Source organism: Eptesicus fuscus, chromosome 17, assembly GCF_027574615.1.
Source record: "Eptesicus fuscus isolate TK198812 chromosome 17, DD_ASM_mEF_20220401, whole genome shotgun sequence".
NCBI classification, from domain to species: domain Eukaryota; kingdom Metazoa; phylum Chordata; class Mammalia; order Chiroptera; family Vespertilionidae; genus Eptesicus; species Eptesicus fuscus.
Window position 1 is genome coordinate 61,623,220 of NC_072489.1, and position 71,050 is coordinate 61,694,269.

At 52.0% G+C, this 71,050-nt stretch overlaps 1 protein-coding gene across 1 annotated transcript; it reads right to left on the reverse strand.

Annotated features, from left to right (window-relative positions):
- Positions 1 to 8,130: 8,130 nt before the first annotated feature.
- WDR11 (WD repeat domain 11) lies at positions 8,131 to 53,914 on the reverse strand. The gene is made up of 30 exons (XM_054728852.1): positions 53,755 to 53,914; positions 52,697 to 52,808; positions 51,922 to 52,075; positions 50,791 to 50,964; positions 48,827 to 49,013; positions 46,088 to 46,253; positions 45,576 to 45,690; positions 44,341 to 44,536; positions 43,971 to 44,074; positions 40,941 to 41,117; positions 40,052 to 40,136; positions 31,540 to 31,646; positions 29,462 to 29,537; positions 24,802 to 24,910; positions 22,599 to 22,723; positions 21,790 to 21,937; positions 20,568 to 20,674; positions 20,130 to 20,244; positions 19,663 to 19,834; positions 17,146 to 17,254; positions 16,230 to 16,292; positions 15,092 to 15,157; positions 13,963 to 14,140; positions 13,288 to 13,383; positions 12,412 to 12,577; positions 11,856 to 11,953; positions 11,304 to 11,449; positions 10,097 to 10,177; positions 8,791 to 8,987; positions 8,131 to 8,531 (listed from the first exon to the last, which is right to left on the reverse strand). Exons 1-29 carry the CDS (start codon positions 53,838 to 53,840, stop codon positions 8,831 to 8,833), a joined length of 3,675 nt encoding a protein of 1,224 aa, XP_054584827.1. The 5' UTR covers positions 53,841 to 53,914; the 3' UTR covers positions 8,131 to 8,531; positions 8,791 to 8,830.
- Positions 53,915 to 71,050: the final 17,136 nt, after the last annotated feature.

The following is a 71,050-nucleotide window of genomic DNA, read 5'->3' on the forward strand; positions in this document are numbered from 1 at the left end:
TGCTTACGGGGCTGGTTCCCAGCACCTCCTGTGTCACCTCAGGGACCGAGGGAGGCTCAGCGGGTGAAGGCATCCCGGCCCGGGAATGTCTGCAAAAGGAGCGGATTGTCTGCATCACCTCACGCTCTGAAAACTCCGTCACAGGCCCCCCCGCCACGGGGTCGGGGTGAGGTGCAGAGGGCTGTGGGCGATCGAGACCCTCCTCGGGGTGAAGACTAGCGGGCAAACCTGCCCTGGGGGTCTGTGCAGAAGGGGGTGTGGGGGGCCTTTTCCTGAGAACGCGGGGGGTTTCCAGTGAGAACAGGCCCCCTCCCCGCCCGGCTCCCACTTTGCCCCACTGGCCCCCATGGGGTCTGCGTCCCGGAGGCAGACGAAGATGATCAACTTATTTTCACAGCTTTTCTGTCAGAAACTGACCTGTTTTCTTATGGGAAAGACACATAAAAGGGGAAAATAAAAATGACACTCGATGCCCAATTCCTACTGAAAACGTTAGGGTATGTTCTCCGGTCTGTGCACAGGTTTCCTCTCCAAATCGTCCACTCAGCACAGCATCCTGGTCACTTCCCCATATCCTTAAATCTTAATAATAATAATAATAATAATAATAATAACAGCTGAGTAATAGTCTGTCTGGGGGGTGATAACAGCTCTAATTCCTGGACGGACAGAAGTAACTCCGAAATGGGCCGCCTTTGGACTGAGCGTCGGCGGTCTGACTGGGGAGCGCGCAGAAACAGGAAAACCCTGAAAAGCCACGGCTGGGCCAAGGCTCTCCGTTCACTGCTGTTCTGCAGTTACATTTTGGTTCGAGTTACATTCTTTAATTCATAAACTTGAATATTATTTAATGTTTATTGAATATTTGTACTTTATCTTCTTTGCCCATGAATATTGTTCATTATTGTCTTCTCACTGTTTTGCACTCACCTTTCACACTAAAATCAGGTTAACTCTGATATCGCCCACCAACACCTTCCGATGTACAACACGCAGTTTTCGTGTTTCTGTGGTCAGCCTCAATAATCGCTTGTTTATTAGCCTCTCCTTAAGCATTTGTAGCGACAAAGCCCTCTTGCTTTTGTTATTTTTGCATAACTGTTAATGCACGTGGAACTTACTTGGTATATTGGGAGAGCTGGGGATTATCTTTAATTTTTTCCACATGGTTGGTCCTAACATCACTACTGACTAATCTCATTTTCTTCACGGGCCTTTGCCGAGTATTAACTCCACCAGGGTCTGTGCCGGAGGCGTGGTGATAGCCGCCACCTGTTGATGGTTTCATTTGGCGATTTTTTTTCTTTTTCCCCCTCAACGAGATAATGCCCTTAATGTACTTCTTTCCCCAAGTGTATTCTGGGCTGGATCAACCTCCCAGGATTTCCTTAGAAGGAGCCCCGTGCTGCCCACGGCCCGTCTGAACACAGCGCGTGTCCCACTGAGCAGCGCCCTTGTCTCTGTCATAAACTGATCTGGTTTACAACTGCCCCCTGGGAAAACGCTCCTCAGCTGTGTGTGTGTGTGTGTGTTTGTTTTAATGTATTTTTTTATTGATCTCAGTGATGAGAATCACTGATCGGCTGCCTCCTGCACGCCCCACACTGGGAATGGAGCCTGCAGTGGGGGCCTGAGCCCCGACCGGGAATCAAACCACGACCTCCTGGTTCGTAGGTCGACGCTCAACCACTGAGCACGCTGCCGGCGGAAAATGCTCTTTTGGAGCGGAGAAGCAAACAAGGGCGGAATGGATTCAGAGCGAGGGCCTTGCTGGGCCACGGTGACAGAAAATAAACTCGTGGTCTGTCACCCTCTGACGAACGGTGTTCTCTGTGCTTGGCTGGCCGCAATGGCTGCCTTTAGCCATGTCCGTCTTCACTGCTCCCGGCAGAGAGACACCGGATGGGAGACACGCAGCAAAGGGTGTGAGCGCCCCGGTCACGGTATCAGTTCTCTCGGGTGCTGCTGCCGCCCCATCTGCAAAATGGGCTTCCAGACGGGACACCCTTCCAGCTCCAACACAGGGCAGCTGGCCGCGGGCGCCGTCCACACCCTCAGAAACACTCACGCAGCCGCCGTGTCTTCCCTGAAGCCGGCGTTGGCCAGGACTTCCCGGGCTCTAAGTTCAGCCTCTCAGCTTCCCGGGCGTCGAAGACCCCAGGGATGAAAGCTCCCCAAAGTGTGAAGCAGATAAAAAGCAACAGTCGCACAGAAGACCAGGTTGCGGGCTTCTCCCCTCCCCCCAGCCCCACCCCTCCATCCTCTCATTAGTCTAAGTTCTGACTGATTTAAACACTTGTTACACTTTTCCTGGAAACCTAATAGTTTGATTTGGAATATGGTCCCGGAGCAAAACTTCTGCTGAGTATAACGCAGAAACAGGGTTGCTAATGAGCGGGCCTGACTGAACAGGAAGCAAGGAAGAAAATACAAATTTTGGAAGAAAATAAGCAATTTCACAATGTTTCCATTTGCTCCAAATCCAACTTCATTGCTTCAAGGGACAGCCTGGAAATTTTCTCATGAAAGCGCAGTAAATATTCCTGGGGACCGTCTGTTTTCTGGCCTGCAAGAAACGGGCAGAAATGACACATTTCCTAGAGCAGCTTCTGGGAAATTTGTGTTGGTGCTACCTCTGTTTTAAACTCATTCTTTCCTCCAGCAGAAACACACCAAATCATGCCACGGCGCAGAACAGAGCAGTACATGGCTGCTTCTTTAGTAAAAAGCGTATTTATTTATTTATTTATACATTGTAAGTCTCTGTGGTTGCGGGTGCTTGTGTGTGAATACCAGTGTGTTTTGGGTACATTTTGGGATCATTTAAAAAGCTATTGCAAAAACCTTCCTCCCCATTAGAAGTTCTGATTTTTTTAAAGGAAATTCTGATTTTACACCAGTAATTGGCATTTTCAAAATGCCAAGCACCCAGTTTGAAGTCTACAAATAAAATGCGAGCCCAGCTGCCGCTGGCGCTCGCCTGCATTTAACACTTCATAAGCAGCTCGTTACACCGATAACACGTCACACAGTAACCTGGCCTCCCAGCCCGTCCACCAGGTGGGACTCTGGGCTGGGAACCCCGGCATTTACCCTCCTGACCGGGGGTCTCCTAATTATGGGCACCCCGGGCCTGGCCGGCTCAGAGGGCCAGCTCCAGCCTGCAGGCCCCGCGCACAGGGGCAGGGGGAGGGGCAGGATCAGGGACGCCGCGAGGGGGTGGGAGGGGGACCAGGACCACCCAGCACAGCCAGGCCGGCCTCCCCCTTCCCCGACCCCCCGGGTCCCAGCGCAGCCCTCGCTCTCCAGGCTCCTTCCTCTCGCAGAACCCGTTCCCCAGAGTGGGCCTCGGTGACCAAGGGTTTGGGGTGAACGCGCACCGCCCTGTCGCCTTCTCTTCTGAAATTCTCTCTAGAAAACCCCTCCCCGCCCGGGCCCGCGGGCTCAGGAGCAGGACAAGGGCGAGGGCTTGGCTTTCGGATGCGCCAGCCCAGGTACGAGCTGTGCCAGCGGCGCCTCCAATTCCGCGACAATCGGGGCGGCGGTCCCCCCTTCGCGGATGCTGCCGGGCCCGCCCGTCCCGTCAGCAAAGAGGACGATGCGGGCACCCCCGTCCCCGGCGCTGTCAGCCTTTCCCAGGACCCGCTCCTTCGCGCCCCGCACCGGCCGGGGTCCCCGTCCCGCTTCTGCAAAAGAGGAAACCGGGGGCCGGAAGGAGAGGCGGGGGTGGAATCGGCGTTCAGGTCCATCGGGGTCTCAGGACAGGCGCGGACACGGGGTGCGCACAGCGAGTTAGAGGCTCCCCAAGCCGGGCTCCGGGGCGTCACCCCCTCCCCACGCCACCCCCAGGCTGCGAGACCCCGGCTCCTCTCGCTCCGCCTGCAGGGCCCACGCCTGCGGACCTGGGGGCGATTTCCAGGCCCGGGAGCCGGTGGGTGACGAGGGTGACGGACCCCCGGCCGGTGAACCTCAGCGGGGCGCGCAGGCTCCGCAGCCAGGGGCGCAGCGCCATCGCGTGGCCGGGCCGCGCAGCCCAGGCCGCGGGCTCCGACCCCCGCGGTGGTGAGCTGGCGGCCGCGGAGGAACTGGGGTCCCTTTGGGAACCCCCTGGGCTCCGCCAGGGCGCGGGCGGCCTGTGGCTGCAGCAGCAAAAGGAATGGCAGGTGGGGCCCTGCCTGGCGGGGACTCCTTGGGGGCCCCTCTCCCGGCGGCCGCGCGTTTGTCCCGCAGAGAAGGGCTCACCCGCAAAGGGCCCACCTCCTCCCCGGGACAGGCGGGTCCCCAGCGGGCGAGGCCGCCGCCTCCGGGAGGCTTTTTGGAAACTGTCGTTGCAGCTGGCACACCGGCGATGTGTCCACCCGCGGGCACGAGGCCAGGCCACATGAAGGCTCTGCCGCTGGGCCGTTCTCCGGCGGCAAACACGTACCGAGCACCTACTGTGTGCAGGGCCGAGGCGTCAGGAGGCGCCGCCCGGAGTGAGGACCCGCAGGGAGCGCTCAGGAGCAGAGCAGCCGCTGCCCGGGCTCCTGGGTTCAGACTGTCCTGACCCGTGAGGTCGGCCCGCAGACCGGGATGGGCGACCGCAGGTCCTGTCACTGCGCCAACGCCCTGCGACCGGAACCGCTGCGCCCCCTGCTGGTGGCATCCCCGCACTGCGATGTCCGTTCGCGGTTCCTGTGAATAAGGGGGCCCCAGCCTCTGTCCGCAGACCCCTGGGTTAGGAGCCGGACGTGGGCGGACAATACCCGATGCAGAAGCAGGTGGGCATGGACGTGCTGGACCAAACCGGAAGGAAGGCCTGAGCCGGGAGGGACAGTCTGGGGTCCGCACTGAAGAGCCTGGTGCAGAGGGAGGCAGTGGCCACCAGGGGGCCCAGTTCAGCCCGTAACCCCACCCCGTCTGAACACTTGACTCGCCTAAGGACCCCAGTCAGAGGCCCCCCACCCCACCCCCCCAATTCTAAACCCAGACTCGTTTCTGTGCCTGCCTGGGTCCCCAAGGCACTGGGATTTGCAATGTTGCCGCTTGGGGCAACCCCGCCTGACAACAGCCATCGGCGGGGGAGCAGAACCTCCCGGAGCTGAACCCGCAGCTGAAGCTCAGCATCTGGGTCCTTCCAGCCTCCGCCCACGTCCATCCCCTGGGACCCGGTCCCTCCGAGGCCGGCGGGGAGGCACCTGTTCCCACCACCGGTCCCACCGGCCGCAGCACCACAGGCCGCGTTCTGGGGTGGCCGGGAGCGCAGGGCTGGGTCGGCGGTGCCGTGTGGTTGGGTAGGAACCAGCGAGGCAGGCTTGTGGGGTGAGTCAGAGCTGGCACCGGCAGGAACAACGCTGTTGACAAGAAGATTAACCAGCGAACTCGGTGCCCATCAGTTACCACGCCGCCTCCTGGGGTCAGCGCGTCAGGCCTTTGCTAGGTTTTTCCCGTCTTTTTAAAAGAAAGCTTAATCTTTAAAAGGCAGCCAGCACACAGCTCACGGCGTGCCAGAGAGCAAGTCCCTGCAAGCAGGTTCTGGGAAGGGCTCCTGGAACCGCGGGCCTCCTACCTGCACAGACCCAGCCCCGGAAGCTGGGCCCCGCACCCCCCACCAGGGACGCCCGCTGTGAGCTCTCCCGGTGGCTCCCTCTCTGCCGCCCACGGGTGAGCGTCCCTTGAGGGGTGGGCAGCGGCCACGCTGGGCCTCCTGGCTTAGGGGCTTCCGCCACCGACACCTCCCCTCGTTTCAAACGTCCTTTCTCCAGCACGCCCGCCCCACGTCCATGAGGACACGTGGCCTCACCCGTCATCCGACAAACACGCACTGGCCTCCTCTGTGCCGAGACACGGGGAGGGGGGGGGGGCGCGACCTCCACACGCTGGGCCCTGGCCTTGCAGGGGGCGCCGAGGGGCACAGCAGCCAGTCAACTATACGCAGACGAGCTGCGTGCGCCTGGGTGGAGGCTGGAAGGGCAGCCGAGGGGATGGTGGAGAGGGCCTGAGGGGCAGCGTTTGGGGAAAGGCCCGGGGGGGGGGGGCGGGAAGGTGCCTGGGGAGGGACAGGACTCTGGGGTGCGGCAGGCAGGGGTGCTCTGTGAATGTCTGTTGACTGGATACAAACAGGCTTCCCACTTCTTCGTTCCTTTGTGTGAACTAGGTTCTTGGGGCCTTGTTAAGACGCAGACCCCAGCTCCACGATTCCGGAGGGCCCAGAGAGCTGCACCTGAATAGCCCCCCGCGCCCCCCCCCAGGCTGCTGTGGTTGGTCCTGAGGCTCCGGCCTGCCCAGGCAGCCCTTCCCTTCCGGCTGCGTCTGCCCACAGCCCCCCTCCAGGCAGCCCGCTCAGTCCTGGGTGCTGCCGTCCTGCCAGCCTCCGTCCAACTGTGGCCTCCCACCCGTCCGCAGCCCCCGACCAGGCCCGAGGCGGCCGTCCGGCTCTGCAGTCTCCGGGCACCGAGGCTCCCAGGCCCAGGTCTCTGTGTGGCACGCAGATCCTGGGCCTCTGCACACCTCCCAGGACTGAAGAGACAGCGGCAGAGGCACAGCTTGTCTCTGAAGAGGTGTTGGGGGCCCTGGGGTCTAACATTTATAGGGAACCCCCTTTCCCAGCTGCACATGGAGGGACCAACCCAAAACACTCATGCCCCTCCCACACCCATGGCCTTGGGCCTCCTCCGGAGCCCCAACCCCGGGAGGAAGCGTCCTCAGGTCTGCTGGCCGGGTCCCCTCCTGGGACAGGAAGCTCCCCAGGCTGACAGGCCTGCGCATCCCCATCCTGGGGCCACGGCCTCAGCAGCCCGTGTTCAGAGGGCTGTAAGGCCACATGGACTATGGGCATCGAGTCTCTCCCCCGCTACGCTGCCAGACAGACGTTCAAAGGGCAGTTCCCTGACGGGGAGCTTCAGGGCTGCAGCGAGGCCACAACCTCATGTCCCTGTCTCTGCTGCCCCCTGCTGCCCGGCGCAGGCTGGAGAGGCAGAAGCACGCTGGAAGGGTCTCTTTTACCCACGGGGAACCTGATGCTCAGAGTGGGCAGGGGTTTCCTCCAGGCCACACAGCAAGTCTCTGGATAACGGATCCTACGAGGAAGACGCGGGAATGGGCAGCATCCGCCTGTCCCGGGAACTGGCTGACAGGCCGTTCTGGCCCCACGTGGCCCTCGAGGTAGGAAGGTGGGTGGGGCTCCGCCTGGGCGGCTCAGTCCCCAGGGACCCCCCTGCTCTAGGTGAGGAGTCGGGAGAAGCAGCGTGGACTCTGACCATCCTGCGCGGCTACAATTAAAACAGGATGGGCACGACGGGAAGACGCAGGAGTGGGGCGGGAGCCCGTGCTTTCCTTCTGCGTGGGCAGGTCTGTGCCGGGGAACGGAGACTCCAGGCGCAGTGGGCTGGTCGGAGCTTCTCGGAGAACAGACGCCTCTGGCGGGTGGAGAGTTGTCTGACCTGGGCGACGCGGGCGCCACTCCGGGGAGACAAAGAGCCTCCCGGGGTCTCGGACTCGGGCGAGACAGTCCACGCAGATGTCAGGCGCAGAGGTTGGATCTTCCCAGACAGCGCTGATCTGAGCTCGCTCCCTCTCACCCACCCACTTGGCAACCGTTCCCTGAGCACCAAGCATGTCCCCTGCAGACGGAGCGAGCTGTCCGCAGCTGGTTCCTGCCCTGGTTGGGGGTCGGGGTCGGGGTGGGGGAGAGGACAGACGGTAGACCTGCAGTTGCACATGAAGTGAATCAACGGAGGGTCACTAGTCACGGAGCCTGAGGGGGGCAGGCGGCGCTCGACAGTCGGCCGCAGCACAGCCCTGGGAACACACACGCCCCGACGGCCCTTCGTGGCTCCAGTTCCTCACCGGAGGAGACAGGCAGGGGCTAGGGTTCCGCCTGAGATCCCGTCTGCAGGTGGGGTACGCCTGGGAGGGAAACCTCGAGAATGCGACCTCCTCACCTCTGGAAGCCACACGCCGAACCCGCTCTGCGACACAGAGCAGAAGCTCAGGGTCCAGGCGCTGGGTCCTGCTGCGAGTCGCACCCTCGGACCACAGCCTGGGATCTCTGGGTTCAGCGCGCGGCCTGGACTTCGGAGGGTGGGCGGCCGGCCGGACTCCTGAGGAGCCAGCACAGCGCCCGCCTCAGGCACAGAGACACAAGGCCTGGCTGGGACTTCCTGTTTATTTCTCATTTCTGTACGTTATGGACATTAAATTCTCAGCAATAATTTGCAATAGTCACATCTCATGTTAAGAACAGAAAGACAAAATTAAAGCACAAAGATTTCAAAAAGGAGGCTTCCATAATGCGTCACAGGAGTTAACATTCAAATATCAAAGACCCCCGGTGTGGAACCGCGAGCTCGGGCTGAAGCACGCGATGCAGCCCCTGCCGGGACTGGGTGCACGTGTGCTCCAGGTGAGGACACAGGGCGCTGTGGTGACCTCGGCACTGCTTCGCTCTGTCGTCTGTATCCAGACGGCCGAACGTAAACACAGGCACACCACACATCTGAGAACAGGTCTCACAAACTCACCACAGGTTCTCCAAACATCTTTAAATGTAACTGATGAGAAAAGTAATTCAGTGGCTTGAATTTTAAGATTAAAAAAATTGAAAGTCTTTCCAGGGGCTCTTAAAGCTCTCTCTCCACAAGTATAAAATGGTACACTCTCAAAATCGGAGCGCTCTCGCTCGCTCTTCTCTGAGACGCAGCTGTGCAAGGGGCTGGGGACCTGGGGAGAGCTCGAGGACCTGGAGCGACGCGTCCGTCAGTGTGGGCTGTGACCGTAACCGTGACCTCGGCCCGACGACGCCCGCCTCACCTGGCTGGCGAGGTCAGGTTTCCTGGCGCCTGCTAACCTGTCACTCTTCAGCCAGTTCCTGTTTGGGGGATTCCAGCTCATTCAATAAGTCTCTGCCGGCGGCTCCAGCTTTTGAAGCAAAAAGAACTGCTCCCTGTTTAAAACCGAGGCTCTTCAAGCTCCGGGCGTAGTCTGCGTACACGGCGGAGACGAGTCTCTGTGAGCCGCAGTCAAGGAGCTGAAGGCGGCAGGCCTGCCACCCCCCCCACCCCCCCGCCCCTCCAGCTCCCCGGTGGGGAGGACCGGCTCCACCCACAGGCGCAGAGGCACTGAGCCACTCCTGGCGTGGCGAAGGCGGTCCCATCTGTGACGTCACCGCACAGCACCAGCGGGGCCCCTTCTTCCCCTAGAACAGCGGTCTCCAGCCTTCCGGACCTTATGCACCACCAGTGTCCACGCTGGTTGGCGACCGCTGTCCTAGAAGATCCACTAACGTCCTCCCAGGTCCCACGACCCAGCAGAGCCCACCCCCCCACCCCCCACCGGGAGAAAGCAGGAGCTCATGCCCGTCCGAGAGGCTGGCGTCTGGGGCAGAGAGAGGGCCAGGGAGAGGCTCGTCCAGGCCCGGCTGCGGCAGGAGCCTGATCTGGGCTTGGGGCTCCGCTGGGCTGAAATCGCAGTGGTTCCCCAGAACCAGCCGCTTCACCAGCACCGGGTGCAGGGCCCTGAGGAAGCTGGTAACAAAGGCTCACAGAACACAGTGTCTGCGGTGCAGTGAGGCCACGTCACCGTCGAGGAAAGAGCAAGGACAACAGGCAGGGCCGCACACAGAAGGAGCGGAGCCGGCATCTCCCGCCGTCCTCGTGCGAGAAGAAGCGTGGCTCCGCCGACCCGAGAGGCGGCATGTTCCCGCCCGCGTGGCCCGTGGCGGAAGCCCATCCACACCGCGGTCACGGTGGCTCCCCCATTTACTCCCGGAAATGTTTCCAGAGAAACATGAAGACTCTCTCCCTGAGGGCAGTGATGTGAAACAGCGCCACAGTCAAGCAGCAGGCTCCCTGCCTTCCCCAGAGGACCCTTGACCTCCTTTAAAGCTCAAACGCGGCATCACCGAGCCCGAGACCCTCCCCGACGGACTTCCTACTCCCAGAGCGGCAGCAGCAAGGCCACCACCCCGCCCCCTCCTCCCCTCACGTCCCCTCACGTCTCGGGGATCAGAACAGGATCTTTCTCGGGGAAATACTGCCCCTGCCCAGGCAGCGCGCCCGAGGGGTTCTACACCCACTCGTCCATCGCTTCCTCCTCAGCATCACCACCGGAAAGGATATCTGTGTCCTGGCCGACCTCCAGGGCCCCGTACTGGAGACACGCCTCCACAAACAAGGCGGCGCGATCGAAGTATCTCATGCTGCTCGACAGAACACACAGGTCAGGCCGGTCGCTCGGCCTCGGGTAGAACGTCCGAGGGAACCCAGGCGCTGCGCCAGCCTCACCAGCGCTTTCTAAGCCCGGCTTCCGAGGAGAGGAGGCCCACTCAGCCCTCACCCGAGCCCCCTCCCACCAACACTGAAGACGTGAGGAGTGGCCGAGACACAGAAACCTTCAGAGATGGGCCAGCGCGCCTGCACGTCCAGGTGTAACACATCCTCTCTCCCCGTATTCACCTCCCTGACCTCCGACCTCTTAAACACATGAAATGTCCCCTAATGAGTCCTGGGCAACGCTCCTCAGACTCTCAGGGCGACCCTCCCCCTCCCCGCTGTCCCTTCCCCACTGCTCCCGGGCCTTCCCTCAGGTGCTCGACTCAAAGCTGAATGTGCCCACGTCTCTAAAGACTTCCCGTATTCTTCAAGAGGCACCGTAGGTCTGACCAGGACACAGGCAGGAATAGAGCACAGCTCCCAGAGCAAACAAAGGGTTAAGAGACATGGCCCTGCCCTGGCTGGTGTGGCTCAGTGGATAGAGTGTCCGCCTATAGGCCAAAGGGTCCCGGGTTCGATTCCAGTGAAGGGCACGTACCTTGGTTGCAGGCTCCTCCCCGGCCCAGGCCCTGACCAGGGCGCATGCAGGAGGCAACCAATCAATGTATTTCTCTCACATCGATGTCTCTCTCTTTCTTCCACTCTCTCTAAAAATCAATGGAAAAATATCCTCGGGTGAAGGATTATAAACAAATGAAAATAAACATGGCCCTGGCTGGTGTGGCTCAGAGGTTGAGCCTCAACCTATGACCAGGAGGTCACGGTTCGATTCCTGGTCAGGGCACATGCCCAGGTTGCCGAATCGGTCCCCAGTAGGGGACATGCAGGAGGTAGCTGATCAATGATTCTCTCTCATCATTAATGTGTGTCTCTCTCTCTCCCTAAAAAATCAATAAACTATTCTTTAAAAAAAAAAGTAATGACTAAACAATGGACCATCCCACTCCTTTTAGGGTGTTTAATCGATCTGGAATGCAAGCCTCTCCCCTCACCCGGGCACTGAGTACCACCCCCTCCCGCGTGGAGCCCCCAGGGCGTGGGAGCGTCCGGTACCTGTGCAGCATCCCAGCCACGCTGGAGAAGCAGCCCAGGGAGAGGAGGACCAGGAGGGCCTTCGACTTCTGGTTGACTTGGGGAGAGCAAAGGTGGTCCACCCACCGCTTCAAAACGTCGGCGCACTCTTCCGAGCTCAGACGGACCTGGAGAGACGCCGTGTGAGGGACCTCTGCACAGACACAAGGACCGATCACGACACCGGTCCCGAGGGACCACGGCTGGGCGTGGCTTCACTGGCAACGCCCTGATGCCGCTGCCGACCACAACCGGGAGGGACAGGGCCGGCCTGCAGGGCGTGAGGGCCAGCGTGAGGGCTGCAGCCGGCTCACACACCAGCAGGCAGAGGCGGCACGGCTCTCGCTCCGGCTGCAGTGGGAACTGCATCTTCCAGTGAGAAGCAATGCAGTCTGTGCTCAGAAGAGCAGGAGGGTGAGTTATAGGAAAGTATTTGCAAAGCAGCTCTGCAGCCAAACTGCTTCTAAATCTCGAGTATAAGGTTCAAGATTAAAGTTTCTACCCAAGTGCTCAGGGCGCCCACAGGAGCCCTACCTTTGCGAGCCACGCGGCCCGGCTCCACTCCCCGTAGGTCTGCAGGTAGCGGCAGGCATCGGCGGCCTTGTCAATCAGGCAGAGCAGCTGCACACCCTCTGGAAGACCCCAGGCAGTCCCGTGAGCCCCGCGCCCTCTGTCAGCCACTGACAGTCAGATCACGCCTGACTCCACCTGGTCTTGTCATTTCACCCGCTGGAGACCCCTGGCTCAAGTTGTACGCTGCTGCCACTCAAGTGACCAGCAGGAAGCACAATCCAGCCCACAAGTGGACAGGTCAAGCCCTCCTCCTGCTCTGGCTTTCAGCAGGGAGTCTGATTTGCCCAGGGTGTCTGATTGGTGCCCACTGTCTTGGCACTTACTTCCAGTGCCCCTTTCACTCCTAGAAAGTGCTCGGGCCCAGGCAATTAAATGAGAGCTATCTCCTGAAGAGCCAGCAATAACCCTCTGCTTCCCCAGCACCCACAGAGAGGCAGAAACGCCCCCAATGATCTCATCCTCTGCTGGGAGCGGCCGCCTTCCCAGGGCCCCGGTGAACAGGCCCCAGCTCGCTCACCTGCCAGCTTGCCGCTGGCGATCATGTTGGTGGCCACCAGCTTGATGGTGCTCTGGGAGGGGCCGGAGGAGGTGACGGTGGTGACCAGGCAGGCCTTCAGCGCGTCGCAGTAGTAGTGCTGGTTGTCCGCGCTCGTCTCCAGCAGCAGCTGCACGGCCCGGTCTGTCTGGCAGGGACACGGTTCCTCCAATGACTCTCCTCCAACACCCCCCTCAGGCTCATCACCTGGGCACTGACGCTCACAGCTGCAAGGGGACTTTCCGAGAACTCCCGATGCTGTTTACGAGACGAACACTGAGCGTGCTCCCCGCTCCTCCGGGCAGCGTGACCCGCCTGGTCTACAGGAGCACCATCACGCTCAGCTGTTCTCTGCGCCGTCGGCTCAGGCCACCAACACAACAGCACCATGAGGCCAAAATCACAAGCTGGGTCACCCTAGTTTCACTTTCTTAGGTTTGCTGGTCTTACTTTGAGAGAAAGCTCACATTTATACTTTCAGAGAAATGCTATGGTATGTGTGCGTGTACGAGAGAAAGAGAGAGAGAGAGAGAGAGAGAGAGAGAGAGAGGGAGAGGGAGAGAGAGAGGAGGGGGAGAGAGAGAGGGGGGGGAGAGAGAGAGAGAGAGAGAGGGGGAGAAAGAGAGAGAGAGAGGAAGAGAGAGAGGGAAGAGGGAGAGAGAGAGAGAGAGAGGGAGAGAGGGAGAGGGAGAGAGAGGGAGAGAGGGAGGGAGGGAGGGAGAGAGGGAGAGAGGGAGAGAGGGGGAGAGAGAGAGAGAGAGGGAGGGAGAGAGAGAGAGAGAGAGAGAGAGGCGATGCTCTGAAATACTAATCAACCAGCAACTCCATGAGCATGAAAAGCTATAAAAACGGACGTACTTGTCCCAAGAGCAGAAGCTGGTCCGTGCACTTGCGCGTGTGATCGTAAGTTGACCGTTTCACCTCCTGCAGATTAACCCTTTCCAGCTGAAATTTCTAGAGGGGGAAGGGAGAATTGAACCTGGATTAAAAGACTTTAATTATTTAAATTTTACTATACTTAGTAACTTTATTTTTACTGACGTCACTGACTTCTGAGTTATTAGCCAGCTTTGCGGAAGGGCTGGGGCAGGAGCAGGTGAGCCTGCCGCCCACGCAGGCTGCGCTCAGACAACACCTGCTGAGGGCGGGCGGGAAGCCCAGTGAGCGCTGAGTATGCCACAGGTTAAAGGTCAGGAAGCTGCCCTTTCGTATATAAAAAGCACATTCAAACCAAGAGAAAGAAATATTTGTTATTTATAGAAAATAATAAGAGAGAATAAACTTGTTATAAATTTTTAGGCAAAGAAAAAAATAAAAGACTGCTAATAAAATATCAACGTGTATGAAAAAAAATCTAGAAACATTCATAAACGTTTCACGTCCTGGGTCCGGCCTTTTTTATGCAAATGTGGCAACAGGCTCATTCTACTTTGTGGGTTTTAACTTGGCTCCAGTCTCCCAAGTTGAAGAGACTTGGAAACATGGAAGTGATCGGGGACAGTGCTCAGGGTTTTCCTGTCTGCACCACAGCACCTGGAAGTAGGCGTTCTCACAGAGCACGTCATAGCAGATGTCCAGCGGGTTGCTCGCTCTGTCCTGAGGGGCAGTTTCCTGTGCAGCCGGGGTGCTGGCCGACTTCTCCTGGGACGAGCTGTGCAGGTAGTGGGCGGCCACGGTCCAGAAGTGCAGCTCCGACTCATCGCCGTAGAGCCTGCGGAGGCCAAGCCAAGCGTCCACTGAACCACCCGGCAGACGGCTGGACAGGCTCTCAGAGCACCTGCACCCCTGGGCTCAGTGCTGCCACGTGAACCGGCGGGGGGGGTGGGGGGTGGGGAGAGGGGGAGGCGGGGGGGGAGGGGGGCGGCTCGAAGAAGGTGCTGAAGCAGCAAGTCCTCCAGCCCGGTGCCCGGCTCAAACAATACAGGGGCCTGGCCGCAGAGGGTCCCCTCAGCCCCAGACCTCTCCGTTCTGTGCCCAGAGCAGTGCCACCTAGAAGCCTGGGCCATAGCGCCTTTTCCTCGGAGCCACAGCACCACACGGAGGAGGCTCCTCTGGGTTAACTGCCTACACGAGGTCTGGGGACAACGTCAATCTGTCCTCCAGGGAGTGGAGGGAAGTGTCTATTTCACAGGTGACAACTCCACTGTGCGGTGAAAGTACCGGTGATCGACTTTCGTAACTGTCGATGTAACTCATCGGTATACTGAAGTACACGCCCTTTATAGCCGAAACTGTAAAAATCTGTCTGAGGAGGGAGCCTTTTCAATAGATAAGGCCTAGATCTCACGTTTAAATGTAATGTTTTTTCTATTTGTGTTACTACTTTAAAAACTGTTATATTAAAGGATAAACTACAATATATTTTTCTAATCTAAGAGAGTTTGGTCTTAACTAAAAATCCATAAAAGAAATGAGTTAACCAATTCTGTCTCTTATACAGAACTTTTTAAAAATATATGTTTTTTTAAAGTTGACCTTAGAGAGGAAGGGAGAGGGAGATAGAAACATTGATGAGAGAAAGCAAGCCCCCTCAGGGGGTTAAGCCCACAGCCCAGGCCCGTGCGCTGACTGGGAATCAACGCCACCCCTGATGCCAGGACAACACTCAGCCAGCTGGGCCACACGGGCCAGGCTCTCCACGGAATTCTTCAGAAAGTGTTACCTTGAAACCAGCAGGCATCTTTGCAGAAGAGTGAATTCTGGATCGAGCAAGAGTTTCTTTATGTCACTGCAGACGAACCAAAGGCAAGAAAAAACATTTAATTGAACAATAAAGCAAGAGGATACATCAATAGGCTCTAGAAATGGAAATGCCACTCAAAGGCTGTGTTCAGAACTCATACAAGTTCCTGGCATCACAGACACTTCCGGAGCCTAGAGCGTGTGTCTGGCCTGGAGAGGGTCCGTCACACACAGCGCTGAGGCTCTGACTGTGGCTGACCTTCTTGCGACACTTAGACTCAGTTTTGAAAAAGGGAACAGCTGCCCAAGTACAGGAACCGGGATGTCGCTGCTGATAAGACGACCCGCTAGTCACCAGCGGCAGCGCGTGCCTGAGAAGCGCATTCATCATTTGCTCTGAAACTATCCGACGTAACATATTTAAGGAAGAAGGGCTAGTGTTTTTATAAACTGATATTTCTAAGATAGCAAAATATATATTCATAAAGGAGAGATATTCTTTAAACCTATCCTTTTCCATTTAAACACAAATGTTAACCTTTGACTAGAGCAAACAATAAGGTAATTATTTGGCATTTGACCCCAATAAAGCATTCTATTATGGCGAACTATTAACTGTTACAATTAAGTGTAACAGACTCTAGATTGCATAAATGTGTTCGGTGTTACCAGAGCTCCTCTGGACCCGATGCTTCCGCTTGCTTTGCAACATCATTCCTACATAACCACCTGCTCTTGGCTCACGGAGCACTGACTTCCTCGCCAGACTGTGCCCGGCCCTGGACGGAGAGCCCACTGTAGGAGCAGGAAGTGGGCACACAGACCGCCTGGGCATGTCCTCGCATGAGCTCGCGGGTTTGTGGTGGATGCAGCCTGAGCCAGGGGACGCTCGCCCCAGCTCTGCTCCTGCCCGGACAGGAGGCCCCCAGGAACGTGCTGAGACAGGTCAGCGTCCCTTCCCAACCACCAGGCCCAGGGACACAAACCCCTGGGGGACACATGTCTCCCGGCCACGCTGTTTCCTGCACTGCAACTTGTCCTAATTTTAAACGGCCTAACGCACGGTAGGTGTTCTTCTCATCTTCTCATCTTCTAATAGAACATAACTGAGTGCTTACTTGGACAACGAATTCAACTGCTCTTGAAGGAGGCTCTTTATTTCTTCATTTTCTGGATAATCACTGCACAGAAGAGATTTTGAATGAGTTCATTATTTCTTCACTTACAACCATTTATTTGTTCGCCAGAAAAAAAGTTGTGTTAATTAGAGAAACAACCTCTTTGTAGTCCTTGGTTAAAACCTGGCTGCAGAGCAAAAGAGCAGCACTGTTCTCAGGGACCCACCCACCATCTTTGGTGTCGGCTTCTTCCTCATTGCGTCAAAACGAGGAAACGGGTAAAGAGAGCCCTCTGACTTTCAAGAAACCAGAAGACTTATCAGTGGGCGCCAAACCCACCAGGTTTAGATCATGTTAATAACAAGTTCAGCGATGACGAGCGGAGTGTGCGCCCTCCGCTCCACCAGAGGGCGCTGCTTCCAGGCAGACACTCCCTGAGAGCAGGCCTGTGGGAGCACCAGGTGTTCCTCCCCCTGGAGAGAATGCCTGCCTTGCACCCCACACGGCACAAGTGCAGGAACACGTGTGGGTTTACACACAACTGCCAACAATCCTTCCTGTGGCTTCTTTTTTACAACGAGGCAGGTATTGAGGTAGGCCCATGAGGTAGGCCCATGCTTGGTGCTTTTAAAGAGTTAAGCCTGGCCCCAAACCCCTCTGGGCCTCCACCGGCCGTCTCCACCCTCGTGATGCCGGCTCAGATGTGAGGGGCCACAGGGCTGCGGGGGCAGCGCGGGCACCCGGCCCCGGCACACCCTCGGGGAGACCGAGGGCCAGGACGAGCAGACTGGCGGCTCGCTCCGTGTGGTTGAGGGCCCAGCCCTCTCAGGCCCTGGAGTGCAGCCACTGCTGACTTTCACGGACGTCCTTCAGCCCCAAGGAGATGACAACGGAAAAGAGAAGTGCAGACACTCACACGTGAGAAATATCCAACGAGTACTGTCCGCTCCACGGCTGGTGCAGCAGGAAAGCCTTCAAGGCGAGGGAGGCTCTCGGGACAAGGAGATACGGGCACCACACAGGCTCTGGGCACACACAGAAAAAGCTGGTTTAAGATAACACAATTGTTATACTGCTACTAGAGGCCCGGTGCGCGAATTCGTGCACCAGTGGGGTCCCTTGGCCCAGCCTGCGGGATTGGGCCGAAACTGGCTCTCTGACATCCCCCGAGGGGTCCCGGATTGCCAGAGGGCGCAGGCCAGGCTGAGGGACCCCACCGGTGCAGGATCAAGGCCGGGGAGGGACGTGGGAGGTTGGCCAGCCGGGGAGGGACCACAGGAGGGCTCCAGGGTGTGTCCAGCCCATCTTGCTCAGTTCCAATCGGCCGGACCCAGCAGCAAGCTAACCTACTGGTTGCAGCTCTGCCCCTGGTGGTCAGTGCACATCATAGCAAGCAGTTGAGCAGCCTTAGCATATCATTAGCATATTATGCTTTGATTGGTTGAACGGACGACCAGACGACCGGACACTTAGCATATTAGGCTTTTATTATATGGGATGAAACTTCAGCTATAGACAGTGTACAGAATATGGTGGCAGATGAGAGAGTGTGGCTGAAATAATCACCACTCAGACACACAAGTGGAGAGATTCTTCCTCAAACTAAAAATTTTCTCTTTCAAAGACCTGGTGTCCTGAGTGGTACAGGATAATTATCCCACCTGAGTGAAAGACCCAATGCAACAATCCAGCAGGTGCCATCGCTCATTACTTGACCATTCTAGCAACCACACTCACCGTGCCATCTTCCCATTCGATGGCTGCTTTTCTGAGACCATTAAACCAGAGTGGCCCTCGCCCTGAGCTGCTGGCTGCAGGGCCAGGCCACTCAGGCCCAGTGTGTGCTCAGGCCTCACTGAGAAGGGGCCCTTGAACAAAGCCCCATCTTCCCGGGCTCTGGGCCCTGGAATCCCGACACGCAGTGGTTGGCTTACTCAGGACACACCGACAATCTGCCTGTTTTCAACAAGTTCCTGAGCAAACAAACAGGAGATCCAGAACTCCAACCCCGACATCTGGACTCTGACTCCCTGCAGGGCCGCACCCCCACTCCCGCCTGGAGACAGTCCTCTGGGATCCGCTGCCCCCCCCCCTCCTGCCCCCCGCATCCCGCAGAGCCCTCTTCCGGGATCCCGTGACAGGTGCACCCACAGCAGCAACAGGAATCCACTCCCGTGCTGCCTCCCTGAGAGACGCAGCCCACGTGTGCTGTCCGGTCCCAGCCCCGGCCTCTGGCTCCTGAGCACCGGGAACACGGTCATTCGGGGAAGCAGGTGAACTCGTCTCTCATTTAATGTTAATTAATTTACACTTAAAATATAACACCCGGCCAGTCATCTAGGAATACTAGGAAGAGTCTGGCTACAGCACTATGCTCTCAGCGGTAAGTTTTATAAAATCTAAATACGACTAACACGCATTTCAGCTGAGAACTGCCTCTGAACTGAGATATGCTCTACATGAAAATACACTGGAGTTTGAAGACTAAGTCCTGAAAAATGTAAACTATCTCATTAGTAATTTTTAATAATGATTTTATGTTAAAACGATATAATTTTGTATATACTGGCTTAAATACAATTCTTATTAAAATCAACTTCATCTGTTTCTTTTTTAATGTGGTACTGGGAAATTTAAATTTATGTGGTCCGCTGTATTTCTATTGGACAGCACTGCTGTAGAACACTTCGTTCTATGTAGTTAAGTATAAATTAAGTCACAGATAAAACATTTTATGTGGACTTTTCAATTTCGAAGTTGGAAAGTGGTCAAGAGTATTTCTCATACTACTTTTTCCCACAACGGACAGTGTTACTATTGATCCAATGAAATTACCCAAAATGCAGTTCACACTCCACAGTCCTCTGCGACCCTCACGTCCCCGAGAGCTGTCTTCCTTTCAGAAACCCGGGGCCTCGTCAGGGCCCCGCCTGCACTGGCTTGTCCTGTCTCTCGTCTCCGAGGCTACAGGACAGACCGCCCACTTTGCTTTTGATCTCACATGATGTTTTCATTTTTAAAGAGTCGTAAGATAGGCATCAAAACTCACTAACACTCTGAACACTTTCCAGAGCGACTTTCCAACGACAGAGGGTTGCCGGGACATGAGGCCGTCACTGGGAAGCAGCGGCCCACCCCAGAGCTGTGCCCTCTGATGAGCTCCCCTACATTCCGAGTCAGCCCTCTGTGAGTGCAAACTTCTCTCATCTTTGAAAAGGATGACCCCGAAAAGGGTCAGAGAAGGCACGTGGAAACTGGAGCTGGGGAACGACTGACACCTGCAATTACAGGAGTCCAGCATCTCCGCGTAGCAGCTCCCCAGCGTCAACCCCTTCGGTCAGACCTCGGGAAGCAAGGACTGAGGGAGCAGAAGCCGCTCTCCCCCACAGGGAGCACCCTCCGCGGAACAACGCTCCTGCCACAGAGTTCATACCAGTGAGCTCCTGCTCGTCCACCCGGACGCTCGTGGACTTCATGGACATCTCCAGGACGCGGAGGCACCCGTCGTCGGACGCCAGGATCACTTTGTCGGACGTGCACCAGTCCACGTCCAATATCCGGAAGGTCACGTTCCTTCCGCTCCTTAAGCTGCTCACCATCTGCACCTTCAAGAGTGAAGTGGCTGTCACTTCCAGGAAGAGCAGGGGATGCTCATCTTCTGACTATCGTCGCAGCAAAGGCCCAGGGCCAGGTCAAAACCGAGGACTCTGGCATCCGTCTGCCTCCCACACGCAGGCTGCACTTTAAAGGCCCCAAAGGCAGTGCTACCATCTAACGTCCGTTGAGCTGTCCCCTTTGGAACAGAAACACTGAAGGAAGCTGTCAGGAGGCGGGAACTGCTCTAAGTCCGACAGCCCACGTACAGTGTCACCTCTGAAGCAGGCGCCCGCGCTGGCCTACCTCCTTGGTGTCCCACACCTCCGCTCCGTCGTTGTACATGGCAACCAACTTCTGGTTCCCTTTCCCAGGGGCAAAACGGATCTTCCTCACCCAACTGCGGTGGGTCGGGACCCCTCTGAGGACACACAAACAGAGCGCAGTGTGCAGGAGAGATGGACATGGGAGCTATGCCCAACGTCCCTTTCTATTTCTGCTTTGGACAAGGTCTGTGATGGGAGAGACACTTCCCTTCCCGGGACGGGGCGAGCTGACAGTGTCTGCTCCTTCCCAGCAGCTGGAATAATGTCCCCGCACCTCTGTGTGGACCGCCTGCAGGGATGAATGATCCAGAGGCGGGCTCAGCCCAGGGCCTTCCTCCCAAGTTCAGTGACAGGAGACTCATCTCAAGAGGCTACTTTTTTAAAAACCAGATAACAAGAATGCATTCTTAGCTCATACCTGGATACTCTGCCTTTCAAATCCCAAAAATTTAAATTTCCGTCCATATCTCCAAGGACTAACATATCCCCTTTCCAAGCGATGCAGGTAATACTGCCCATGCTTCCCTAGAAAAGAACAGCAACAAGTACACATACACTCTACTCACAAGCTGTCCTAACAGAACAATGGTTTTACTTAATAACCGTGATAAACTAATATTTTAATAATACTTATAAATGGTTAGCTTTATTATGCAGGCAATCAAATCACTAGCATGTAACTTTCAACAGTGAAAAACCAGATTTCAACTTGATGGATATTAAGTTATCTGAACCTGCTTTATAGAAAAGGGATGTCCTTGAGAAAGAACTATCTGAATGAAAAGAAAAGACAAAGAAAGAGAAGGAAAGGAGACCCTGACCAGAGAGCTCTGGTCTCCAACTTCTCTCTCACTGCACCAGAGAAACTCATCTCCAGGGGAAGCCAAAGCGGTTTCACAACAACGGGGCAGCCATTTTTCTACGGAGGCAGAGGATCCAGGCTGTGGCTCCGGGAAAGTGGGGGGGTGAAGAGACTGCACCCCACACAGGCACCTGCACACGGGGACCCACAGAGAGCCGTGCAAAGCAGGCACGTGCAGAGACAGGGAGGTCAGACCGACACGACTGGGCCCTCGAGGTGGGAGGACCTGCAGCGGCAGCACCGACCCCGAGGCTGTGGGACGGGAGCCGAGGAGCCTGGGCTTGAGCCCCAGCTTGGCACGTGACTGATGCGTGATTGGGCATGTTCACCTGATCTTTCTGTCTTGGATTTTATCATCAATAAAGGAGGGCAAGTCATGAAACTTAGGAGTTCCCATTAGTATTAATGAAAGTATACAGGTCAAGGCCTTAGAATAATGTCTACCACACAGTAAAGGGTCCACACACATGAGCTATTAAATAATATTATTGCTCAATTACTTCTTTATTAAAAAGTGTCTTGTGTTTGCTTCTATAGAGCAATATAAAAACCCACACGTTCAGTTCTCTAGGGGAGCAGCACATGGAAGTATGGACCACAGCTGTGATGCTATGGCAGAATGAACAAGCTCAATCAATGATAAAGTCTCCTTAGATACTGATTTACATTAAATTTTTCTGAAATAGCTTTCCAGCTTAGGTGTGGCTTCACTGGGTATGGAGCCAACACAGTCTCTGACAAGAACGCTCAGTAAAGACGTGCTCGAGGCGGGACTCACGTCGGGTGGGATCCGAGCGCTGTCCTTCACGGAGTTGCCCTCGACAGTGAAGTGGTAGACTTGGCCGTCGCTGTCCGTGAACACGAAGTGCTCCCGGGCCGAGATGTTCTGACTGAGCTCAGATTTACTCTCTGCCTCCTGCAGCAAGCTGTGGGTGAAATGAGATAAAAATATTTCATCTCCTTAGAGTGACACCTTGAATAATTAACTCATCCAAAATACAGATGCATTAACGGGGGAGGGGAGGTATCCAAAACCATTTTTAAAAAAGCTGAAGCTAATAACAGGAAAACACCAGCCACTCCGTGGTAGTCCTCCCGGGCAGACGTGCACCGCGTGGAGGAGCAGCCTCCATCCACACAGGAGACCCCTCCTCACTGCTTCTGCTACAGAGCTCTCTCCGCAGGGGCGGGGCCCTTCCCCGACCCATCCTTCTCTGGGGCGGTTTTACTGGGAAAACTGGCGGGGATGGGTGAGAACAATACTACGTGTAGAATTCTGAATGTTTCCTTTGGTGCACATAAATGACAACATGGTCTCTGTATGTTCAAGGCTATGCTCACTTTATGTCAGAAGCGGACAGTATGGGACAGAACAATCACTTCACGAACGGACATGACGAAGGCACTGACTGCGCCGAGCGGTGCGGCAGCCACGTGACTCAGGGAGCTGGGTGGGGACGAAACACCCAACAAGGCACGTCCAAGGCAGCGGGCACCGTGCCTGTGGAGAGCCTCGGAGGGCACTTGTCAAGCTCCCCCCGTGACCCGGGCATCACAGGTGGCAGTGGCAGGCAAGGGCACACGCACCTGATCACAGACGACTCGGCGATGCTCAGCTCGGCGTCCGAGACCACGGTCTGGCGAGCCATGGCCTCACGGGTGGCCAGCTGCTTCTTCCTCAGGCTCTTCAGGTTGTGAGACGGGGACCACTCCTGTGAAGTGAGAGACACCGGCACGTGCTCAGTGTCCTTCCAGAGCAGTGGGCTCCTGGTGGTGCCAGCGTCACTTATTATTAATTATAATTAATAAGCACTTATTATAATTAATAAGCGTTATTTACTATTGCTGCCCATGAGTTACAGTTGTTCCTGGGACTCATCTATTTACAGAAAGGCCGAAGGAATGCATTTTCTTTACAGCTTAAGGCAGATGATTTTCATAATCTACCTCTACCCCTTGCTACCTCTCATCTTTAATTAGAGCTTAAGGTAGAAGAATTTAATGGCTAACTTCTAAAAAGTCTAACCCTATGATACTATCTTTTTATGAACTGGAAATAATAAATTCAATAAATTCAAAGGCGCACTCTCCACCCCACAGCCTTGGTGCCAGGGAGAGATGACAGTGTTCTCTGCTCACTGCGTTATCACCCGCAGGTCCACCTCCAACCTCTCACTTTATTGCTCCTGTTATAGGCCTACCTACTTTAATGCATTTAGTCTAATATCGCCTCATACATATAAACTAGAGGCCCACTGCGCGAATTCATGCACCAGTGGGGTCCCTCAGCCTGGCCTGCAGGATCAGGCCAAAACTGGCTCTCTGACATCCCCCAAGGGGTCCCGGATTGCGAGAGGGTGCAGGCCAGGCCGAGGGTTCCCACTAGTGCATGATCAGGGCCGGGGAGGGGCGTGGGAGGTTGGCCAGCTGGGGAGGGGCCGCGGGAGGGCTCCAGAGCGTGTCCAGCCCATATCGCTCAGTCCCAATCGGCTGGACGCCAGCAGCAAGCTAACCTACCGGTCAGAGCATCTGCCCCCTGGTGGTCAGTGCACATCATAGTGACTGGTCGACGGGTAGACTGTCCCCTAGTGGTCAGTGCATGTCATAGCGACTGGTTGACTCTCTGTCCCCTGGTAGTCAGTGCATGTCATAGCAAGCGTTTGAGCAACCTTAGCATATCCTATATAATAAAAGGGCTAATATGCAAATAGACCGAACGGCGGAACAACTGAACAACCGGTCACTATGATGGGTGCTGACCACCAGGGGGCACGCACAGAACATGGTGGGCGTTGGCAGCGGGTGGCAGAGCACGGAACATGGTGGGCATCGGCCGCAGCGGGATGATGAAGCAGGTGAGCGGGGGCGCCAGACCAAGCGGGGTGCCGGTAGCTGTCACTGGGGCGAGCTTCTGGTGGTTCGTGAAAATTCTTTACTCCCCTGTGCTGCTGTCTCGCCCGGTGCTCGCACCTGCTGATGGCGCCGGCCCCGCTAGCATCCACTGCTGGCGCCCGGCGCCGACCCCGATCACTCGGCGCCATCAGCAAGTGCGAGCGGTGGCTGCCGGCCCCGATCGCCCCTCAGGGCTTCTCCACCTTCCCCTGCTCCTAAGGGGCGATCAGGGCCGGCAGCCGCTTCTCACACCCACTGCCGGCGCCAGCCCTGTTTGCACCCGCTGATGGTGCCGGCCCCACTCATACCCGCGGCTGGCGCCGGCCCCGATCGCTCGGCACCGTCAGCACATGGGAGCGGTGGTGGCAGGAGCAGGGCTGCTGGCAGACAGGGAACCGGGGGCTGTGGTGGGAGGGGCCGGGCAGAGGCACGAAGGATGGGCCGAGACCTGTCCCTGTGCCCACCGCAGCCTCGCAGCCCACAGTTCCTTTCAAGGTGCACAAATTTGTGCACTGGGCCCCCTAGTTATTAGCATATTATGCTTTGATTGGTTGAATGGCCGACAGGACAACCAGACACTTAGCATATTAGGCTTTTATTATATAGGATTGGCATGTAGTTATTTTGTATGCATTTGTAACTTACATAAGTAGCACTGTGCTATCCATCCTGCTCCTCAAACATCTGAATAAAATTTGAATGGGAATTGCACTAATGTAGTATTAGCTTAACACATCCAAGAATAAGAGCTATCTTCATTTATTTAGATCATCTTCTTTGGACACACATTTTTACAAGAAAACACATGGCAATCACGATTTCAACTCAAGCTAAGAAAACTATTCACCACACATACCCACCCCTAAATAAATGGTTTCGTTCTTAAGGTACAACTTACCAAAGCAGTTATCCCAGGGAAGTTTTTGGACATTTCTCTAAGAATGGTACAAGTCCTAACATCCCATAACTCCAGCGGTTTATCTTTGAATACAACTGCCAAATACTGCCTAAAACAAACAAAATTACTAAATAAGTGCCTTTTTGCAAAATTTTCACATACGTAGTAAAGTAAAAAGTTCAGTAAATCAAAAACCTCAGCTGACACATCCTAAACAGACAATTTACACTAACATTTCGCCCTCGTGGGAACAGCCATGGAGGGAAAGCTCCACGAGGACCTCGGGAGCCACAGCCCTGCCGGGCCAGGAGCCGGCACAGAAGCAGGACCAGGAAAGGCAGGAAGGAGTCCATCTGGAGCCGCGGCGCTCACACCTCCCGGGCGGTGCGCTCACACACGACAGAACACCCCTGCCTCCGAGCGGAATGGTGCGGGCGATGGTAAAGGTTAGGGGGAAGTTACGCCAAGTCTCTATCCTCCGACACTGGGGACGTGTGACAGCAGGAAGGTCCCTGTGCTCAGTGCATCAGAGGCCTCGGTTCACCTGCTCAGGACCACGTCTGCCACTCGACAATTCCGTGGCTTCAGACAAACACTGTCCGGCTCACCTGCCTCGCTAAACGCTGGGAGGAGGAAAAGGACAGCCCACGGAGAGAACTGTACCACCTCAGTGGACAGTATGGTGCAGTGCTCCCTGCTGATCGTAAAGGCATCTAAGGCCTGTATGTAAATACCCAACAAAAGACAGTCTGGTAGATGCCGGAAAGCCCGCTGTGAAAGAGATGTGTTTTGACAATCAGAAAAGGGCTTTCTGGCAGAGTTACAAATATGACAAACGGCCAAAGCTTGGGAAGGACGCAGGGTGTCTGGGGGAAGCAGCGACCTGAAGAGCAGCGTTTCAGAGAGCAATCAAGCACGAGAAAGAAGACTGAATGTGAATTCTGGATCGCGATTATGGAAGACCTAAAGCACCCAGGTGCCACGCGGGGTGTGCAGAAGCTACCCTGGAGAGAACGGGGTCCCTGGAGGCTTTCACGTCAGGGATAACGCGACCCGCTGTTAGATTTATGACTTCAGCAGGCACGCGGGGCGTCAAGACTGACGGCCACAGCAGAGATCAGAGCCCAAACAGTTAAACTGAGCAATTCCCAAACCTTTTGGTCTCGGGACTCCTTTACATTTTTTAAAATTATTGAGAACCTCCCCCAAAGAACTGTGTTTATGTGGATTATGCATAGTAGAGATTACACCTAATAAATAGAAACTACATTAATTCATTTAAAATGAAAAAAACTGGCAAAATGGCCACTTTAAACATAAGCCACTTTAACTACATTAAATATAAATGTCAGAGCAAAGAGAAAAACAAGCCCCAACTATATGCTGTCCCTAAGAAATCAACCTTACATATCAGTGAAGGGTTCGAAAAGATACACCCTGTAAACACTGATGAAAAGAGCTGGAGTGGCTGCCCTGGGCAGACAACTCCGAATTACTTTTGATCAGAGAATTACCAAACGCAAAGAGGACATTTCACAACAATAAAAGTCAATTAACCAAAAGTAAGTAGCAGGACAGACCAAATACGGACGTGCCTAATGCCAGAGCTGTAAGATACTTACTAAGTTTAGGGACTCTACCTCCTCCCCACGTGGGAGTCTGAATACATGTTCTTCAGTGAATTTCCACCTTTGCCATACCAAAAATAAATAAATAAAATACTCAAAGCAGTTTAAATAAATCCGCAAGTTCAAAACTGCAGCACTCATCTGTCTCTTAGTAACAGATAGGAAAGCAGACAGAAATCGTAAGAACACCATCAGCCACCCTGAACCGACATGCGTGGAATATTCTAATCAGCACAGAACAGACGGCCTTTCGGGTGCACATGGCACAGTCACTAAGGTGGAGCATATTCTGGGCCATGGAACAAAGACAGGAAGTTTAAAAGGACTGAGGTAGAATAAAATGCTCTCTGACTCTAACGGGAACTAGAAGTGAAGAGAAAAATACCTAGAAAACCTCCCAACATCTTGGAATTAAACAATGTATCTATAATAACCCCTTGGAAATGTAAAAGCATTGTAAAATAAATTAAAATGAAGAATAATTATATCAAAATAATTGTAGGGTACAGGAAAAATAGTGCTTTTACAGCATCAAATGCTTACTTTAAATCTTTCTTTAAAGAAAGACCTTACTAGTTCAATCATCTAAGGTTCTACCTTAAAAAGAAGGATGTATTAAACCCAAAGTAAGCAGAAGAAAAAGAAAAGATAACCATGGCAGTCAATGAAATAGAAAATAGAAAACCACGGGGAAAAAAAAAGAAACCAAAGGAGTTTCTTTGAAAAGATAATGACATTGATCGACACAATTTATTGATATCAGGAATGAAACAGACATCACTCAGATCACAGACATTAAAGAATAAGAGAATATGATGAACAAGTTAATATCTATAAATCAACAATGTCAATGAAACAGATTACTTGAAATACAGAAACTACCAAAGTTCCTTGGAGAAAAAGAAATTATATAAAGGGGTAGGGAAAGTAGGTTTACAGTTGTGCATACCTGAAACAGTTTATTCTTGTATTATTATTAATTATTATATTACTAGAGGCCCGATGCACGAAATTCGTGCCAGGGGCTTGGCCTCGCAGCCCTGGCTTTGCCTGGAAGGTCATCCAGATGGTCCTTCTGCTGTTCCCTCTAATTATCATATTAGCTCTTTCTTATATAGGACTTCCCATATGAACAACTGTAAACCTACCTTTGCCTCACTGTATATATAAATTATATTCAATTTCCTTCATGGATACAGAGCTCTTCCCTGGTGAATTTCCTAATTAAGGAAGAAATTATTATCAATTCCACACAAACTCATGCAGAAAAAGAGGAGCAAATCCTTCCCAATGCAGCCACAAGGTCAATCCTCCCTCACTCCAGAGCCAGGCCAATACCCTTCATGAACATAGATGCAAAAATATCTGATAAAATATTAGCAAATCAAACCAGAATTTATTAAAATATTAGCAAATTACATCCAGTAACACATCATGTCCAAGTGGAGTTCATTCAGGAATGGCCAGGTGGTTTACTGATTACTGACATTAAAGAAAACCTCAGGAAGTAGAGAGAGACACCTCGTTCATGAATCATAAAACGTTAAGATGTCAATTCTTCCCACAGGATCTATGGGTTCAACGCCACCCCAATCTAAAGCTTTTTTGGTTAAACAGACAAACTGATTCTATATTTTACATGGAAATGCAAAGATCATAGGAAAGGTACAGTAATTTCGAAAACTATTTTAGAGAGTTTACTACTTGTGTCTTTGATCTTTCAGTTTTCATTTAGTCTTTATTGTTAACTAGAGGTCCGATGCATGAAGATTCGTGCAAGAATGGGCCTTCGTTCCCCTGGCTGCCAGCACAGCCTTCACTCTGGCCGGAGCTGCCTTTCCGCCTTCCCACGCTGCCCAGAGGCCTGGAGTGTCCCGCCCTGCCCCCGTCCGCCTGCATATGCAAATTAACCCACCATCTTTGGTGGGTTAATTTGCATACTCACTCCTGATTGGCTGGTGGGCGTCACGAAGGTACAGTCAATTAGCATGTTACTCTTTTATTAGGTAGACTAGAGGCCCGATGCACGAAGATTCGTGCAAGAATGGGCCTTCCTTCCCCTGGCTGCCAGCACCACCTTCGCTCCGGCAGGAGCTACCTTTCCGCCTTCCCACATTGCCCAGAGGCCCGGAGAGGCTGGGGCAGTGCGGAGTGGCTGGGGCGGTGTGGAATGCCTGTGTCGTCGCCATGGCGACAATGCAAGCATCCCGCCCCTGGCCGCTCAGCGCCTGTGTATGCAAATTAATCCACCATCTTTGTTGGGTTAATTTGCATACTCACTCCTGACTGGCTGGTGGGCATCGCAAAGTTACGGTCAATTTGCATCTTTCTCTTTTATTAGTGTAGATAATCCTGCTGTATATCCCCCCTGGAACAAAAAACTCAGAAATGTCCTGGAGGTAAAATGGGTATAAATTACAAATAAAGAAAGAGTTCTTTCACTTAATAAACCACAATGAGGTGGAAGTACAAGAGAATTTCATCATCTAACAAACTGCCTTTTCTTAGTGGCTGGCAGAATTTATGTCAATTTGCAGCAGAACAAAACGGGGCTACTGGTTTTACCAAACTAATGAACTATGATCCAAACAAGTCCCCTCATCTCTGTAGAAGTGGAGAAATAGAGACAGCAACTTGTCTTAGCTGGTTTGGCTCAGTGGATATAGCCTGAGCCTGCAGGCTGAAGGGACCCGGGTTCGATTCCAGTCTAAGGGCACATAACCTGGGTTGCAGGCTCGATCCCCAGTAGGGGGCATGCAGGAGGCAGCCAATCAATGATTCTCTCTCATCATTGATGTTTCTATCTCTTTCTCTCCCTTCCTCTCTGAAATAAAAATATATTTAAAAAAAATAGAGAGACAGCAAATTAATTTTGTGATCAAATTATTTCCTTTGATATGGCTGCATGTCACTATTTGCTAACATGAAGAGTTCCCCTATGGAATTTAGCACATTCTCACTCTTAAAGAGGACAGAGATTTCTTGGGATTCCACTGCAATACCACAATAGATGTGTTTAGGTTGATACTTACTTCAAATGAGATACTTTAATCATTTCGATGGGCGATTCATCATTGCCTCGTTCTCCTCGAAAAGCAATGCTCCTGCCTTTGATTGCAAACATTAAAGACAACGTGAGAAAACGGCCCATAAAACAGGAAACTAGGAGCTACACCATGTACTCTGACCCGTGCACCCCTCTTCTCCCCTCTGCTTCTGTCTAATAATCAAATTCAAACCATATTCTCAAGAGTACTACAAGTTAAAGACCAATAATATATTACTTATATTCAAACTCTATTTTATAAAAAGATATCTTCACTTGTTATAGTTTCTTATATTCCTTCTGTGGTTTCTTTCAATAATTTAATTTTAGAAATTTAGAAATATCAATTTCTAAAGTTTGAAGGCATACAGGAGAGCAGCTGTCACTGTAAGAACTACTGTACATTCAAAGGAATATAAACATTCCCATGCTTACAAAAACTAACGAGTGGGGAAGAGATGACAGGTATTGAAGAGTTCTTGTTCCAGGTGCAAAATACCCAACTGAAACATTTTGACATGTTCCTATCAAAAGTTCTCTACCAACTAAAATTGGGGAATGACAGGAACCAGTTAGCTGCCGAAGAAGCCAATGACTTTCTCTAATAAAAAAGCGTGCCCAGCCGGAGCGGCTGAGCTGGCTGAAAGGCATCCTGTGCACAAGGGTGGCTGCTGGTTCCCGGGCAGGCACACACCTGGGCTGTGGTTCGATCCCCAGTACAGAAGGCAACCAATGGATGTCTCTCTCTCACATCGATGTTTCTCCCTGACCCTCCCGCCCCCTTCAACCCTCAGCATGTCCTCAGATGAGAATTTAAACCAAAAAAAAAAAGCAAATTCTACCTTATGTCTGAACAAACACATTTTAATATGTTTTCCTAGTGTTTTATTCACATTAATCAAGAGGGAACATCCTCCGTTTAAAGACAACTGACGCCTGCAGGCCTCCCTGCCCTTCACGCCGTCAGTCTCCCACTTAGAAACGTGTTCCTCAGAAACAGACTGTACCGACAGGTGCAGCCATCTACAAGTCCTGAACTGAGCCGATGGGAAATGTGAACGGGGTTTCTGGTTTGTTTGCCTGTTTTAGTGAACGACACTAGAGAGCGCCATCTCATCCCAGCGACCTTGTGACTAGAGGCCAGCCGCCTTGAGAGTCTGGGACTCAGTCACTTCCAGGGACGCGAGAGCAACACTGGCCTGCAGGTGGCGCCAAGTCCTTGAGGGTCAGTAACACTGATCCGTACCTTAGTTGTTCTCAACTCTATCTTGGAAATGCACATTGAGAATATAAGGAAGCAACAATGTACCTGATTCACCAGCACACACATTACACACATACACGCATTTTATTGGTTAAGATCATCTACATATATTCATATTGTTATGGCCTTTTAAAGAAACCACAATTTTGTTTAAAAAAATTATTTGAAATCAATGCATGTGCTATAAAATAATTTGAAATCCTCACCTTATTCTATTTTCAAGTTTTTCACTTTAAAATCCTTTGGGCTATAGGTTTTTAACAATTCTGAACAAGTTACTTTACAGGAAGTTTCCTGTTGTAAAGTCTTTAAACTCCCAAATTAAATCTCCCTATTTAGTCAACCAGAGACTATCAAATGTCTTAAATTTGATCATTTAGAAACAATTCTTACCTGTAAGTTTTTTAAGGCATTCCTTTAAAGTCCAAAATTCTGAAATAGAATCTAACTGAGTTGAGCTACCTGGATTTATTTTAAAACAGTTCTTCTGGCTATCTATCTGTAACAATGTGTAAAGAAGAACTGATGTCATGTATTTATGAAACTCCTGTTCGGGCCAATGGTGCTCCCTTCACCCCACACCTGTGGTGACACCATTTGCATACAAACAACGCCGAGTCCTCCCCAGGACACGGTGAGAGAACAGCAGCAAGACATGAGCATACAGACAGCACACAGAGCTCCGCGGGGAAGCAAGTGCTTCAGAGCGCGTACAGGAATGGCAATGGCTCTGATCAGCATGGCCAGCCGTCGGCACCGGCAACAGGCCCAGTGCACACACCTGTGGGAAGGTCACACACCTGTGGGAAGGTCAACCAGCTGAAGCTCGTTCCTCACCAGCCCCATATTGTTCGGTGTTGAGGTAGCAAAAGAAAGGAAGCCAGTCAAACTCGTCCACTCAATACCCCTAGAATGAGAAATTAAACAAAGATTAATCTAATACCTTTTCTGTTTGAAAAAGTTATTTGACAAGTAAGTTTTTCCCAAGACCTAAATTATACAAGTTAATTAAGAAGTAATATTAAGCTGAAACCGGTTTGGCTCAGTGGATAGAGCGTCGGCCTGCGGACTGAAGGGTCCCAGGTTCGATTCCGGTCAAGGGCATGTATCTTGGTTGCGGGCACATCCCTAGTGGGGGGTGTGCAGGAGGCAGCTGATCGAAGTTTCTCTCTCATCGATGTTTCAAACTCTCTATCCCTCTCCCTTCCTCTCTGTAAAAAATCAATAAAAATATTTTTTTAAAAGTAATATTAATATAATCTCTTATTTGAGCCTAAATTACCATATATTTCCAACACATATGAAATTATTTCTAGTTAAAACTTTATCTCCAAATACTGACAAGACAGTTTGGTTATCGGCATCGGTAGCAGCAATAAAATAACTTAAAATCCGGTAAAGGAGTCACGCTGCAGTGGTTTCTGGGAATTCCTCTGCTTAAAAACAAGTGGTATAGAAATATTCTGAGCAGACTGCTTGAAGTTGAGTCCACTTAGGAATTTTATCAAATTTTATCAACATTCTTGGTTAGGAGGCATAAACTCCCGAAGCAAACAACACAGTGAGATTTGGAAGAGGCCTCCCCGCTTGTTAAGTGCAAACCACACCTCCGGTGACCACATATGACTTGGTTAATTACCACTGGGAAAGTCCCTCTGTCTCCTGTTTCTCTTTCTCCTAACGTGTAACATCTTCATTCAGTTTTCTCCTCAGACTGAACTAGAGGAGAATCAGTTTGGACTCATTCTGCTCTTAAGTCTGAGGGCTTCAATCAGACAGAAACCTCAGGGCACGCGCTCCAAGCCTCGCTGCTGGCGTCCGAACCGCTTGGGCTCCGCACAGGAAGGCCACTGTCGCTGGACACTAGCAATTCCAGCCTGCCAGTGCTCCATTCCATGTTTTTAAAAATACACCTGCTGAGTACCCGGTACATGCTAGTGGGTGTGCTAGGCCCTGGGAACGCGGCTTGAACGAGGAAGACACAACCGCTGCCCTCCTGAGCTTCTGATGCAGCAGGAGCGATCACACGGTCATCCTGTGTTCCCGAGGACCAGGAGAGGCTGCAGAGGTCAGCAGGAGCTGTCAGTCCCTCGGGGCAGGCGAGGCTTCCAGGACCATAAAGCTGAGACCCAGAGGGCGCACAGGGCTGTGCCTGGAAGCCTGCACCACCGAGGGGACGAGGGGATGGGGAGAGGGGGGGATGGGGGGGGGGAGGGGGGATGGGGGACGGGAGGTCGGGGGGACGAGGGGAACAAGGGGAACAAGGGGATGAGGGAACAAGGGAACAAGGGGACGGGGGGACAGGGGGTTGGGGGGGCGAGGGGGCGGGGGGACAAGGGGGCGGGGCAGCTGGCTGAGAAACGGCACTAGACCTAGCGTACTCTCTCTCTGAAGGGAGGTGCCGGCGCGCCTCACCAGGCACACGACACGCTTGCACCGGTGGTAAATTCCTGATTAAATGAGTGAGGTTGAGAAAAGCCTCGCATGCTGTCTTATGTTGGTCCCACACATATTCAAGGAGTGCCTGCCCCATGGCTTACAGGATGTCCCAGGATTCAGACATAACAGAACGGGGGTGGCTGTTATTTGATTTTGATTCTAGCACCGGGCGTGCTGCCTTTGAGCCGATTCCAGCAGCAGCTGGTATATCCATCCCACACCTACTGATCAACTGCAGAGAAAGAAAATCAGGTGGGACCTCAGAGTAGATGAGACGAGGGGATTATTTCTCAAAAGAAAAGAATGACAACTCTTGCCAGACACAGCTGAACACCCCAGTGCTTGCTCGAAGGGTTAGAAACCATTGCTTAGGTTACACTGTGCACTGAGCTTCACCCACAATGGGAGAGCAGCAGCTCACTCTCCGACTCCATCCAGGCTTGTTCTATAGGATCCCTAACGACTGAGCAACGTAACCTTATTGGTGGGCGTCTGGGGTTCTGACCCCCTAAGGTTTCCAGATGGGCCTGCGGACCCCCACTGGCGATGGATGCCACCGTTTACTTCTAACTGCGGGTGCTGGGGGAGCACACACTTCCTGACAGGCCCTAAAGTTCTGGGATTATATAAAACGAACATCTGCAAATTTATTGGAAGACAAAACAGAGATCATTTTACTTTCCACAAATCACTCCATTTCCTCAAAACAACACTGAGCCAGTCAATGTTCTGATACCCATATAAACTACTGTTCTAATAATTTCTGATACTGAAAATAGTATTGGGCTATCTATATATATAAAAGCCTAAGTGACCTTTGCGACCGGTTGCCATGATGTGCACTGACCACCAGGGGGCAGACGCTCAATGCAGGAGCTGCCCCCTGGTGGTCAGTGTGCTCCCACAGCCAACCTCCCCCGGCCGACCCAGATCAGCCCCGATCGCGGGCCAGGCCGAGGAACCCCACCCATGCACGAATTCGTGCACCGGGCCTCCAGTATTATTATAAATCCAGTCTACTGGACAAAGACACAAGCTAATAATCTAAGAAAACCGACATGTATCCACTTTACCTACTTCCAGGAATCTTCCAACAGATCATGAGCCACACCTGTCTGTTTGCAGGCACAGAAGCTGCTCAATACCTACTTGCAAAGGTAACTGGTTAAAACACCATGGCTTTCAAAGACCACACAGAGGCAACTTGCAGCTGGGTGACCCTGGCCGTGAGCGTGCATGAGATTCAAGTGCTTCAGACCAAGTGGTTTTACACAACACATTCAGCACGGGGCGGAAAAACAACTTTCTAAAAGCTGGCCTTTAATTTGCATGTGAATATCCAGAGTGTACTGGGTTGATTTGTTAATAAGTTCGGCAGTTTTTATAACACGCTGTGAGATTTCCATAATGGCTTTTATAATTATGACTAGAGGCCCGGTGCACAAAATTCGTGCACTGGGGGTGGGGGTGGGGGGTGTGCCCCTCAGCCCAATCTGCACCCTCTTCAATCTGGGACCCCTCAGGGGATGTCCAACTTCCTGCAGTCGGACATCCCTCTCACAATCCGGAACCGCTGGCTCCTAACCACTCACCTGCCTGCCTGCGTGATTGTCCCTAACCCCACTGCCTGCCTGCCTGCTCGCTCCTACCTTGATCTCCTGCCAGCCTGATTGCCCCTACCTTGTCCTCCCCTATCAGCCTGATCACCCCAAACTGCCTGTGCCTTGGCCCCCAGTCTGGCCTCCCTCTGGAGGCACCACCCCCATAACCCCAATGCTGCTGCCACTGCAGCTGGTTATGGCTGCCTGAGCCTTGGCCTTTGTAGCCACTGCGGCTTTGTCTGGAAAGATGTCCGGAAGACAACCACTCTAATTAGCATATTATCCTTTTATTAGTATAGATTTGGGGACCATTAAAACCACGCAGAACTTGAAGAAAACACATGGCCCTGGTCAGTTTGGCTTAATGGAGAGAGCATCGGCCTGTGGACTGAAGATTCCAGGTTTGATTCTGATCAGGGGCACACATGCCTGGGTTTCGGGCTCAATCCCCAGTAGGGGGCCTGTGGGCGGCAGCTGATCAGTGATTCTTTTTTTTTTTTTTTTTAATATATTTTATTGATTTTTCACAGAGAGGAAGGGAGAGGGATAGAGAGCTAGAAACATCGATGAGAGAGAAACATCGACCAGCTGCTTCCTGCACACCCCCCACCGGGATATGTGCCAGCAACCAATGTACATGCCCTTAACCGGAATCGAACCTGGGACCTTCCAGTCCGAAGACCGACGCTCTATCCACTGAGCCAAACCGGTTTCGGCTGATCAGTGATTCTTATCATTGATGTTTCTATCTCTCTCTCCCTCTCCCTTTCTGACATTTTAAAAATATATATTTTTTAAAGAAAACACATGAGCTTCACTTTGGGCTTTGTCATCTTACAATATCCTTTGTGCAGTGTTTTAACTTCCCTCAACTTTCCTTTACCTACCTTTAAAGTGCAATCTATTTTGGGGAAGATGATCAGGAAAGTGATTCCAATGGGTAGAAGTTTTTTTTTGGAGGGGATGGGTCATGAAGATATTTAAAAATTGAGCATGGTAATGGTTGTACCACTCTGAATTTACTTTAAAAAAACAGTTCATTGTACACTTTAGGTGACATGTACAGTATATGGGTATTTCTCAACAAAGCTGTTCTTTTATTTCTTTTTAAATAAAGACCAGTCTTATAATCAATTGCAGATGTTTACAGAGGCCCCTCAAGATTTGCTCACCATGTCCCAAATCACGGCTGTGATTCCCAGTTGCCTCCAGTCCTGGTGGATCTGGATGGTGTGGTTTGCAAAGGAGAAGGTGGCAAGAGGCTTATGGAATTTCGGCAACCCCATTCCCCCGGTCTCCTCATAGGGCACCAGGGCCATTCCCACTGTGCCAGCTCTGCTCCCTTTAACCTGTTGGGCAAAAGAATCCTGCGTGCTCTGGCCAGAAAGTGCATTCTTTCTTAGGTGGCCCGGATGCTTTTTTTAAGGTCGTTTTATGGATTCAAAAGAATAAACAGAGATGTGGAAAGCTTTTGTCAAAATCCTTTTACATGGTTCTTCCAGTGTCATGGGAAATGAGATGTGGCTCTGAATTCATCCCAAAGTGTGTCTTTGGGCAAAAGCACCCAGAACGGCACAACTCCTGCAGAATGCCCCACACACTTTGCTGTCAGGACTCAGGGGGGCTTGAGGGTGAGCGAGGCGGCGGTGCCAGCACAGGACCTGGGAGAAGGTAGCGCTTTCTACACTGCCCAGGCCACGTGGACTACAGCAGTACCCGCCCAGGTGGGCAGGGTGTTTCTGCTGTTTTGTTTTGGTCTGGCCTCCACCCCGTCAGCCACAGACCTGTGCCTGCACTGAGACTGAATGCTTTGATGGCCCTACTTTTTGGTGGACAGTGGATGCACTCCCAGAGACTGGCAGTTAGACTCTGGTGGCTTCTGAGTCCCTTGTGGGGAGAGTCCGGCCCTAGGTCAAGAACAGACTCAGGCGTCCTCGGCCAGGAGGCCTCCTTGGGCTAGGGGCCGCCACAGTTTGAAGGCTGGCCATGACCCCAATCCTGGCAGGGGTCTCCTCTGGGGTGCTGGCAGGCCTGGGTTAGAGCTGCGGGAGGTTTAGAGGCTGGTCACGCCCCCGATCCTGGTGGGGGTCTTCTCTGGGGTGCTGGCAGGCCTAGGCTAATGGCCACCCTGGTTTAGAGACTGGTCACGCCCCCGATCCTGGTGGGGGTCTCCTCTGGGGTGCTGGCAGGCCTGGGCTCTGGCGCCGCAAAGGGAGAGGTTCCTGAATCTGCTTCCCACACACCTAGGCTAGGATACATCTTGTAGGAGGCGGCTTTAATGCCCGGGGTCGGTGACCAGGTCCTCCGGAGCCTCGCTTTCTAGGCTGCAGTCCCACGTCTCCCAGTGCCCCAGCCTCGGATGCGCCCATGCAGTTGCCCCCACCACCAGCCACCTCAGCGCAGGCCACAGCAGCTGAAGCCAGCCTCTTGGAAGCCAGGCCACCACACCCACCACCTCTAGTCGCTCTCTGCTGCTTGCTCTCTGTGCCCTGTCCACTGGGGTGGGGGAGTGCTCCCAGTCCAGAGGCCCTCCCTCCCTCTGCAGCCTGGCTTGGGAAGCTGGCCTCATGCTGGGGCTACTATGCCAGCATGCCCACTCGGCTACTATGGGTGCGACTCGGGCCCCCACGGAGGCCAACCTGGAGAACGTGGACCCCAGCTCTGCATCCGGCTGCTGCAGATGGCCTCGGTGGTCAACTACCACCTGCTCCTTCCACTGGCCCCATTGATCCCTCTCAGCACCAGCCATTTAGGCGAGGGTGGCGATTACCCAGGGACATCACCCCTGGAGCGGCTGGCCGTGCCCGGCCACGCCCCCCGGGTCGCGATGGGTCCCGGGACCCCCGGGAGGCTGCTGGCCGTGCCCGGCCACGCCCCCCCGGGTCGCGATGGGTCCCGGGACACCGCTGAGGCTGCTGGCCGTGCCCGGCCACGCCCCCCCGGCTCTCGATGGGTCCCGGGACCCCCCGGGAGGCTGCTGGCCGTGCCCGGCCACGCCCCCCGGGTCGCCATTGAACCCGGGACCCCGGGGAGGCTGCTGGCCGTGCCGGCCACCCCCCCCCGGGTCGCGATGGGTCCCGGGACCCCCGGGAGGCTGCTGGCCGTGCCCGGCCACGCCACCCGGGTCGCCATTGAACCCGGGACCCCCGGGAGGCTGCTGGCCGTGCCCGGCCACGCCCCCCCGGGTCGCGATGGGTCCCGGGACCTGCGGAGGCTGCTGGCCGTGCCGGCCACGCCCCCCGGGTCACCATTGAACCTTGGACCCCCGGGAGGCTGCTGGCCGTGCCCGGCCACGCCCCCCCCCGGTCGCGATGGGTCCCGGGACCCCCGGGAGGCTGCTAGCTGTGCATACCACGCCCCTCTAGGGTTGCCATCACTCACCAGGACCCCCGGAACTAAGAGGATTTGGCGCCGCCATCTTGGTTTTCTCAATGGCCAGTTAGGCCACCCGGAGTCCCGCCCCCAGCCTCTGGCAGGCCCAATCATGGGCATAGCGGAGGTGCGGTCAATTTGCATGTTTCTCTATTATAATTATGATACTATAATTGCATTAATTGAAGCACAGGACAGCAGGATGTTAGCATCTTCTTGGGTACCATCTCTGAATATAAAAGGTGAATTATCTTCAAAATGGCAATTAAGAGGGAGGATCCATATGAAATAGGGTGCAGGTCTGTGTATCCTTCACACCAGCCAGTGTGAGGAGTGTACCCTAGAGTTGTCTGGAATCCCAGGTAACAGTTTCAAAGCACTTTCAGTGTCACTCAGTAATAAGTATCACGATAGCAACTGTAAGTTATGGACTGACCGACATCTAGGACCCAACGGAGCCAGGAGAACAAATCTGACGTTAAGAAGTGAGCAGCTCACTGGGACTAGCTACTGCCTTCATTCAAAACGTCAGTGTTCAGAAAGAAGGAAAATGTGCTTGATTTTCCAGAAGCCTGGACCAGAGTCCTAACATGGATCCTGGCTCAGTCAAATTTTTACCTTACTGTCAAAACGTCTCCTGCTCACCCAGGTGCACACACCATCCATCCACAGGAGGCCTCCCTGATTCCATCCAACACCTCCCAGTGAACTGGGAAGGACAGGCCTCCTGCCTGGAACTGAGTGGCGGTTCAATGGAAGGAATGCCTGCCGAGTGTGAGGACCTAATCTGAGAGCAAGCGCTGGGCCAGTGGAGAGTCTGGCTGCTGGTGCTGCCACCGAGGAAAGGTGGAGGCTGTCAGAGAGCTGTGGGCAGGGAAGGAAGAGGAGCTGGGTGGAGGCCTGTCAGAGGAGCTGTGGGCAGCATGGACTCCTGAAGGGCTAACCTCTGCCCCTTCAGACACGGCGCTTACTCAGAACAGCGTGTTCTTTAAGGGTTCACTAAGAATTGTAACACAGGCAAAGGACCCACACTTATAATGTCAGAGGTCAGAAAATGGCCTTTCTCTATACTTTTGTTTTAATATCATCAACAATACTGGCAATTTAATGACTTTATATTATACAGTCCATCCTTGCTCGGGCATAAAAGGGAAACAGCCATACAATCAGCAAAGCAAGGCCATGAGAAGAGAGAAAGCTAGAGGCACGCACCCCTCTGTCACTTTGGCCCTCCCTCCCTTATGTCTGCGCACTCACAAAAAGATCACATCTCGAAATTTTACAATATTAGCGTTCGGTCCTGTTCTCATGGTGCTTAAACAAAAACATAAATGAGATTAATTATTAAAATGACCTTATTCAAATTTTCATCAACAGTCCTACTAAGGGATCTTTACAGAAATGAAAAACCAGCTGATAAACCTGAACAAGGAAACACAGTGATTTCCAGTAGGAAAACAGCCCGAGCCTCAGGAGAAACAATGAGTCACAGCGACAGACGTGCGGAGCGGCGCTCCCTGCACGTGCCCTTACAGAAGGCAGCCATCGGCGCTCATCCTCGCTGAGCGAGCCACTGGCTGACTTGACCACTGACGGTGCGAAGCTCTCAGGGGCGAGCACCCCGTGCAGAGCGCCTGGGTGTGATGTGGGTGAGAGCGCCCCGTGCAGAGCGCCTGGGTGTGATGTGGGTGAGAGCACCCCGTGCAGAGCGCCTGGGTGTGATGTGGGTGAGAGCACCCCGTGCAGAGCGCCTGGGTGTGATGTGGGTGAGAGCACCCCGTGCAGAGCGTCTGGGTGTGATGTGGGTGAGAGCGCCCCGTGCAGAGCGCCTGGGTGTGATGTGGGTGAGAGCGCCCCGTGCAGAGCGCCTGGGTGTGATGTGGTGACACAGGACGCTCACCTGACTTCACACGAGTGGACGCTCAGCTCCTTGTGCAGCAGCCCGCTGGTCAGGTGGTACACCAGGACGGAGCCGTTACCTGTACCTGCACACACAGGAGAGCATTTACCTAGCGGGAGTTCCAGATCTTTCCAACATGAGTCTTTTCTCAAGATTTCAATCATTTACAACATTTCTCTTTTATAAAAGGGACCAAAGCTATGTGATAAAAAAATTAAAATTCTGTCTTCCCTCCTATCAAAAATGGGCCTGATCTTGTGTGCTCTGAAATCTTACTGAACCTTAAAATTCAAATCACTTTCAGAAGATAGTAATGAAAAAATGGGGGGGAAAAATTGCCAAATAGCAATATTCAAATGAACCATTAGTACTCACATGTCAGCCATTAAGCTGACATACTAGCATAACTCAGACATACCAGCAACAAAATAAATGTGGTCAGGTTTTCATTTTAGAAAAAAACACACAAAAACACAAATCACATGTTCATAGACCTGGGGAGAAAGCCAGAGGCCAACAAATCACAGCTTTAAAAAAAACAATTTCACTTAGCCTCTTCCTCTTTCTTCTCAAAGATAAACAAGGATTTTCCAGTAACTAGCGAAGTTAAAAGTCTTATAAAACATGCATGATGAATTTAAGACAGACCGGTCCTTGCCCTGGCCGGTGTGGCTCAGTGGGTTGGGCATTATCCCCTGCACCAGAGGGTTGCAGGTTCAATTCCTGGTCAGGACACATGCCCGGGCTGCAGGCTCCATACCCATGCAGAGGCAGCGATCAATGTTTGCCTCTTAAAATCAATGTTTCTCTCTCTCTCCCTCTCTCTCTAAAAATCCATAAAAATGTCTTAATAAACAAACCAACACACAAAAACAGGTCCGATACTCACCAACAGCAAGCAATGGCTGATACATCTTGATGTTCTTTGTGGTCAACGGGGGACACATGCGGACAGTGAACGGCGGCGCGGGCAGTCCTGAAATCAGTCCCGTGAGCAGGAACTTGAGGTGCACTTCCTGCAGAGCGGAGCCTTTGGGATGCTCTTCCCCGGCAATTGCGCTTTGCCCTGATTGGTAACCAACAGCAACACATCAATTACAATGTATGCGATCTTCAGTGGAAACACTCTGGAGGCCCAGAGAGCACACCCAGGTCCAGAAGGTGAGCTGTGCACCGCGGGCTGAAGCAGGACGGCGGCCCTGCCCTTGGCTGTGGGCCTTGCCGTGCACTGCCTGGCGCCTCGAGGCAGATATTACACATAACCTGTAGGACTCTGAATATAATCTTTCGAAGCTATGAAGTTCTTTTAATAATAAGCTGTTTTAAAATCCGTCAGATACTCCAGGGCATGCTTCCAGAATGCAACCTGTCTCCTAAGAAACACTGTGTCAGCCAAAGCTGCTGGAATTAGGGCACCAAAGACAAACCAAGGGCACTCGGTTAGAGGGCAGTTTCTGTGGAGTGACTCTCAGTCGATGACTTGGTAAAAGGCATCCAGAATCAGTAATCACACACAACAGGTTCAAGAACTCACATGGGTTTCTAATAAGAAATCCTACAAAATGTAAGCTTTACAATTAAATCCATTATATGTTAATATATAAAATGTATATTACACATAACCTGTAACTGCCAAGAGCTAGGTATTAAATGGCATAACTTTCAGATATAACATTCACACTTAGGAAACCAAGTCTCAAACTAAAAAGATGACTCCAATAAAAACGAGTGTAACAAATATGAAGATACAACGTCAATACTGTCTACTAACAAGGGTAAACAAACTTTCTTCCTATAAACCACTACTGATGACTGGATTAAAATGTCAAAAATACTACAGTAAAGAATATGTGAGTGCACATATGAATACACACATACATATACTATTTAACACGTTAAGCGCCCAGCCTGTTTTGTCTTCCTGACCGAAAGTATAGTGTCAGTCACCGGTGACTGACAGGGCACTTACGTGTTAAGGGAAAAATGTAAATATTAGGAGTGTGTGCTAGGACTCTGAATATAATCTTTTGAAGCTATGAAGTTCTTTTAATAATAAGCTGTTTTAAAATCCGTAAGATATACAGAAAAAAAATGGCCATCAATTTAATGCAAATAAAGTGATCCCTTAGGATCAGTCCTACAATTAGTATCAGTCTTTGGTTACAAAAGACGGATCTAGAGGAATGGGAAGTTCACAGGCAACTACACGCTCACCACCCCCAGCATCGTGCAGCGGCTCCCGAGAACTGCCACACGTCTGTGCAAGCACCTTCCACACGTCTGTGCAAGCACCTTCCACACGTCTGTGCAAGCACCTTCCACAGCAGCAACACACCGGCAGGGCAGAGCAGGCCTTAATAAGCAGCAGCATTTACCCAAAAAATAGAAATCAGGCCTCTGTATTTAACTGAACTGCTTTCAATTATCATTAAGGACATAGCGAATTTCAAATTAAAAGTTTAATTAAAAGTTTTAATTAAAATGTTTTCAAGTAACAAAGATTTAATACTTTTAAATCAACTACACTGTCAAGAACTAGTGCACAATCTATATCCTTTTGTCTCTTGAACGTGTAATTTGTATCGCTTAGATACTTAAACAGCATAAAATCCCAATGTCTTTCATATTACCAATTAGTTCTGTGCATGTGTGTGTTCATAATTCTTTTCAATTTAATATTTTTATCAAGTGCAGACAAGGTCAATTAACTCAGAAAATTGTGTTACTGATAAAATGCATTTTGCAAAACGAGTATGTGTCCAAACTTCCTTCTATGGATTTATGCCTGGAAGGTAAGAGGAAGAATTTGAGATATAAAAGCATCACTGAGCAAAAGGACTTGACATCTTCAGGAGCCATGAGAAAGCCGAGGCTGGAGGGTCCGGTCCTGCTGAGGTCACAGTGGAGAGGCCAGGACTGGAGGCCTCGGCCAAGGAGCAGGCTCCAGACCCGGTGAACAGGCTCGAATTTGGCTCTCCCACTTACTGGTTGTGTGGTTCTAAGAAAGTTAAAATCTCTCGGAGTCTCAGTTACCACAAACATAAAATGGAAATAGCATCACCTACCTACAGAGCATTTAGCACAGCACTTAACCTAATGCTGAGCAACCAATAAATGTCATCTCCGATTAAAAAGATTAACAAGTGCCTAGCTGCTGTGGCTCAGTGGTTGAGCATCAACCTATGAACCAGGAAGTCAAGGTCCAATTTCCCATCAGGGCACATGCTCAGGTTGTGAGCTTGATCTCCCGTAGGGGGCGTGCAGGAGGCAGTGGATCAATGATTCTCTTATCATTGATGTTGCTATCCCTTCATCCCTCTCCCTTCCTCTCTGAAATCAATAAAAAAAAATACATAAAAAAGATTAATAAGGTAATGCACTTTTCTTGTATATCATCTATCAAGCATTTCAACAAAACAACCTACTAAATAATAGCGATTTTCAATTACATTATGAAAGAACAAATAATGATACAGAAAATCCTTTATAAACCACAGCTACAATTTTAAAAGAATTAGACATCAAAATTGCTTGGCATACAGTATTTATAATTTCTAGTTGTATAATATCTGAAATCACAAATCTTTATTCTTCGTTTAATTTATACTGGCCCTATGATAATGGAATAAGTTGGAAGCAATACTTTAGCCGCAAGTAAGCATTTGAAAGTAAGGCTCACCAGCATGTAAACAAGACAATGTGTGTCTCCAGTTAAAATAATCCCTCCACTCCTTCCCAGCTCGTTATTGCTCCTCCAGGCAATGTCACCGTGCGTCTGGGATGCACAGAACTCTGGCTCTCTACACTGCCGCTTTCTTAAGTATTAACTTCACCTTTATAACTGCAAATCCTGAGACTATTAACTTTGCCCCTTAGAAAGAATCCATAGCATGAAAGTCAGGGAACAACAAAAGCTCACCGATCATGTTATCCAGAGAGAGGTCGGGGAGTTGATTCTGCAGCACCCCCACCGGAGCCCCACAGAAAGACACTGGGGCGTACAGAGGCGACACACCAGGGCCACTGCAAGGACACCGTGATTAGCTGGTTCACATCCTTAAAATCTGCATCCCATGACAGCAACTAACCAACCGCTCATTTCAGATCATGGCATTCAACTTTTCTCACCCACAAGTGAAACATCTCTAGCAGGTTTACATAAAGTCTTAATTATCACTTTAAAATATTTTTAATATCTTTAAAAGTCCCTGATATTTTTATATGATTCTGGCAATTAAAAAAAAAAAAAGAAACAGAAAACAAAGGAACAGCCCTACTGATTGACTTACCTGTTCCGTGCACTTCGATTGCAAACGGCAGACTTCAGCTCCCATATCATGACCCGGCCGTCGCTCACCACGAGGGCCGCTGCGTTCTCATTGACGGGGCAGCACACCATGCTGAAGGGGCGGACGGTTTTCGTCACGCGGATGGCGTCGCACTGGCTGCGTAAGTCGTAGGTGAGCTCCTGGACGGGATCTGCATCTGAACACAGTGGTGCCTTCTTGTCAATGTCAGGAAGCAACCACATCACCATCACTCGTATTCCCTTTAATTCAAATTAAACCTCCACTAAGAAGGTTTCCAGTCCTTCACTAATGAAAAGTCTGTCAAGAATGGCTACTCTTTCAACAATTTCATCAGAATATATAGATAATGACCTTATTGATTGTCTACACCAAGTTTCATTTCCAAAATGACAATTATAATCAAGATAGCTTGTTTTTTGCCCTAGCTGGTTTGGCTCAGTGGATAGAGCGTTGGCCTGTAGACTGAAGGGACCCGAGTTCAATTCTGGTTAAGGGCACATGCCCAGGTTTCGGGCTCGATCCCCAGTAGGGGGCGTGCAGGAAGCAGCCAATCCATAATTCTCTCTCATCATTGAGGTTTCTATCTCCCTCTCCCTTCCTCTCTGAAATCAATAAAAAATATACTTTTTTAAAAAAATATACAGCTTGTTTTTTAATGTTTCTAAAACAAAGAAAAGGCTCTGAACGGTAATATATGATTACACCATGAACAGTGCACTACAGACCATCCTAATTTACATGTCTGTAATAAGCCTGCAAATACCTGTACTTTACAAAAGATGTTAACGTCACTTCGTGACTAGTACGTAGTACATGACTTCACAGAACAGAATTGTTCTTCTCCGGGTAAGACAGAGACTGACAGCAGAACGACCTGGAGCCTTGCTTCCCTGTCACTTTACAGGGAGATTCCTGAAGCAGAGGAAAGCTCAAGGGAGTCATAAACGTGCACACGAGGCTGGGCTTGTGCTAAAGAAAAAGTCATAAAACATCACAACTGCTTGGCCCCCGGAAGCCATGCAGGAGGACAGCCGGCTGCTCCTGTGGTGCGCAGGGGGCGCTGTCGCACCAGGAGGCGTTCTAGGCCTCACACTGTAACACATTCCGCCTTCTCAAGGCCAGGATTCTCGTTAACTCTAAGATCTGGCTGGTACTTGCTTTACAAAATAATTCTGAAAAAAAGTAATTAACGTTACTGTGAGATAGAAACTCACCTGGTTCCTCATTTGAAGTGGTGAAAATACTATTATAAGATCTTCGAACGCGTAAAGTTATGCAACCATTCTCATGTAGGCAAAATAAACCATCTCGTTGAAAGCAGGGTATCACCTTTAAACAGATGATTCATTTATTTTTTAAAACAAAATAAAGAGCATATACTATGGAATTCATAAGTTCATATGTAGAGAATATAGGCTAAAAGAAAAAAAAAAAACAAACACAAAAATATACTACATAGTCCCAAGTTTTAAAACTAAATGAACATTTAAAAAATCCATTTATAATCGTAAAAAATTTGTCTTTATCCATGTAACTTAAATAGTTCAGTAAATATCTCCAGATCAGTCAGAAGAATTTCTAGGATACATCAAGTCAATCGAAAGTGTAAAAAAGTAAGAAATGTACAATAACACTGTTAATTTTTAATAAACAGAAAAGAGCGAGTCCATGGTTATACTCTGCCCCATAACCGACTTCCGGGGAGGCAAAGATCAGCTGCCGATACCTGCAGAAACGGGACGCCCGTGCGCTCTATCGCAATCACGCCCACTGTCTGGTTCACCTCGAGGTCCAGGATTAGAATCTCGCGGGGATAGAGCAACAACATGTGGTTCCTTTTGGAAGGCAGATAGGCCAGCTGCAGGCAGTCGTTGAGGGTTATGAACTCAGCACTAAAAAAATCAAAGAAATGAGTCAAAGATTTATTCATATCAGGCAAAGCTAATAAAGAATTGCATTTTGTACTTTCCACATAAAACTGTCAATGAGAGACCTAGCCGGTTTGGCTCAGTGGATAGAGCGTCAGCCTGTGGACTGAAGGGTCCCAGGTTCAATCCCAGTCAAGGGCACATGCTCAGGTTGTGGGCTCCATCCCCAGTAGGGGGCGTGCAGGAGGCAACCAATCAATGGTTCTCTCTCATCATTGATGTTTCTATCTCTCTCTCCCTCTCCCTTCCTCTCTGAAATTAATACAAATATATTTTTAAAAAAAAACTGTCAATGAGAATGTACAACTGTTTATGAAATGACCAACAGAGGCGAGTACCTAAAACTTAAACCTCCACTACCTGCCAAAACCCAAATTATGACAATAATATTGTATAGGCTGAGTGAGATGTGTTTCTAAATATTTAAAAATATAGAGTAGTAAGAGTAAGTCTATGATATAAGATGACAGGTTAAGTCTATGATATACTAGGCATTCATAGGATAGTAAAGTTTCATTTTTACTTGCAATTAGAAGTACTAACAGATGCTGAAATCAAGACTCAGGATAAAACAAAATGTTTAGAGTAACGAGGGACACTAGACCAGGAGTCCGCGGACTGTGTTTGGCCCTGGGCAAGTCACTTCCTCTACTCTGTCTTCATTTCCTTCTTAAAGAAAATATATTTATTGATTTCAGAGAGGAAGGGAGAGGGAGAGACAGAAACATCAATGATGAGACAGAATCACTGATAGGCTGCCTCCTGCACACCCCTTACCGGGGATTGAGCCCACAACCTGGGCACAGGCCCCAACCAGGAATCAAACCTCAACCTCCTGGCTCATCGGTCAACACTCAACCACTGAGCCACACCAGCCGGGATTCTTTTCCTTTTAAGCTGCCTGAAATCTTTTTTGAAACAAAGTAGGGCAATGTACTCATTTATCATAGCATTTTCTTCTGTGTAAATAAAATATACACAACTCCATGAGGATTGTAAAAGATTGTTAGAGTCTCAAAAAAGCATTTTAGTAATCTGTGATTATTGCTTATACTTAATCATAACCTTTTTATAATAAATATATTTCAATAGGAATAGGCATACAGTTATATTCTATTTTCTACATAATAATACTATTAAAAGGTTTTGAAATTTAAAATAAAGTTAGAGAACTAGAGAGAGGAATGTGGACTGCATTAAACTCCTGGCTCTGCCATTTCCTGTTTGGGTGAGTTGAGTAACACTTAAAACAATGTGCGACACAATTTCCTCATTTATAACATGGGACCAGTACTACTGCCCAGGATTGTAGCAAGATTAAAATATAATAATGTATGTGAAAACCCAAAGCACTTCTATTTGAAGGTATTCATAATTCATTTCCCCTAAACTCAAGGTGAACATGATTCATATGAGAAAAAATGTAATACATATAAATCATAACTTATAAAACTACTCAGGCCACAAAATAATTATTTCTTTATGAGACAGAATCAATGAAAAATAAATATAAAGTTCTCATGAGCTATTTAAGGAGCTATCTTAAATTATTTTGGCACAGAGTGGGGGGTAAATTAGTGAACTTAACCAGCCTGTAGCTTAATATATAAAAATGATATTTACATATAAATTAAAAATGTATTTGTAGAGCAATTTGTATTTTACCATATATTTTTCAGGTAATTACCACAAAGTCTAGATAGAATAATCTTAGCATATTAAAAGTAAAGGCTCTTTTAAAATAAATGCCAAAAAAACTGCCAAGGCAATAAAAATAAAAGTATAATCATGGCTCTAGGAAGAAAACAGAAATCTACTTCTAATGCATAAAACTAGTTACGTATAATGAAATCTTATTCAGTGCAGTTTCTGATATGAACAATAATAGCTAGGATTTACCAAGTGAATGCTCATGAAGGATCAGCCACTGTGTTAAGTACTTAAGTTTCTGCATATTAACCCTCACAGCATCCCTGGGAAATCCCTAGGACACGAGGTTAGAGATTGGGAGAGTGAAATCTGAGCAAGATGGAAGAATTTTCTGAGTCAGATAGCTACCATTTCCTCTAGAATCCTGGCCCTTAACCAGTCTGAGAAACATCTTTACGTGCATAAGAAAAATACCCATATTTTACAGCTCAAGGAATTGCACAGCATTTAAGTCAGGAAAATTTATTTAAAATAAAAGCCAGATTTTGTCCTCAAATTTCAAATATATTCAATAGCCACAATGTTAGAATGTTCATTCAATATCTCAAAAGTAAATATCAGAAGTCAAAAATGTTAATCAGTAAAAAGTCAGCGGGGGTCGGGGGGTGTTTGGCACAATGAGTGGAAACAAAGGAGCCACGTTAAATGCTGAGTCTCCTCTAAGGGGAGGAGACAAAAAGAACATTTTTCCTCTTATAAATTCAAAAGTGGAAAGGAGAAAGGGTGAGATGAAGAAAATCAATCACAGTACAAGTTCAAAACTGAATTTTTCAAGAACAGACGATAAACAGATGAATGTTGTTGTCAGCTTCACACCTTTAACTTACCTAGGTTTCTCCTGCGTGATTAAGATTTTGACTTTATTAAGTGCCTTCTTAGCCCCCGTGGCGGCAGCCAGCTTGCTGTGAGCTGGGCTAGAGTGGGGGCTGGATATGTAGACTTTTTTCCCAGGGCCTGAGGGAGGCTTGGATGGGGAGAAGTCTGAGATGAACACAATACCCTCGCTGGTGAGTACTGTATGGAGAGAAGCAAACCCGATTCAAGTTTAATCAAGTTTAGCCTAGTTTTCTCCAACATGATTCTGAGAGCAAGGTAACGATAATTTTAACAATACAGAACTGGCAGTGTTTGCAGTCATAGCGTAACGGGAATGTTCTCCAAGTTGAAGTGAAACAGGTGGCCCGTTATGATTCATCTGAGGCCTCCAAGCTCAGCATTCTAAATTAATGTTTTATATTAAAAAGATACCAGAGCCCTAGCTATTTTGGTTCAGTGGATAGAGCATCGGCCTGTGGACTGAAAGGTCCTGACTTCGATTCCGGTCAAGGGCACATGCCTGAGTTGCGGGCTCAATCCCTAGTAGGGGGCATGCAGGAGGCAGCCAGTCAATGATTCTCTCATCATTGATGTTTCTATCACTCTCTCTCTCTCTCTCTCTCCCCTTCCTCTCTGAAATCAATAAAAATATATTTTAAAAAACAGATACCAGAAGGTTCCTGGCAGAAAAAAACAAATGTTTGTTCTTTCAAATAATTCAGTGCATGGACTTCCATTAAAAACCTTCCCTTGTTATATCCTATAACTGCAACATCTAAATACTTTTCTGAATATAAAATCACAAAAATCCCATATATACAGGGTGTCCCCCAAAAACTTATACACACAATGTAGGTTCTATTACATTTTGAAAATAAAATGTATTTTAATAAACACTGCCTTTATTCAAAGTGTGTACACACTTTTTGGGGACACCCTGTATATATGAGGCCCTGCCTATCACACTTAGCTAGGTTCAAATATTTGACTTGATGATATAAATTTATGATTATCATGAACTACTCAGTCTAAATATATGTCTTTTTCTTCTTGATCCTCAGATGGAATCTTAGGATGTCTAGAGTTCTTTTTCTCTGTGGATCTCGAGTAAAGGTAGAATACCAACAGGGGCCTACATCCAACACAGCTGGCCCACTCTCCACCCCCTTCTCCTTTGTTCCCTTTATCCTGTTTCACTCTGTTATACCACCTACAACCTCTTAATACACTAGACGTTACTAACTCATTATGCTCTGAGGTTAGACCTGACTCCCTCTCACTAGAATGCAAATTTGATGAGGGCGGGAGTCCTTGCCTTGTCTCACAGATATATTCTAGGCCCCAGAACATGCCTCCCATATAGTAAAAGCTCAAGAAACATCTGTTGGATAATTGAATAAAAATGTTTTCTAAATAATTCAGTCATAAAAATATCTTGTCTAAAAACAAAACCTAATTTATCCTGTTTTACTTTGCACGTTGGTAAAAGCAACTTCTGCAGGAAAAAACTCCCTTGGGCTTCCTCTGTTCCCTGCATGCATCTGGTTATGGCACCGGTTAGAACAATGTTTTTTAAAAAAGGAAGGACTGAATTTGGCCAGATTAAATGAAACCCTTAACTCAGATTCTTTAAATGTTCCAGAAAAAACAAGTTTAATTAAATTTGAGTTAGAACAGCACAGCGACTCTCTCTCTGGCTAATCTAATTCTATTCACAAATTCAACAAGTGGAGTCCAGCTGCTGAATCCAACGTCTAAGTATCAAAACACCTGCCAACGCTGTGGGTTAAGACAGCGCCTGCGTCAGCAGCGGCAGGTTACGACTCACGTCTGTAGGAGGAGCTCGGAGGGGTGTCTGCCCCGCTGCTCAGCTGCTTGGACAGTGTGGGGGCAGAGCGTATGTGACTTATGTACACAGTGTGACTATATTATAAACACCTCAACTCGTTATTTTCCACAGGAAACCATCACTCACAAGTTAAATGGGAGGAATCAAAAGGGTCGAAAGAAAAGGAAAGGATGTTGTCTGCGTAGCTCTTCTTCCAGAGCTTGGTGCCGGTGTCCGCGTTCCAGAGCACAATGTAGTTTGGCGGGTGGATGGCGAGCAGCAAGTCTCGGGAGGCATCTTGGCTCCATAACCACTGAACGTCTGAAAGACCAGACCAGGGCAGAGCTCAGTGATCACCCACCTCAAAATACTGACTGTCCTTGATATTTAGTAGCGTGGTGTTTTTTTACAGAATCCTTAAACTCTTAACTACCCTCCCACTCAGGGTTGCATATATGTGTCTATGTGTCAAGATTGCAGAGGAAAGTTAATTTTATATAAAAATTACATGTGTGGACATTGGCATCTCAAGGTCAAAATTGGCAAGTAATCTGAAATATTACTTCAAAGAAAACACAAGGCTATTTGCAGAAATCAATACTTAAAACTTTATGTCAAAGACTGTCCCGGGCATGATCTCTGGTGCCAGGCTTTCCTAGTGTTTTTGTGGAATTACTTTATGGGGCTTTGCAGTTTCACGTTTTTTCACAACAACAAACCGGATAAAGATCTAGCTCAGTACCTAATACATAGGAAGTACTCAATAAATATTTTTTAAACCGTCATTTTAAAAAATTCACTCATTCAAAACAGCCCATCAGTCAGACTTGAGTTCATAGAATACTCTTACTGGTTTTAAGACAACAAATAAACAAGCAAACAAATTATCTATATAAAAATGAAAATAAAATTTTGATCATCTCTATTAATGGAAAGTAAGCACCGAGGGCTAATATAAAATAGCAGTTTGGCCAAGTTTACTTATCCTATAGCTTAATTTACAAGATTGTTTATCGCAGCTTAGTTTTTCTCATCAAGCTTGACTGAGGCAGATGTTAAAATTAATGCATTTTACCAAAACTCAAATCAGCCGAGATTTGAGGAAATATGCCAAGAAGTATATTAATAAGGATAAAAAAGAACAACTAGATTCAGATCCGGAGACCAGGCTAAACACAATCAAGAGCTAAGTGGCAAGTGATGAGATTAAATGAACGGGGGGAAACACTCTAAGAGAAAGTGCATGAATGCAACGAGCAGAGCGCAGCCTTCCCTCACCCTGGATGGGCTTGGCATGCTCCTGGATCTCACACTGAGCCACTCCGGCTGCTACATCCCAAACGATGATTTTCCCACTGGCGTCAGCAGAAGCGAGGCGCAAGGAGTACGGTGAGCCAATGTGATGGTGGTAGTTCTCTCTGGCCCACTTAACCTGGCAGCAAGAAGAAGGCGGGTCAAGCAAACACTTGTGCTGGATGAAGTTAAACGTGTGTATCCCGTCCTTTAGCCGTGTGCACACTGCTTCCCTGGGTGTATATTCGTCCTCTTTCCCGCCCTGCTCCTCCCCAGATTTGTTATGTGCCTACCTCCAGTTTACAGGGCCCTGAAATGCAGACTTCCGTGATCCTCCAGATCCCTACCACTAGGTAATATGTAGCCCCTTTGTCTCCCCACAGTGCATTATGCACGTCTCACTCATCACACTGTATTTGTGTTTTCCTTCTTCCTCGCTAGACAATGAATTGTTTGAAGGCTTTCACCTCTCTCTCCTTGGTACATGCTAAGTGCTCAAAACTAATAATGAATGAGTGGTCCAGCAAATGACAGCACTGGTGTTTTCCATCAGCTTTAAAACGACCTAAGAACCAGCATTTCATAGCTCATCCTGGAATGACATTAAGTCATATGCATGGAATTATTAGGTTAATCCCAAATAGATTATTATAGTTCAAAGCTGTCCAACATTTATACGTATGACTTAATGAGAGTGTAGCGATATTTAACACTTTAGAACAGAAAACAGGTTACAGGGCCAAAGTGGAATCGGACTTACCTTGACAACATCAGCTTTATGCTTTTCTAAAACTTGAAGGGTTTGGGCAGTGCTGGAATCGATCACCACCACAAGGGAATGACAACCATACGCAATTAAACCTTGCCAGCCCCTAACAAAACAGTAAGGTGGAAATTTAGGTGAAGCAAAGCAAGAGGCGTCCTAAATAAACGACATATAACTAATAGGTATTAATTACCATTAGTAACGTTATTATTTAAGCCCAAAGGTCAGCCTTTTACATGATCTCATCTACATAACATGTTTGCCTGAGCGCAACAAATGCTTGCTGGAATTCGTGTTTCATTTGGGTAAAAAGGCTCTAGGAGATGGGCACACAGAGCCGTGCGGAAGAATAAAGCAGCTCCTGTCCTCTGTCCTGGAGACCCTGCTCCTCTTCTTCCTCCACTTGGAATCCTCAGCATCCGCCAAGCGCCTGGGGCCCGGTGGCGTGAGGTCTGCGATCGGTCCCGGTCCTTCCCACCAGGTAACAAGACAAACGGCGGACGGGAGGCGGCAGCCCTCTGGCCAAAGTCCCCAGCAACCTCCGCCACAGAAGCCCGCTGTCCACTAGTCTAACTGTCCCCTGCGGGAGCCGCCGCGCGTTTAGTCACAGGTGACGGGGAAGTGAGGGGCAGGTGCGAGAACAGGTGCCTGGCCCGGGGTGGCGCTTGGCGGGATGAATCAAGGTCAGGGGCAGGGACAAGAGTGAAGGGAAGGGCGGACTTGGGGGAGAGAGGTGGGCAGGTCAGCGGAGGGAGACACCTGGGGGCGGGAGGGGGGGCAGAGGAAAATGGGGTGTTTCCGGCAGGTGTGGGGACAGAGAAACAAAGATGCGAGGAAGGACGGGGCAAATATATGTGCCCACGGCAAGTGCCCACACGAGGCATTTACTACTTTCAGAGCAACAACAATCCAGCGGCGGAAGAGAAAATCTCCATGATGGGAGGGCGGCACCCCTTCCAGGCGAGGCCAAAGGAATCGGGGTGACACCTCGGGCTTCCCCTTCCCTCAAACTCCTGGCCGAAACCGGCGGCCTGGGGGCCCGGTGCCCTCACCAGTCCACCGCCGCCTTGTTGTGGGCGTTGAGGGCCCCGGTGAGGGTGCGGGCCGACACCTTGAAATTCACCGTGAGCGGCAACATCGCTGCTGCAGACTTGACGCTCGGGCCGACCGGCAACCCGGAAGCGGGGGCCTCTGCATTTCCGCTCCCAACACAGTCCGGGCGGCTCCGTGGGCGTCGCCACTTGGTTCCGCAGGATCCAAGGTTCCACCGCCCCTGGATATCCCTGACCTTGTTCCGCCACTCCCGGTTCCGCCTCCTTCAGGTTCCTCCTCCAATGAGGGTTCCGCCACTCCCGGTTCCGCCTCCTTCAGGTTCCTCCTCCAATGAGGGTTCCGCCACTCCCGATTCCGCCTCCTTCAGGTTCCGCCTCCTTCGGGTTCCGCCTCCTTCGGGTTCCGCCTCCTTCGGGTTCCGCCTCCTTCGGGTTCCGCCTCCTTCAGGTTCCGCCTCCTTCGGGTTCCGCCTCCTTCAGGTTCCGCAGCCCTGAGGGTCCTGCAGCTGGCTTAGGCCTGGGATGCGCCTGGGAAGAAGAGTGCTCCGCCCAAGTCACGTCCGTTTTCTCCAGTTGGAGACCGCCTGGCCTCTGTATCTTGCTGGAAGTCGTGCAAAGAAGAGCTAGACAGGCCCAGTTAGCCTTTCTGCCTTTGGCCAGTCACCTCCGGGCAACGCCAGTGCCAGGGCCCTGCAGGCGTGGGGGAGCGAGGGAGACAGCAGCCCCGCCCTCCAGTAGTTCCTAGAGGAAGTGAGTGGACGGGTTAATTGGATGCAGTGGAGAAGGCGAATTAGATGAACGGCTTGAATATAAAAATGTCTAAGTAGGAGAACTTTCCACATCTGGTTTGGAAATACTTGAAAAATAGCATGATTCCCGAGGCCACGTGCCGGCTTGCCAGTTGGAAGAGTTTTCATTTTGCAGAGTCTCCTCTTCGGCTTTCCTCCGCTCAGACGCGTTCCTGTATGCCCCTCCCTGCAGCACTTTCCAACCATGGTGTTCTCAGACTACGCATTTAGTTCCTCGGTATTTTGTCCCCCCAGGTCCTGTGTCCCCCTTGTTGCTCTGATACAACAGCTTCCTCAGGGATCACCTGTGTGGACCAAAGGAGCCACATGCTAACCTGACAAGCTCAGGGGAGGCCTGCGTGGCAGTCCTGCAAACTCAGAGACCTAAAATAACCACAAAAGATGGTCTGAAAATTAAATATTTAACTACAAACAGGTTATAGTGGGTAGTCATGTCCTAGGCCGATATCTTCCCTGACAAAGATCAACTTAGATCTTTACTGAGCCCATTTGCCTTTTTGCCTCTAAGATAACATATCTGTGAGATGTCTGGGTAACTTGTAACTTCCTTTTTACCCCGGAGCCCTCAGGGCACAACAAATGGCACTGGGACATTCCCTCATTGTTATTGTTATCAAGTTAATTGTCAACTATTAATTACGTTAAAGCAGTGGTCAGCAAACTCATTCGTCAACAGAGCCAAATATCAACAGTACAATGATTGACATTTCTTTTGAGAGCCAAATTTTTTAAACTTAAAACTTCTTCTAACGCCACTTCTTCAAAATAGACTTGCCCAGGCCGTGGTATTTTGTGGAAGAGCCACACTCAAGGGGCCAAAGAGCCGCATGTGGCTCGTGAGCCGCAGTTTGCCGACCATGGCGTTAAAGCATCCTGTATCCATCTCTGTAAAAGAAGCACATGTCCATCATTTCACTTTTTACCCTATCCCAGGGGTTTCCCCCGCTTTGCTTTCTCCCACCTCCTTAATCTATCACCAATGAATTTCATGTAACTCCCCTACATTCCTTTCCTTTGATTACAATGTATAAATACAGATGTAACCCTCCATTCTCCGAGCATTATCTCATTGAGGTTCTGCTTCCCAGCATATGTCGACAGTTTGGCTCAAATAAACTCACAAAATTCTTTAGAGGTCTGAATTATTTTTTTTACATTAACACCTGCAATACCCACTCAGTTGTTAAAGACAGTGAACACGGTCTGGCTCTTAGTTGTTCTCTGGCAACAGCACACCCTGGCTGCTCCCTGCCCTGCTGTTCCACCTTCCCTGCACCACACCCTTCCCTCTGATGCCTCCGGGCCAGCAGAGATGCCCATAGCCACAGGCCTAAATGTATCACTCCCTTATTAAATTCTTCGATGCCTCTTGTGACCAAAGTTTGCTAAATGGCTCCCCAAAGTCATTCTCCCCTTCTCTCATTGGAACATCACCACAATTTGTATCCAGAAGAGATGGCCACACAATTGACCTGCCAACACATCTCATTCCTGGGGCCACTTAGCCTCTGCCTGGGTGTGCTTATCCAGTTATTGACCTTTTAAAGGAAGAATAAACTGGAGGACTCTCTTATTTGATTTCTCCTTCAGAATTTTATTAGTTCAAATAAACAGTGTCTTAACATTGTTACTCATGGATAGCACTTCCTAAATTCGATTAACCGAACCAGAATGCATCTGATATGTGATCATGATTTCTCAGGGAAAAAGTGATTCTATTGATTTCTCCTCTTAACAAGCTTGGGCTTCGGTGGAAATAGATTGTGAGACCTTCTCGCAGGTTTAAGTCCATTGTCTGCTCTTTCACAGAATCCTCCAATTGTTGCACTTATAAACAACCGCCAACTCGCCACTGTTTCTTTCAATCTCTGCGTGTCACACTTGTGCTTCTACCCCGGGCAGGTGACCGACTTGTAATTTAAGACATAACTCAGGGCTAGTGCCGTGATTCAAACATGCCCTACAGCAAGGCTTGAGTGTGGACAGACTGAATCAAGCAGCCGGCATGCCAGGAAAAGACAAGGCAGGTCTCCCACTGCCCCGACCTTTGCTGAAAGTGCTTGCTTAGAGGCCATCTCATTGGACTCTTCTGCAATATGAAGGACAATACAAGAACTTAAAAAATATATCCACACTCTTCATTCGCTAATGTAATTCTTTTTGTGTTTACACATTTCTCCCAGTTCTTGCCAAATGAAGATATATTTTACATAGTTGCACAGTACACGTACATCTTCAGTTTTCACTTGAACATTCTATCAGAATCATATTTACAATATTTATATCTGATCATAATTACTGATTGAATGATTTCACAATATTTGGTAGAATGGATATACAAGTTATTTAGCTATTCCACTATTGCCCAATATTTAAGCTATTCCATTTTTTTAAAAAGTAACAAAGATAAAGCTACAGTAAATATTGTGCTTCTAGTTGGTTTCAATTCTATGAAGTTACTTCTTAAAAATAATTCACAGGAGTGAGTATAATTATATTTTATACTATTAAATGTTTTAAATTATAAAATAAATGCTTATTGCAGAAAATCTGGAAGTTTCAGAAAAGCATAAATACAAAAACATTAATTATATGATCACTGGTAAGAGTGACTTCTTTTAAATGACTGTCTTCCTTTAACAATGAATCTGTTTATTTTTTATAAACTGAGGTCACACTGTAAGAACTATTTTACTCTCCTCTTTCCCACTCAATAATCAGATGTAAGCATTTGCAAGTAGTTTCCTAATTTAATCTCCCCTTTATTTTGTGAAAATTTTTAAAAATACATAAACTTAACCTTTTCAGTGGCGTAAGAGGCACTGCCCACTGTATGCGCTTTCCACACACTGAAAGCATGTCTTTCATCGCTGGACTGCCAGACGCCGTTCGACCACAGGATGTTCTGTGTTGGTCATGGCAGTCCGACTCCAGGCCGGTGACCGTCACAGGAGCTGACGAGCAGGAGCCCTTTCTGAAGGCGCCAGGTGATTCCAAGTCTGAAGCCCAGCCAGGTGCCAGGCCTGGAGCCACAGCCTCCTTCCCTCCCCGCTGCTTCTCTCACTGGCCTGCTCCGTGGGGGCTCAGGTGCAGCAGCAGCTGACTCCCCGAATCTGTACTCACTACCTGCACGGACTCTCGGGCAGCCCGGGCTTCCCATTCTCCCCTGGCCCTGGCGTTTCTGGTCCAAGGCAGGCCATTCAGCCTCACCCCTGGGGAGGAAGGAGGGACTCCAGGTGGAGGGGAGAGGCTGCCACCGGCCACGCCCCACCTCCAGGCAGATCTAGACACCAAGCCAGTGGATCCCTGGGACGGGGGCCCCGCCCTCTGAGGGTGAAGTCAGTGCCCGCGGTTTCCGGCCAAATTAATTAAGAAAGTCACACCTGGCCTTGCTCTGTGCCAAGCTCCTCACATGGGTCCCATTTGCATGAAGGCTCGCAGTAGAAGGCAGAGAGGGAAACAGCCATTAATCTTCCTTAGGCTCAATGCTAATTCCCTGGAGGGGTCAGGCCTGCATTTCACGTTTAAGTGACCTGTTCCCTTTCAGGCATTTTAAGAGGGAAAGCCATAGGATTCCTGCTTGGCTGTAGGAAAGGGCATTCTGTGAAACTCGGGGAGCTGAACGGCAAAGCTGTTTCTCGAGAAACAGTGCAGTAAGTGGAAATTCCTATTTCTGATTTTATACGCCACGTACATCACTTATATGTGTATGTAAAATCACAAATACAAACATTTATGTAAAAAGCACTGTAGTTCCTACCCCAGCTTTCCACCCAGTAAGATGGCAGAGGTCTTCAAACGTCCTTGTTCTGCGTCGTGCGTCTTCGGCTGAGCGCTCGCGGCTGAAAGCCAGGCCGGAGGGCGATGGGGCAGCCGCGGTCGGGTCGGCGCGGTGTCTGTGGGAGGACCCACGTGTCTCTGCTCTACTCGGCCCATCAGGACCCAGTTACGTGGTAATGAGTTCTTGTCGGGTTTTGTTGGCCTCGGCCCATTGCATGAGGGCTCATTCATCTACCACAGGAGGCAGTCTTGACGCGAACGTTAGTGATTTAAGGAAGTGATAATAACACACCATCAATTTTAACACCGTGGGGAAACGGTCTGTCCCTGAACAGGACCTGTTTTTCTAAAACAGAGCGTGTCAGGTGCAGTAAAAGGCTCCTTGATGCTTGTAACACCACGGGGCTCCCAGTGGACCCGGGGTCTCCTCTGTCCTCCTCAGCCATGGGCCCCCCCCCCCCGCCTCCTGCCCTGTCCTCCCGCCTCCCCCACCCCATCCATCCTCACTCACCACACGTGTTCACAGAGCACCATTAGGCCGGGGCGGGCTCCGCTGGAGGCCACTGCCTTCCCCTGACCCCTGGGCTGCAGCGAGGAAGCAGGCCGGCTCCTGATGAGCCAGCCAGGGTGACGCCTCTTCGCCCACTGCTGGCCTTTGTCTACCTGCTTCCTCCACCCGGACTTTTTTGTGGGGACCTTCCCCTTCCCCAGATCTGGCCCAGCTGGAGTGGCTCAGTGGTTGAGCGTCAACTTATGAACCAGGAGGTCACAGTTCGATTTCCGGGGTTGCGGGCTCGATCCCTAGCATGAGGTGTGCAGGAGGCAGCTGGTCAATGTTTCTCTCTCATCATTGATGTTCTCTCTCTCTCTCCCTCTCCCTTCCTCTCTGAAATCAATAAAAATAAAAAGATCCTACAGAAAAAAAAATAGAGGTAAGGAAAATTAGTGTGGTTCTCTTCAAAAGAATTGTTCTTCTCAGCTTCTTATAAACCCACAACAAATGGGAAGTTGTAGCCTGGGGTAGCTTGTAATCGCCGTTCAAAGAGGGATTGGGAGTCTCTCGCTTGCGCTAGGCCCGTGGTCGGCAAACTCATTGGTCAACAGAGCCAAATACCAACAGGACAACGACTGAAATTTCTTTTGAGAGCCGAATTTTTTAAACTTAAACTTCTTCTAACGCCACTTCTTCAAAATAGACCTGCCCAGGCTGCGGCATTTTGTGGAAGAGCCACACTCAAGGGGCCAAAGAGCTGCAGTTTGCCGACCACGGGGCTAGGCTACAAGGAGCAGAGTGGGGGTGGGGGTGTCACTTCTCGTGGGCCAGGTGCTGTGCTCAGGGCTCCAAGCTGGTCACCTCGTTATCCTCACAGCACGTGACGGGTCAGCACCCCAAAGTCACAGGGGAGGCCACAGAGGCTCACTAAAGTAGCACCCCTGCCTAAGCTCTCCTCGTGAGTAAGGTGTGGAGCTGCTGGCGCCGCAGGTGAGAGGCCCTCCCGCTGTGTGTGTGTGTGTGTGTGTGTATGTGTGTATGTGTATATGTGTGTGTATGTGTGTGCGTGTGTATGTGTGCGTGTGTGTGTGTGTGTGTATGTGTGTGCGTGTGTATGTGTGTATGTGTGTGTACGTGTGTATGTATGTGTGTGTACATGTGTATGTATGTGTGTATGTGTGTATGTGTGTGTGTATGTGTGTGTGTATGTATGTGTGTGTATGTGTGCGTGTGTGTGTGTGTATGTGTATGTGTGCATGTGTGTGCATGTGTGTATGTGTGTATGTGTGTGTGTGTATGTGTGTGTGTATGTGTGTGTATGTATGTGTGTGTGTGTGTGTATGGTGCAGGGGAGGGGGTGATGCAGGGAGCTGGCTGAGAAGCTGCTCACCCTGAGGTGGTGCAAACACGCTCCTGTCTGCCTCCTGCAATAGAGTCCAACTGACCCCACGGGGATGTTTGCAGATTGGGAATTCCTTGCCCCTGCCATCCCTGCCCATCAGGAGAGCCAGCAGGTCTGGGCAGAGGGTAGGCACGTGGGCTTCCTCCTTCGTTGCCCAGGTAACTAGAAGCCACCGTCTGCCCAGGCCCCAGCACCTGCCCGAGGAGGCGCTAACCACCCCACCACACGCACTGCACTCCAGGCTCCGGAAAGTCCTGGGTAGATTTTTCTCTCTGACTAATCAGTGGCGCTATTTTTATTTTCATTTTCAGGTATTTGTTTTTCAACCACAAGCACATCATAATGAAAGGAGTGGATTATTCCCGCCAGGTCTTATTGCACTGTCTTCCAAATTATATTTACCATCGTTACTGATTCCATTAATAGCCCACAGAGTGGCTAATTCCTGTCCCAGCCTCACCTGTGCCAAAGCTGACAGCTCATCAGAGTCCGCCCCGCGGCCCACCGCAGCTTATCTGAAAGCAGTCGTGGCTTATCGTCGTGGCTCAGAGGGTCACACAGCCACCGGAACTCCTTTGGGGACGGCGTTGTAAAGATGGACTGTGCTATGCGAGTGGAATTCAGTTTATAGTTTTCAGCTGGGCGTCGGGTAGCAGCGGCTTTCCCAGTGTTTAATGGAGCCGTTTGTCTGTACACATGAGCCTCACGCGATGTGACCAGTGGAGACCTCGGGTTCCGCCCCTTTTCCTGGCAAAGCCCCCCCTGGGGAAAGGGGCTGAGGAGATGAGAATCAACGTGAGCGCTGTTCCCGGAGACAGCGTGACCCTCGGGGGGACGCAGGGACAGCAGACGGCGCATTCTCGTCGTCAAGGCCCCCGATTCCTGATGGAACACATCTCCTCCGTGTGGCTCTGGATTTAGGGGTCAGACCCCTTTAACACGAAGAATGTCTGAGACGTAGGAGAGATGCTGGCCAGGAGACTAGCTCCATCCTAGTCTTCATAGAGCAATTGCTGGGCTGTTGTTACTCTACGTCAGTCGTGGGTAGAAAATTTACAAACCGCTTTCTAGTCATTTTAGGCAGAGAAACAAGAGCTGTCTGCTGCCCAGGAGCATTCAGATTGCTGCCAACGAGGGAAGGCCACGCCGGTGAGGCAGGAGCTCACAGAGGCTGATTAGGAACGAGAGCCGGTGCCGCTGCACAGGGACGGGGCAGCCACCGCTCCGCGCGCTCGCTCAGGCCAGTTAGCTCACCGACCCTCGCAGCCGCCTGGGAAGGCGCGGCGGGGGGGGGGGGGGGGGGGGGGGGGCCCTTTTCCACTGAGGACGCGTTCCCAGACCCCGGGGTGCGGAAACGCCCTGTTTCTTCCTGCACACACAGCCCTTTCCCTCGCAGGAAGCACGCACGGCTCTCAGCACCGGGAGTCGCCAGCACCGCTGCGCTTGCGCTCTGGGGCATTGTCATCCCTGTGTCACAGGTGCAGGCGCTGCCGCTCAGAGGGCGTCAACTAAACAGGTGTCAGCTCAGCCGGGGCGGCGGGCACAGCCGGGGCTGCGGGCACAGCCGGGCTGCGGGGGCACAGCCGGGCTGCGGGGGCACAGCCGGGGCGGCGGGCACAGCCGGGCTGCGGGGGCACAGCCGGGGCGGCGGGCACAGCCGGGTCTGAGGGGGCACAGCCGGGGCGGGGGCACAGCCGGGGCGGCGGGGGCACAGCCGGGCTGCGGGGGCACAGCCGGGGCGGCGGGGGCACAGCCGGGCTGCGGGGGCACAGCCGGGCTGCGGGGGCACAGCCGGGCTGCGGGGGCACAGCCGGGGCTGCTGGGGCACAGCCGGGGCTGCGGGCACAGCCGGGGCGGCGGGCACAGCCGGGGCGGCGGGCACAGCCGGGGCGGCGGGCACAGCCGGGCTGCGGAGGCACAGCCGGGCTGCGGGGGCACAGCCGGGGCGGCGGGCACAGCCGGGCTGCGGGGGCACAGCCGGGGCGGCGGGCACAGCCGGGCTGCGGGGGCACAGCCGGGGCGGCGGGCACAGCCGGGCTGCGGGGGCACAGCCGGGCTGCGGGGGCACAGCCGGGGCGGCGGGCACAGCCGGGGCGGCGGGGGCACAGCCGGGGCTGCGGGCACAGCCGGGCTGCGGGGGCACAGCCGGGGCGGCGGGCACAGCCGGGCTGCGGGGGCACAGCCGGGCTGCGGGGGCACAGCCGGGGCTGCGGAGGCACAGCCGGGGCGGCGGGGGCACAGCCGGGGCGGCGGGCACAGCCGGGGCGGCGGGCACAGCCGGGGCTGCGGAGGCACAGCCGGGGCGGCGGGCACAGCCGGGCTGCGGGGGCACAGCCGGGCTGCGGAGGCACAGCCGGGGCTGCGGAGGCACAGCCGGGGCGGCGGGGGCACAGCCGGGGCGGCGGGGGCACAGCCGGGGCGGCGGGGGCACAGCCGGGGCTGCGGAGGCACAGCCGGGGCGGCGGGGGCACAGCCGGGGCGGCGGGCACAGCCGGGGCGGCGGGCACAGCCGGGGCTGCGGGGGCACAGCCGGGGCGGCGGGGGCACAGCCGGGGCTGCGGGCACAGCCGGGCTGCAGGGGCACAGCCGGGGCTGCGGGCACAGCCGGGCTGCGGGGGCACAGCCGGGGCGGTGGGCACAGCCGGGGCGGCGGGCACAGCCGGGTCTGCGGGGGCACAGCCGGGGCCGCAGGGGCACAGCCGGGGCGGCGGGCACAGCCGGGTCTGCGGGGGCACAGCCGGGTCTGCGGGCACAGCCGGGGCGGCGGGCACAGACCAGTCCTGGTGAGCGCAGCTTCAGGGACGATCCCAGGACCACGAGGGGCTCATGTCCTCGACGTGGGCACCAAAGGACAGTCCATGGGACCTGGGTCCTCGTGTCTGACGACGGGTTGACACACTTTAGTCCTGGGCTCGTGGCCACGCCGTGACTGTCGCCCTGGGTGTAGTTGAGGTCGGACGCTGGGAGAGGTGGTGGTGCCGGGGCTGGGCCTTATGGGCCATGGGCTCAGGCATCGGTGATGCAGTGAACATGTGCCCACTTGGCCACCACGTCGGATACCCGGGGAGCAGCCCAGGGGAGCTGTAGGGCAGCTCCGAGCCCCGCAGGCGACGCGTCAGGGTTCCATCAGCCTATGACATCGACCACCTTCATCGCTGCACTGTCACCAGGTGCCTAGCGCGTGCTCCACACGAGTTAAAATGCCATATCTGCCGGGTCTCTTTAATGCTCACAACTGCCTTGAGAAGTGGGGATTTTTTTTACCCATTTTACAGGTGGGAAAACTGAGGCTCAGAAAGGTTGAGTAACGTGCCCAAAGCCACGCCGCAGTCAGTGACCGGGCCACATTCAAATCCAGGTCTGTCTGACTCTCCATGTTGATGACGACCACCAGCCTGTCCTTCCAAACCCTGAAGTGAGCGCTCCTCACCCCGGACTCAGGTGCCGCTTCAGGTCCCGTGGCGTTCAGAGGCGGGACCTGCCGTCCTGTGCACTGAACCCGACTGTGAGAGGCACCGAGTCAGCGGTTCTCACGCCGGCGGCTTCAGGTCTTGGGAAAGACGTGTGCTGCCTCCCAGCCCGCAATCAGGGGGTGGGGGGGCGGGGGGCGACACTGACACAGTGAAAACGGGGTGTGAGCTTGCTGTGGAGCTTGACCGCCCATCCCTGTAAGTCTGCGATGAAAGAGGGACATAACGCCCGGCCGGGGGCTCAGCGGTTGAGGGTCGACCTAGGAACCAGGAGGTCAGGGTTCGATTCCCCGTTGGGCACAGGCCCGGGTTGTGGGCTCGATCCCCAGTGTGGGGCGTGCAGGAGGCAGCTGGTCCATGATCCTCTCATCATGGATGTTTCTGTCTCTCTCTCCCTCTCCCTTCCTCTCTGACATCAATAAAAATACATTAAATACATAAATAAATAAAAGTGCCCCTTAATAAAAGGAGGGACCTAATGCTCTGTGTCCCTCCTTCAGAGAGAGTGAAGCTGTGGACCGGGGTTGCTCATGGGCGACCGGACAGGAAGATGGATGAGCCGGCCCCTCGGAGAGTGTGTAATGGCGTCTCCTCCTCCACTGCATCTCATTTCTCTCGCCACAGACCCCGCTTCCCTCTCTCCCGGGCTGAAAGGCACTCCCTTCCGGCTGCGGAGGGTGGACGTGCCAGCGCAGTGGGCTGTGTGGACTCTGATCTGGACCGGAACCAGCTGGCGCAGGAGGGCAACCACGGAGCTGAGCTGGCCTCCTGGGGGGTAGAGAGGCCTGGAGGGCTGGTTCACCGATCAGCTTTCTTCCTCGTCTCCTCCTCTTGGGTCAAGTCAGTCTGTCTCTGCAGGGACCCTCCAGGCTGACTTCTGTGGGGTATGGAACCCCCATGGCGCCCACTGGGCAGCTGAGACGGGGAGTGGGGGCGGGAATGGCTGGGACACAGCCTGTGGCCCTCAGCTGGTTGAACCAGTGGGTATGCCGCAGGTAGCAGTGTTGCCCCCGTGTGTGCACCCAGGAAATGCCACACTAAATCCACTGTCGCCCGCTCTGAGCTCCCACCAACCCGACTGGTGGGATATTCAAGCCCAATCCTACAGGACAATCTCTGGTTTTAATGAGAGCGTCAGAACTGGCCTGTGGCAACCAAGGAACCCATTTCACAGATGGACACACGGAGGCATGCAGTGCCTTGTAGGCGTGTGATGAGAGAACCGACGGAAGCCAAGTCCGCTCTGAACCCGGCCTCTGAGTCCCGGGGGCCGTGCTGGCTTCTGGCTGTGTTTCGGGCGGGAAGTGCGTGAGTCAGACGTGCCGTGCGCGGGGAGGAGATTAATGTGGTGTCATTTTCCCGTGAGCTTCGCTGTAACCTGGGACGTCACTCGGACCCGCACTGCATTCCACGCCTCACGTGCAGCTCTTCACGCTGTAATTCAGAGTCCTTCGCTCCTGACACCAACATGGTGTTTCGCAGAGGGATGCCGTTCTACGGGTCCTGCTTCCCTGCAACTTAGAAAAATAAATCTAATAATTTTTCAGCAAAGTCCTCGGGGACGCTGTGCTTGCCTTTGAGACACACCGCTCGCCCTTCCACCTCTGACTCCTCCACGCAGGGTTATTGGAGTGCGGAGGCCTGGCCGTCCTCTGGAACACGAAAAGGTTGTCTGCTGTCCGTGCCCTAGATCTTGACCCGCGTGTCTCTTCCCCTCGATCTGATTTTACGTAGTTGGAGGCTGTCTCGTCCGTTTCCCTCCCGTCTCTATTTTCATTCTCTCCCGTCTCGTTTCAGACCCGCTCAGCCTCTCCGCGTCCCCGCGCTGCTCTGCTGCTGGCAATGGAGGCAGCCAGGTGCACTGCGCCATCTAATTGCGGGAGTTATTGAGAGCATTTAATTCACATAATCGTGTTTGATTAGAAAAGAATGACTAAATCTGGGATCGAATCGGCTGGGGCGTAACTATTTTAGGGGACTCGTGATTGGGGACTTAAACATGACTGGGCAATTTCTTCTGCCTGTTTGAGGCATCTGTTTTCACTTGTAATAATGACTCTCCTTGTAAGACCCTCTAAAAGGGTCGCATTTCATACTTCACCGGGCTGGCACGTTTCTGTGACGGGATCGCCTTCATGTTTAATGTTCCGGATGCTTTCCCATCAGCCGTTCAGGTTGGTGAGGCCCGCAGGACCTGCCCAGCGCTTGCTAGCCGGAGGCGGCCCCTCCCCTGGCCCTCAGGGGTCAAGGTCAAGTCTCCTCCGCTGCCATGGCCAGGCCAAGCTGTCCCTGGATTCGCTTTTCCGTTTGTCTTCAGACAATCTGGGAAGGACGCTCCCTGCCTCCGGAAGCAGGGCCTGGCTGCCTGTTCTTCAACAATCTCTGCAGGAGGAGGAGGCGCGGAGTGCCCCTCGGAAGCCGGCCACGCTGCAGAGTCGTGGCCTTTAACCTACGACCTGCTCCCCTCGACGTCCTTGCTGGGATGTGGGCACCAGCGTCAAATCACCACCAATACTTCCTGCGAGATCAGTGACTATTTCCCCTTACTGTGGTATCTTTTTGGAATTGTTGTAGATTCGGGGTTTCTAAACCTCGGCCCTACTCACACATCGAGGCAGACGTCCCTGTAGGGGGCGTTCCGAGGACGACAGGACGGTTAACAACACCCCTGGCCGCCACCCACCAGATGCCAACAGCGCCCACCGCCCCGGCTGTGACGACCAAAACCGTCTCCGGGCGTCGCCGAGCGGCCGGGGGAGGCCACCCCTGTTTGAGAACACGCCTGTCCAAGACGGAGGCACCGAAAACACCGTGTTCTCTTACGCGCGACGCCTCTAAACTCAAGACGCGTAGTTACTAGAAGCACCGGTATCTATAGGTTCTTTATATAATTTGAAATAAAAGAATCATTTCTGGCAGGAAAATAGGGACGTAGGCTCCGGGTAAGGAGGGGTAAATGGGAAACAGCTGCCCCCTGCACGCCCCCACTGGGATGGAGCCCACAACCCGGGCCTGTGCCCTGACCGGGAATTGAACAGTGACCTCCTGGTTCATAGGTCAACGCTCAACCCCTGAGCCTCACCAGCCGGGCCGCTCATCTATGTTTTTCATTTTAAATATATTTTTATTGATCTCAGAGAGGAAGGGAGAGCCCGCGCATCTGTTTTTAAAGGCGATCGCCAGAGACAAAGAACTCTTGCATGTCCTCAACCACGACCTGGGGCGTGACAAGGAAGTCCCCCGAGCGCCTGCTCTCCTCACAGGGTGCCCTTCGGAGGCTGGAGGGGATGTGGGTACACGCTGGGCTCCCCAGGGACAAGCCTGCGCAGAAACAGTGATGGTGACCCCCCTCACCGTGGCAGCCGCCGTGGCCTGGGTGTGGCCGGGAGGGCGCGTGGACGGCCGGTGAACGCCGGCAATGAGCAGCGCGGCATCTCCTGCTCCAGCCACGTGGGATGAGCCCGCAGGCGGTTTCATTAAACCCGGCCCAGCGCCCGAGGAGGCGGCCCCTGGGGTCCCCGCTGGTCCAGGGGGACGGGAGGTGCTGAGAGGCCACGGCTCTGCTAGTAAAAGCGACTGCGGAGGAGCAGAGACGAGGCTGGGGACCCACGGCCCCGCTCCGAAGCCCGGCGTCCTCTCTACCAGGTGGTCTCTGCGGTGCCGGTGCCGGTTCTGATGGGAAGACGCCGGGAGGCGGTTCCCACGGCGTGGCTGGTGGGACAGGGAGGAGGGGTCACGGCAGCAGCCACCTGGGAAGTTTCCTTCCAGCTGTTGCCCCGCCACGCCTGCCGCCCCCTATGGTCCTGGGTGAGCAGGTCCTGGGGAGACGCCCCGGCAGCTGCCACCTGATGCTCAGGGAGACCCTGCTGCCGCCGTGGAAGGGGGACCCTGAGCACAGGACAGCCGGGTCCATCCGTCCACGGACGCCACTCCGTTCTCGCCAAAGCCCGTGTTTGCGTTCAGAGCACCTGTGAGGCCTGACTAGACAGGGGCTCACTCAGCCCGCCCTGACCTCCTCACCGTTAGCTCAGAGACGAACAGGCCAGGGGCTGGTCAGGGAAGGAGGAACCGGCGACAGGTCCCGCCGGGTTTCACAGACGGCAGGAGGAGGACGCGGGCCCTAGACCAGCCCGGCCGGCCGGCGTGGCTCAGCGGCTGAGCGTCGACCTATGAACCAGGAGGTCACGGTTTGATTCCGGTCGGGCCCAGGCCCGGGTTGCGAATGGAGACTTTGTCAAATAGCAACACGTCCGGACTTCTGTTTCCTGCCCGCAGACTGGGATCGAATCCCCTCTCCCCCCAGCAGCTGGGAGGGGTGGGCGGGGCCCCGTGCAGGAGCCACTTGGATGCGGCAAGGCTCATAGGTATTCCTGCAGCCTCCATTGCATCCTCCGCCCTCCTCCCCTGGGGGGGGCTCACCCACAGCACCCCGCCCTCCACCGGCCAGACCCCCTCCTCTGGGCCACGCAGAGGGACAAGATCTGTAATGACTTTATGTGAACTTCTCTCTCATGTTAGAGACGGGAATCCGCAGAGAAGATAAATATCCGGGGATATTCACAGCTGCGCCCCCGGAGAGTCACTGGGAGACTCTCTCAGGCAACGTTACACGAACCTCCCGGGGATTCATTTCCCGCTGAACCATCGAATAAAATTGAGAACCACTCCTCACTCCTACCCGCCTGCCTGCCATGTTCCCCAAAGACACAGAATTACTGCAGAACTATCAGGGTTACTTACATTTTGTTGCAGATATAAATATTAGTTGTCTAGGCACTTAAAATTTAACATTTACACACATAGCATCATCACCACCATTCAGAAAAGGTAAATAATTTGTTTTTCTGCAAAAATAGCTTTAAACCTAGGAAAGACCCTTCCTACTCTGAAGGTAACTCATACCTCTTGACCCTCAAAGGGAATTAAAATTTCTGGCCCCAGCCGGTGTAGCTAAGTGGATGGAGCGTTGGCCTGCGGACTGAAGGGTCCTGGGTTCAATTCCAGTCAAGGGCACATGCCCGGGTTGCAGGCTTGCTCTCCAGTGGGGGGCGTGCAGGAGGCAGCCGATCAATGATTCTCTCTCATCATTGATGTTTCTCTCCCTCTCCCTCTCCCTTCCTCTCTGAAATCAATTAAAAATATTTTTAAAAAATTCCTGGTCGAGGAGTTGGGGTGCAGCCACTAGTGGGAGCCGCCTGCCCAGAGCGGCCCTGCCCCGCCCCCCACATCTGCGTGAGGGCACATCTGCTCATAGGCCACGCGGGCCAGCAGCTCATCGCAGCAGCACCGGCTCCAGAGGTCAGGAGGGGGTTAGAGTGCAGAGGTCAGAGGCAAGGACTAGGCAGGCTCGGATGCTAAGGAAACGGAAGCAGAGGGACCACCTGCTTGACAGACACGGGAGCAACGTAAGAAACAGAACAGGGTCTCAGAGGCAGAGACGCAGTCATCTCCGCAGTTACTGCAGCCCATGTTTCCGGGCCAGGGCGGAGCGAGCGCGGCCCACCCGCGGCTGGTGAGCACCTCCCACAGAGACCTGAACTCTCCGAGCTCCCAAGCTTCTCCTGTGACGCAGAGGCAGACACCGACTCCACACCTCCCGTGTGGTGAGCAGCCACCAAACAGCCTTTATGGCCCCCCTGAGTGGTCAATAGTAAGATGCTGGTTAACAAGGAGAAGGAGGAGGAGGGGGAGGAGGAGGAGGAGGAGTAGGAGGAGGAGGAGGAGGAGGAGGAGAAGGAGGAGGAGAAGAGTTGGCATCAAAGAAACTGGAAAAGGTCCTCGGGAACCTGGTGGAAAGGGACAGAGATGAGCGGAGGAGGTGGGAGAAGGCAGGGAGAGGAGGAGGAGGAGGAGGAGGAGAAGAGGAGGAAGGGCGGAGGGGGCAGAGGAGGTGGGGAGAGGAGCTCCGGGCCAAGAGGGGAGGGGAGGTCCTGGGACAGGTGGTTTTCTTCAAAACGACAGCAGGAAGGGGACGGTTAGGCGAAGGAGGAGGGCCCAGGACTCCACGGGGGGCAAGTGTTAAGACCCCACAGCTCTGAGCAAAGAGATGACGAGAAGCCACGAGAGCCCGCTGGAAGGAAAGAGGAAAACCCACGGCCAGAAGCCAGGACAGGACACAGCAGAAGGTCAAGGGAGAGGGGGTGACGGAGTGGAGGTGAGGACAGTCTGTCCTTCTGTCTGTCTGTCCTTTCCTTCTTTCTCCCCTCCCCCCGCCTCCCTCCTCTCTCTCCTTTCGCTCCTTTGCGTCTCCTCCTTTAAGGGGTGAGAAGCAGTAAGCAGAGCTCTGCGCTGGTTCTCCTCGGTGTTTCTGCCTTCCGGTGAGACCCAGGGCTGATGCCCCGTCCACAGCCCCCCCCCCTGCCCCCCCTCCCCCGCCGTGCACACGCAGGGCCCTGTGGAGGAGGAGCCCCTACAGGAAAGCAGGGACCCTAACACGTGGCGAGAGCCTCGCGTGTTCACATAATGACATGCAGCTAGGAAGCCGTCCCCGGAGCCAGGGAAGCTCAGGTGTCAGAATGAACAATGCAAATTTAATTGCAAATCTCTCCGGCCTGGAAGCTGCACCATTTGGGGCATTCCTGCTGATTAGGTACGAACACGCAATCACTCTGTCTCTAACGCAGTTTCATTTTCCTCAAAGAAAGTATAAAGATAAAAGTCTAAAATAGCAAAAGCCATGAGCGTACAGAGCATCTAAAATGCCTTAGAATGTATCCGCTCACTGCAGCAATGTCTTGTAAAAACCTGCTGTGTGCCAGGCATTGTGGATGTAATGGAATGTAAGTGTCTTGGTTCCTATAATCCAGACACTCACAGTCTTCAGAGGAAATTTTTAACTCTGGACAACATAGCACATGAACACACGCCCTTGCCTCTCTTCTTCAACCCAACCTCAGAGATTGTAGGGACAAAACAGATGCCCTCCACAATAAAAGAAATCACCAACCATGAGAAATGCTCAGGGAGACAGAGGGGGCCGAGTCCCTGTGTAGAAGGAAATGCCAGCCCGGAGGAGCCGGGGCCGCAGGGAGGGATGTGCCGGGGGGCTGGCTGGCTGCACCCCGTCTCTCTCCCGACCTCAATGGACTGTGGATCCTGTTGCTTTGGAGGCAACACCTCCCAGCCCAGCTCAGCAGAGGCAGCAGGGCACACGAGGACGGAGCTGAGCCCTTTGGGGAATGACCAAGGTTGGGAGGACAACCAGCCCTGGGTATTTGCTCTTCACACCCCCGATCCCAAAGCAGAGAGGGGTATCAGGAAAGGGCAGTTCTCAAGGTTCTCTGAGGGTGAGTCCGGGGGTGCGGGGGTGAGGGGTGGGGTAGGAGGAGAAAGGCGAGTGGGC

Bases quoted from the DNA above. Each gene is read 5' to 3' on its own strand.
- WDR11 (XM_054728852.1), bottom strand. From the start codon at position 53,840: ATGTTGCCGCTCACGGTGAATTTCAAGGTGTCGGCCCGCACCCTCACC. The intron at 52,809-53,754 runs GTGAGGGCACCG...CTGTTTTGTTAG, and splicing joins AACAAGGCGGCGGTGGACTG to GGGCTGGCAAGGTTTAATTG. The intron at 14,141-15,091 runs GTAACACTTTCT...TGGCCTCCGCAG, and splicing joins AGATGCCTGCTGGTTTCAAG to GCTCTACGGCGATGAGTCGG.